At 40.1% G+C, this 72089-nt stretch overlaps 2 protein-coding genes and 1 pseudogene across 2 annotated transcripts; 1 reads left to right on the top strand and 2 right to left on the bottom strand.

Annotated features, from left to right (window-relative positions):
- Positions 1–30481: 30481 nt before the first annotated feature.
- LOC131293854 (uncharacterized) lies at positions 30482–35338 on the bottom strand (annotated as a pseudogene).
- Positions 35339–37671: 2333 nt separating this feature from the next.
- LOC131293855 (uncharacterized) lies at positions 37672–38271 on the top strand. The gene is made up of 3 exons (XM_058321904.1): positions 37672–38058; positions 38113–38190; positions 38263–38271. The coding sequence occupies exons 1-3, from the start codon at positions 37672–37674 to the stop codon at positions 38269–38271; spliced, it is 474 nt and encodes a 157-aa protein (XP_058177887.1).
- A 153-nt stretch (positions 38272–38424) lies between these two features.
- LOC131293856 (uncharacterized) lies at positions 38425–39796 on the bottom strand. Its single transcript, XM_058321905.1, has 4 exons — positions 39758–39796; positions 39449–39677; positions 39272–39363; positions 38425–38919 (listed from the first exon to the last, which is right to left on the bottom strand). The coding sequence occupies exons 1-4, from the start codon at positions 39794–39796 to the stop codon at positions 38425–38427; spliced, it is 855 nt and encodes a 284-aa protein (XP_058177888.1).
- Between the last annotated feature and the right edge of the window lie 32293 nt (positions 39797–72089).

Below are 72089 nucleotides of genomic sequence, written 5' to 3' on the forward strand. Positions count from 1 at the left end.
CCTCTAGTAGCGTCAGCCGAAAACTAATATTTTTAGTAGTATTAGTAAATAGTAACAATGAAGTTGTGAAAGTTTCAGACCTGTACTATTGTTTTTCGCGAAATGCCGATTAATGGAAATTGATCGACCGAAAATAGCTCCGCACAAATAACTGGAAAACCAAGGCAATTGAGCAAATTGAATAAGCCGGGAACCCATAAAAAAAAACAATAAAAATGACAAGTATTTTTCTTTTGTACAATTATGCATAACGATTGTTATAAAAATAGGTTTTTAGTAGTCTAGTGTTCACTGTTCTTATAAATTCACGTATTTTGTGTTTTGGTTCCTGCATTAGCGCTCGTATCGTGGAAAGGGACACCGTTTTCGCAACGTCCGTTCACTTCTTCTTGCCAAGAACATCTCTAACTGTTCCAACACTTCGTCTAAAATGAAGTTTTGTGATTGCCCAGAGTTTTTCGATGGGGTGACACTCTGGGAAATTTGATTTTGGTACCAAGAGGATCTTATTGGTCCAGTACCACTCCAAGACCACGTTGGAATAATGGCAGGTCGAAAAATCAGCAAAATACTTCATGTGAATTTATAGGAACAGGGAACATGTAAATAGTAAAAACCTATTTTTAAAACTAACCTTATGTATAACTGTGCAAAAGAAAAATACTTTTAATTTTTCTTTGCTTTTATTATGGATTCCAGGCCTTGTCAATCTGTCCACCGGCGCTCCAGTGATTTGTGCGGAGCTATTTTCGGTCGATCAATTTCCATTATTTGGCATTTCGCGAAAAAAAATAGTACAGGTCTGAAACTTTCACAACTTCATTGTTATTGTTTACTGATACTACCAAAAATATTAGTTTTCGGCTGACGCCACTAGAGGCGCCACAGTAGCGCACTTTCTTTGGTTCAATTTAGTTATGGTCATACTTTAAACGATGTAGCTAACACCCCAGAAACAGACGCGTGTGCAATAGTATTTCTGAATGCTATGCAACATACCAGGAGTGTGTCGTTCTTCAGGACGTTACGAGTGAAGCTCGGAAATGATGCAAAACCCTTCCAGATCATTGATTGACATTGATCACCACCAACCAGCGAATCAGCGTATTTCACATATCCAAAAACTTTCGCAAAGTAAAATTAGCTTTCGAAATGATTTATTATTTTGGGGGATCAAGATGATGGAATATAACGTAACTCTGCTATTCAAAATAGTTACAGATTTGGTAACTAATAATGGGTGCTGTGTAGTGTTGTGCTTAATGAATCTTTTGGCGAGATTCATTCATATGAATCTTTTACCTAAGATTCATTCAGATGGATTCATGAATCTTTGCGGATTCGAATATTCAAAGCTTAATGAATTTTTCGAAACCTTAATGAATCTTCATGAATCTTTCATGGTTCTGTCATGAATCTCCCCGATTCTGTAATAGGCGTGGACAATGAGACCAAAAAAAAAAAAAAAAAGGTGGTCCCTCAACCGACTTTTGGTTGGTGACTTTACATCATTTGGTGTGTCTTTGGGATTCATGAATCTCGCGGCGAAAGATTCATGAATCCCTTATAAGGCAGAGATTCATTCAGATTCATGAATCTGAATCCGATTTACACAACTCTAGTGCTGTGCGTTCTTGGACAATTCATAGTAAAAAGCATAAGCAGCAATGGATAGCTTGGTTACAACCATAGACAGTGCTGTGAAAACGTCAGGTGTAACAGAAGTCGACGCAAAAACTATTACACAAAATAGCTTAATAGTTCATTTCTTTGTGCTGGAAGGTTGCTGGAACCTGGCAAAATAATTGAGAATATTTAAGAAATGGTATTGTTTTGGAGGTCGACATAAAATCACCGAAACAGCTCATAGCTTTGGTGTTCTGATACTCTTATGTACTCACGAAAAATCCAGTAAAGGCGATTATCCTGCATGCTGTAATATTACTCTGAAGGACAATCAACCCTTTTTTTCTGTCAATCACTTCTATACAATCTTTGAAGGCGCAATATATTCCGATAATTTTGACGCCGGAAAAAAATGGAACAGCGGTTGATTGTGTGTGGTCAAAAAATGAACTTAAAACATCAATGATTTCATTGGATATGGCTAACATGATCAAACAAAAACATTGAATAACAAAAACACCTGGGCAGCACCAAGGACATTCATTCAAGTTCAGATTTTGAAGACGAACCCTCAACCAACGGAACAAAATTTAGAATGTTTGCTTAGATCATCCTCCACGGCGTGTTTATTAGTCGATTTCTATGAACGGAAACATAGTTAAAACATTGGTCAACTATAGCAAAAGATCAGTCATACACAATATTGAATTAAAGTAATAGAAGACAAACACTGAAGCATGTGAATGAAACAGGAAATTTTATCTTTTAAAGTACAGTTTTTCGTACTAACGTAATCGAACAGTAGTATTCGAAATTAACTATCGAATGACTAAAGTCTTGGACCTTCAACAATGACTTCGGTTGAAAAATAGTCCATTTAGTTAGCAGGATAACTTTGGTCTGTTGAACCAAAAGATGTCTAGAAGCCTCTCGGCGACATTCGCTTTCCCCCTTCAGATGATCGTCGCGTGCCACAACGTCCGTAAAAAGAAATTATTGTCCTTCCGACACCCTCCCATCCTAGCCCTACCTTATTGGTGCACATGCGGGATAGGAACAAAGGGTCAGAGAGGTCGCCTTCGAGAACGATCATATAAAAAAATAGTCCATTTAGTGGTCCATCCACTTAAAAAAGATGAGCATGAAATAAAGTAAAGATGAGATTTACAAGATTTGTCCAGAATTTTAGGACTATCCAACAACTGTATTTTCTATACAGTATTGGTTAATGTCGAGCATTTTCACGTTAGAGGCTGTGTATCGTCGACAGTTTAACCATGCACATATCAAAACAACGATCGGTTGGTTCGAAACTACCGAGAAAGGGTTAACGACATTTAAACTATTTAAACTAATATCCGTCAATTGTAAAACCGATTTTTGACTATATGTACATGAACCCATTTAACCTGGCTGTTTGAAGTAAGCAAATCCTGGCCAAACCGCTTGACTTATTTAACAAACAATTATAATAATGCCAAGAAGCCACACTGGCACAAAAACATATGATCTGAAAACAATCCACAAACATTACTCTTGGAAATTGCAGGAATTTCAGAATTCACGTACAACCGGTAGGTTCTACCGGGCCTTAGCTAGTCTAATATAAATAATCGTTAATCGCAGGTAGGATGCAAGATAGCGCATCGCGCCCGCACAACCGAGATGGGGAGTGTAACGCTTTTCGCGTTATTGTGAGAGCAAACGTGCACCAAACGAGCGAAGCGAAAGCAAGCGAACGGCGCACGCCGAGAGTCACAGTCAGAGGCGCGCAACCCGAACTCCACTCTGATCACACTCATCGGTTGTAAGCAAACAACGCTGCAGTGGTGCACGAGCACTGCCTCCGCTCTCACAGCGAATCGTTTCGCTCTGCTTTGAGACATTCGCTCTCTGAACGGGCGGATGAACAGAAACGGTGGAAACCGCCAAATGTGCAAACACAGTGGAACTGCACGTCGGGATAAAAGTTTGAACTAAAAGTTTGTATTCATTTGAAAATAAATATGTTGTTTTATACTACAAGACAAAACAAAGAAATGGGTCTAAAATTTGTATCCCCTACGATCACCGAGCAGTATTCAAAACAAATAAAATACACATTCAATTTCTTTTCTGCAGTTTTCCAACAGTTGCCCCATAGTGTAGCCGTTCTGCCATGCGCATGCGTGTCAGCTGTAGACCCGCTTGGGCACCCGGCCATGCGCACCCAGGCACTTATACACCTGCTTAACGCGTTTGGCTCCAACTTTTCGTTGCGGTTTCGCATAAACTAAAAGTTATAGAAAGATGGTTTCTTCTACAAAGTTGTATGTAAAGAAGATCGCTTTTATTTGAAATGTTGTTTGCTAAAATCTGTCAATCGGTTCAAAAGTTGCAAAATTACGAGATACTCAATATTTTTGTCTACTTTTTAACCCTTTGGACAATTTTTACAAACGAAAGATCGCTTCAAGACAACTCGGATTGTGCAAAAACATCTTTCTACCGTTTTTAGTTTAAGAGAAACCGCAGCGAAAAGATGTAGCTTACCGACCAGAACAGAACGTTTCAGTACCGTTTGTGTTGGTATATGAGATTGTTTCGAGTATGTTGTGCATTTTCAATGAAAAACAAAGGATATGGCGCTTACGGGTAAAGTTGGTGTTGCATCGAAACACTTACGATATTCACCATAAACACCAGCTCGCCAGGAGAACCAAAATGTTTCACAAAATAAATTAAGATTCACGATAATTTTCAAGAATTTGGGAGTTGAACAAAATAAATTTACGCGCCATGGGGATGATTACTGTGCAGTGCTTTATTCATAAATTCATGTTAAGCTAAATACATTCTTCGGCCTGTTTGAGACAGAAACAGCATAACCAAAAAAATCAAAATACAAAACCTATTAAACAAAATCGCATACAAAACAAAACAAAAGCAAGAATAAGAAGTTTCTATACAACCTCTGACACAAAAAATGGCCAAAACATAACCCCGAACTATCTACTGCGGGATAACTTGAAACGACGTTTGAAACAATTCGAAAAGTAACGTTAAACCGCCTACTGGGTGTGAAAATTACTTTCTAAAACCGAAAATATTTGGGCATGTCTTTTCGTCTTTCATGTCAATTCACTTGCGCAGTATTAGGGCTAAGGAAAATAATATGCTTTTCTTCATGAAAGCAGTGAAGAACTCTTTCTATTCCTTATGTGTTCCCCTGTGTGTTATTTTTGCTTTGTTATTTTGTAGGCAACGTTCCTAAAAATTATTCTATTTAATCGCCGTAGTATATTACATACGTTTCTGAAAAGGTTAACATGTTAACAAAATGCTTTCTATTGCATTGAGTTTAGTTTTGTTTAAATTGTAACTGATAATGTACGTACGAAACACCACAAAAATTTGACATTTTAAAAATCGTTCTGTTTTATCACCGCAGCATGTTGCAAAATGCTGCAAAAAAATATTAATATGTAAACAAAACGAGTTTGATTTCATTGTGCTTTTAAAGACAAAAATTGAAACCAATGATGTACCGTTCACCGATAACATTAAAATACCATGAATCTTACCAACTTTCAATCTGCTAATACGGCCTATTCATTGTTCTGCATCAAAAACATCAATAGAAAGGTTGAACGCGAAGGCTTAATCGTTCCTTTTTTTTTGAACTGGAAGGTTACTTGAACTGTCCAAATTGTTCATAAAAACGGACAAAATAATAAGATACAGTAAAGGGGATTCCATCTCCGAATCCGAAGGTCATACTTAAAAGCACAATATATTCCAAGAATTAAGCTAAAAACAACTGATCGTGTTTTCTATGGAAGAACTGAAGCACATGTCAACAACCATATTTAACTCGGTCATGGCTAAAGTTCTGACCATCTCCGGAAAGGTTGGTTAACAAACCATTAACAAAGTTATGTTGCAGTGAAAATGTTTGCAATAAACTTTGCTTCAATCCATTAAGAAAGTAGGTCTGTTACTCTTAATGCATACATTAGTATCCCTGTATTAATCTGGGTATAGACAAATTATTGACATGAAACACAGTCAACATGTTTGCTACAAGTATGTTCAGGTATTGTTTTTAGTCTCGACCACCTGCATTTTTCATACGGTATTGGTTAAAATCGATCATATTCACACCAATAGCTCTGCATCATCGACAATAGTGAGACAGTTTTCGACTCCACTTGCCCTCATGTTACCTCACACCTGATCTTGCGATTTTTACAAATGCCTTTTCAAACGAAACATCTCTTCAAGACAAGCTACTTCGTGCAAGTAACGTATTTCTCTAACTTTTAGTTTATGAGAACCCGGAACTAAACGATGTAGCTAACACCCCAGAAACAGACGCGTGTGCAATAGTATTTCTGAATGCTATGCAACATACCAGGAGTGTGCCGTTCTTCAGGACGTTACGAGTGAAGCTCGGAAATGATGCAAAACCCTTCCAGATCATTGATTGACATTGATCACCACCAACCAGCGAATCAGCGTATTTCACATATCCAAAAACTTTCGCAAAGTAAAATTAGCTTTCGAAATGATTTATTATTTTGGGGGATCAAGATGATGGAATATAACGTAACTCTGCTATTCAAAATAGTTACAGATTTGGTAACTAATAATGGGTGCTGTGCGTTCTTGGACAATTCATAGTAAAAAGCATAAGCAGCAATGGATAGCTTGGTTACAACCATAGACAGTGCTGTGAAAACGTCAGGTGTAACAGAAGTCGACGCAAAAACTATTACACAAAATAGCTTAATAGTTCATTTCTTTGTGCTGGAAGGTTGCTGGAACCTGGCAAAATAATTGAGAATATTTAAGAAATGGTATTGTTTTGGAGGTCGACATAAAATCACCGAAACAGCTCATAGCTTTGGTGTTCTGATACTCTTATGTACTCACGAAAAATCCAGTAAAGGCGATTATCCTGCATGCTGTAATATTACTCTGAAGGACAATCAACCCTTTTTTTCTGTCAATCACTTCTATACAATCTTTGAAGGCGCAATATATTCCGATAATTTTGACGCCGGAAAAAAATGGAACAGCGGTTGATTGTGTGTGGTCAAAAAATGAACTTAAAACATCAATGATTTCATTGGATATGGCTAACATGATCAAACAAAAACATTGAATAACAAAAACACCTGGGCAGCACCAAGGACATTCATTCAAGTTCAGATTTTGAAGACGAACCCTCAACCAACGGAACAAAATTTAGAATGTTTGCTTAGATCATCCTCCACGGCGTGTTTATTAGTCGATTTCTATGAACGGAAACATAGTTAAAACATTGGTCAACTATAGCAAAAGATCAGTCATACACAATATTGAATGAAAGTAATAGAAGACAAACACTGAAGCATGTGAATGAAACAGGAAATTTTATCTTTTAAAGTACAGTTTTTCGTACTAACGTAATCGAACAGTAGTATTCGAAGTTAACTATCGAATGACTAAAGTCTTGGACCTTCAACAATGACTTCGGTTGAAAAATAGTCCATTTAGTTAGCAGGATAACTTTGGTCTGTTGAACCAAAAGATGTCTAGAAGCCTCTCGGCGACATTCGCTTTCCCCCTTCAGATGATCGTCGCGTGCCACAACGTCCGTAAAAAGAAATTATTGTCCTTCCGACACCCTCCCATCCTAGCCCTACCTTATTGGTGCACATGCGGGATAGGAACAAAGGGTCAGAGAGGTCGCCTTCGAGAACGATCATATAAAAAAATAGTCCATTTAGTGGTCCATCCACTTAAAAAAGATGAGCATGAAATAAAGTAAAGATGAGATTTACAAGATTTGTCCAGAATTTTAGGACTATCCAACAACTGTATTTTCTATACAGTATTGGTTAATGTCGAGCATTTTCACGTTAGAGGCTGTGTATCGTCGACAGTTTAACCATGCACATATCAAAACAACGATCGGTTGGTTCGAAACTACCGAGAAAGGGTTAACGACATTTAAACTATTTAAACTAATATCCGTCAATTGTAAAACCGATTTTTGACTATATGTACATGAACCCATTTAACCTGGCTGTTTGAAGTAAGCAAATCCTGGCCAAACCGCTTGACTTATTTAACAAACAATTATAATAATGCCAAGAAGCCACACTGGCACAAAAACATATGATCTGAAAACAATCCACAAACATTACTCTTGGAAATTGCAGGAATTTCAGAATTCACGTACAACCGGTAGGTTCTACCGGGCCTTAGCTAGTCTAATATAAATAATCGTTAATCGCAGGTAGGATGCAAGATAGCGCATCGCGCCCGCACAACCGAGATGGGGAGTGTAACGCTTTTCGCGTCATTGTGAGAGCAAACGTGCACCAAACGAGCGAAGCGAAAGCAAGCGAACGGCGCACGCCGAGAGTCACAGTCAGAGGCGCGCAACCCGAACTCCACTCTGATCACACTCATCGGTTGTAAGCAAACAACGCTGCAGTGGTGCACGAGCACTGCCTCCGCTCTCACAGCGAATCGTTTCGCTCTGCTTTGAGACATTCGCTCTCTGAACGGGCGGATGAACAGAAACGGTGGAAACCGCCAAATGTGCAAACACAGTGGAACTGCACGTCGGGATAAAAGTTTGAACTAAAAGTTTGTATTCATTTGAAAATAAATATGTTGTTTTATACTACAAGACAAAACAAAGAAATGGGTCTAAAATTTGTATCCCCTACGATCACCGAGCAGTATTCAAAACAAATAAAATACACATTCAATTTCTTTTCTGCAGTTTTCCAACAGTTGCCCCATAGTGTAGCCGTTCTGCCATGCGCATGCGTGTCAGCTGTAGACCCGCTTGGGCACCCGGCCATGCGCACCCAGGCACTTATACACCTGCTTAACGCGTTTGGCTCCAACTTTTCGTTGCGGTTTCGCATAAACTAAAAGTTATAGAAAGATGGTTTCTTCTACAAAGTTGTATGTAAAGAAGATCGCTTTTATTTGAAATGTTGTTTGCTAAAATCTGTCAATCGGTTCAAAAGTTGCAAAATTACGAGATACTCAATATTTTTGTCTACTTTTTAACCCTTTGGACAATTTTTACAAACGAAAGATCGCTTCAAGACAACTCGGATTGTGCAAAAACATCTTTCTACCGTTTTTAGTTTAAGAGAAACCGCAGCGAAAAGATGTAGCTTACCGACCAGAACAGAACGTTTCAGTACCGTTTGTGTTGGTATATGAGATTGTTTCGAGTATGTTGTGCATTTTCAATGAAAAACAAAGGATATGGCGCTTACGGGTAAAGTTGGTGTTGCATCGAAACACTTACGATATTCACCATAAACACCAGCTCGCCAGGAGAACCAAAATGTTTCACAAAATAAATTAAGATTCACGATAATTTTCAAGAATTTGGGAGTTGAACAAAATAAATTTACGCGCCATGGGGATGATTACTGTGCAGTGCTTTATTCATAAATTCATGTTAAGCTAAATACATTCTTCGGCCTGTTTGAGACAGAAACAGCATAACCAAAAAAATCAAAATACAAAACCTATTAAACAAAATCGCATACAAAACAAAACAAAAGCAAGAATAAGAAGTTTCTATACAACCTCTGACACAAAAAATGGCCAAAACATAACCCCGAACTATCTACTGCGGGATAACTTGAAACGACGTTTGAAACAATTCGAAAAGTAACGTTAAACCGCCTACTGGGTGTGAAAATTACTTTCTAAAACCGAAAATATTTGGGCATGTCTTTTCGTCTTTCATGTCAATTCACTTGCGCAGTATTAGGGCTAAGGAAAATAATATGCTTTTCTTCATGAAAGCAGTGAAGAACTCTTTCTATTCCTTATGTGTTCCCCTGTGTGTTATTTTTGCTTTGTTATTTTGTAGGCAACGTTCCTAAAAATTATTCTATTTAATCGCCGCAGTATATTACATACGTTTCTGAAAAGGTTAACATGTTAACAAAATGCTTTCTATTGCATTGAGTTTAGTTTTGTTTAAATTGTAACTGATAATGTACGTACGAAACACCACAAAAATTTGACATTTTAAAAATCGTTCTGTTTTATCACCGCAGCATGTTGCAAAATGCTGCAAAAAAATATTAATATGTAAACAAAACGAGTTTGATTTCATTGTGCTTTTAAAGACAAAAATTGAAACCAATGATGTACCGTTCACCGATAACATTAAAATACCATGAATCTTACCAACTTTCAATCTGCTAATACGGCCTATTCATTGTTCTGCATCAAAAACATCAATAGAAAGGTTGAACGCGAAGGCTTAATCGTTCCTTTTTTTTTGAACTGGAAGGTTACTTGAACTGTCCAAATTGTTCATAAAAACGGACAAAATAATAAGATACAGTAAAGGGGATTCCATCTCCGAATCCGAAGGTCATACTTAAAAGCACAATATATTCCAAGAATTAAGCTAAAAACAACTGATCGTGTTTTCTATGGAAGAACTGAAGCACATGTCAACAACCATATTTAACTCGGTCATGGCTAAAGTTCTGACCATCTCCGGAAAGGTTGGTTAACAAACCATTAACAAAGTTATGTTGCAGTGAAAATGTTTGCAATAAACTTTGCTTCAATCCATTAAGAAAGTAGGTCTGTTACTCTTAATGCATACATTAGTATCCCTGTATTAATCTGGGTATAGACAAATTATTGACATGAAACACAGTCAACATGTTTGCTACAAGTATGTTCAGGTATTGTTTTTAGTCTCGACCACCTGCATTTTTCATACGGTATTGGTTAAAATCGATCATATTCACACCAATAGCTCTGCATCATCGACAATAGTGAGACAGTTTTCGACTCCACTTGCCCTCATGTAACCTCACACCTGATCTTGCGATTTTTACAAATGCCTTTTCAAACGAAACATCTCTTCAAGACAAGCTACTTCGTGCAAGTAACGTATTTCTCTAACTTTTAGTTTATGAGAACCCGGAACTAAACGATGTAGCTAACACCCCAGAAACAGACGCGTGTGCAATAGTATTTCTGAATGCTATGCAACATACCAGGAGTGTGCCGTTCTTCAGGACGTTACGAGTGAAGCTCGGAAATGATGCAAAACCCTTCCAGATCATTGATTGACATTGATCACCACCAACCAGCGAATCAGCGTATTTCACATATCCAAAAACTTTCGCAAAGTAAAATTAGCTTTCGAAATGATTTATTATTTTGGGGGATCAAGATGATGGAATATAACGTAACTCTGCTATTCAAAATAGTTACAGATTTGGTAACTAATAATGGGTGCTGTGCGTTCTTGGACAATTCATAGTAAAAAGCATAAGCAGCAATGGATAGCTTGGTTACAACCATAGACAGTGCTGTGAAAACGTCAGGTGTAACAGAAGTCGACGCAAAAACTATTACACAAAATAGCTTAATAGTTCATTTCTTTGTGCTGGAAGGTTGCTGGAACCTGGCAAAATAATTGAGAATATTTAAGAAATGGTATTGTTTTGGAGGTCGACATAAAATCACCGAAACAGCTCATAGCTTTGGTGTTCTGATACTCTTATGTACTCACGAAAAATCCAGTAAAGGCGATTATCCTGCATGCTGTAATATTACTCTGAAGGACAATCAACCCTTTTTTTCTGTCAATCACTTCTATACAATCTTTGAAGGCGCAATATATTCCGATAATTTTGACGCCGGAAAAAAATGGAACAGCGGTTGATTGTGTGTGGTCAAAAAATGAACTTAAAACATCAATGATTTCATTGGATATGGCTAACATGATCAAACAAAAACATTGAATAACAAAAACACCTGGGCAGCACCAAGGACATTCATTCAAGTTCAGATTTTGAAGACGAACCCTCAACCAACGGAACAAAATTTAGAATGTTTGCTTAGATCATCCTCCACGGCGTGTTTATTAGTCGATTTCTATGAACGGAAACATAGTTAAAACATTGGTCAACTATAGCAAAAGATCAGTCATACACAATATTGAATGAAAGTAATAGAAGACAAACACTGAAGCATGTGAATGAAACAGGAAATTTTATCTTTTAAAGTACAGTTTTTCGTACTAACGTAATCGAACAGTAGTATTCGAAGTTAACTATCGAATGACTAAAGTCTTGGACCTTCAACAATGACTTCGGTTGAAAAATAGTCCATTTAGTTAGCAGGATAACTTTGGTCTGTTGAACCAAAAGATGTCTAGAAGCCTCTCGGCGACATTCGCTTTCCCCCTTCAGATGATCGTCGCGTGCCACAACGTCCGTAAAAAGAAATTATTGTCCTTCCGACACCCTCCCATCCTAGCCCTACCTTATTGGTGCACATGCGGGATAGGAACAAAGGGTCAGAGAGGTCGCCTTCGAGAACGATCATATAAAAAAATAGTCCATTTAGTGGTCCATCCACTTAAAAAAGATGAGCATGAAATAAAGTAAAGATGAGATTTACAAGATTTGTCCAGAATTTTAGGACTATCCAACAACTGTATTTTCTATACAGTATTGGTTAATGTCGAGCATTTTCACGTTAGAGGCTGTGTATCGTCGACAGTTTAACCATGCACATATCAAAACAACGATCGGTTGGTTCGAAACTACCGAGAAAGGGTTAACGACATTTAAACTATTTAAACTAATATCCGTCAATTGTAAAACCGATTTTTGACTATATGTACATGAACCCATTTAACCTGGCTGTTTGAAGTAAGCAAATCCTGGCCAAACCGCTTGACTTATTTAACAAACAATTATAATAATGCCAAGAAGCCACACTGGCACAAAAACATATGATCTGAAAACAATCCACAAACATTACTCTTGGAAATTGCAGGAATTTCAGAATTCACGTACAACCGGTAGGTTCTACCGGGCCTTAGCTAGTACTTATAAATTCTTCACATGGAGCACATTTCTTTTTTGCATTTGTAATAGAACCGTACGATGGAAACTGTTTTTTGATACTTTGTAGATATCGATATAATGCGCTTTTGAAAAAGAGTTATTTATGAAGCATGCCAAACCCTACACTTCTTTCCCTACACTTCTTTCCCTTCTTCTACACTTATTTTCCCTTCGTTATAACTATTTGAAGTAAGTAAGTTTTGTGGACATCACAACAAACTGTCTATAATCTTCATTAACTTAAATTTTTTCTCCCTATACGCATACAATCGCACTGTGTACATTTCTTCTTCCACATTATTGTTGGCGTCAGTACTATGCACTTGTGCTGCATAACGTCGCTTATTTCTTTCACACAACGCACTAAAGTTTTTCTTCGGACGACCAAGTCGGGTTTGATTCTTGACGAACGCACTTATGTCGAATTCGCTGCTCAACCACGCTGCAATTGATTTTAAAAATGTAGCTTGCTTTCTATAGCACTGCCTCATCCGTTTTTTGTATGAACTCTCCAAGCATTTATCTTTTTTAACCATATGTTGGCGGTTTTCTTCGATAATGTGCACATTATTTTAGATTAACGAAATAACCTGGTACACATTCAGCATTGAACTTTTATCATTGCTGAAACAATTCACTACGTCCCTGTTTAGGAATTTCATTTTTCATTCACCAGAAACGGTTGCCAAAACGGTCCACTAACTATTGTAACGGTAGAGCAAACAGCAAACAGCAAATTCGGGCTTTCAGCAGATTCTAGAGTACGTATTGCCGGTTTTACTTTGAGATCACACACCGTTTTATCTTTTTGATCAATTCCACCGGTAGATGTACTCCACATTAAGACATGTTGCGTTAGTGATGAACAGTATTACTTGTTCCGGTAATAGCTCATTGCAAATTATATCGTGTGAAGATAAATAGAAGATAGCAAAGAGATAAGAAGAAATAGGAGAGATAACATCAAAATTCTTAGAGCAAATGGCTTTGAGAGTGTACCTTTCGCTCTTGCTTGAAGTGCCATCACCGATAATCAACCAGATCAGTGCCATTTAGAATGCGGCCCATTAATTTAATGAAGACGATGGACTGATTCGTAATTTATACCTAAATCTTTCTTGAGAGTAAACACTGTCTAGAGAGAGTGATCAATTCTTGAGAGTGAGCAAGAGAAAAATCGACGGATGATCATCAAATTTCACGAGTTTACTTCGTGACGGTGTCTGCTCAACCAAAGAGATTAAATTCAGTCTGTTGGAGTAAATTTTAGATCCATAATACAACGTAATGTTTGCATCAATTTGGGTTGACAGCCACGAGAAGAGAGAGATCTGTTTTCGTGGAACTCTATTTATTTTTTCGGAATTCGATTTAAAATTGTAGATACATTTGTAGGTTTCTGTTTACAGTCATATTGACTAGTATGAGTTGACTACTTCAACCTGTGTTCCCATAAAACAGCACGTTGTTGAAAAGTGAACATAGGTGAAATAAGATTAAAATAGTTAATATTACAGGTAGAAAAAGCGTACCTGAAAGTTAAAATCGATAGTATCGTTGATACGAGCTGTTTATTTTTACGATGGAGGCGCCCAGTACCCTTAGAGGTGCTACATAAAAACTTGAATAACTTTCGAATCTGCGCCTATCCGCAGGTAAACTCGTCATGGCGTAAAAGAATACATTTCAGACTATAATATCATCCCTGTGAACTTACGCAACTCCACGCACTTTTCGTTTGGCAAGATGTCAAACTTCAAGTTGTTTCATATTTTATCTGGAATTTGATACGTTTTGTATAACATTTAGTAAAGTACCATTTTTGCATAAAATTACATAGTTTTTCTTTATAGACAAATAAAATACCTTTCCAAAGCAGTCTTATTTGTAAAAATAGGATCAAAATTGATAGAGTTATAAATATCCAAAGTTGGTAATTTTTTTTTCAAATTTTCGCTCGGTTTATTCACAACTTTGGACTTTGACCATTTGAATCTCAGAACTGGCTGGATGCATATGCTCAAGTTTTTGGCTAGTTCTTAGTTTGATCTTGTAGTTTGAAGCAAAAATGGTTGGTAAACGTTATACGTAAGTTGGATTTCTGACTTCCATCCCGGCAAATGGCCATTGTGCAATGGTGTGGTACGAAGCCCGGACGGCGTTTACAACCGTAAATATGTTTAAGGCAACCTTGATTGTAGTTCCTTGACATTTTCGTGGGATTTTCCCATTCCCTGGTATGCATACGATATTCCACACAAAATCATAACTGCGTTGAATCAGATCCAGTGATCCGTTGAGAAATAATGGAAGGGAAAAAATGAATCAAAGTGGTAATATGTAAGTTGAAAATAGTTGTAACTCCATTTCATTTGTAATCAGATGTTTATTTTCTTTTAGTATAAAACACACCAATAACTCAATCGGTTTGAAAAATGATGAAAAATCAAAGTGCTCTAAAATTGTTTATTTATGTATTTGTAGTCTTACTGTTATTTGCCCCGAGGGCTATATAACGTCTTAACTTTAAATTAAGTAACAAACAGAACAACAGCGGGAAGGGGAAGCAAGGTCGCCGAAAAGAAGGAATTAACGGAAGTAATTAAGCAGAATAGGAGAGAAGACGGGAACGGATTTGGGGAATAGAGAGGTTGAAGTCAAACAGACTGTAAACGTCATTGAAGGCAGACAGTGCGCGGAGGAACGGGTCGTTTTGGCCGTAATGGGTGAGGCGATGAGGGATAGCCAACGGAGGCCTGTCCCGTAGCGGGCGAGATGAGGCATAAAGAGGAATGGAGGACAGGAGGCAAGGGGCATCCAAGTGATTGAGGAAGACAAAGAAAGCCTGAGCGTTTCTGTGCCGCACACGGATATCCTCTAACCCCAGGAGATGAAACCGAGAGGAATAGAGAAGCCATACGACACAGGCGTAGTCGAGGGCAGAGCGCCAGTAAAGCAACACTAAAGCGACTTGAGGCAAAGAGGGTCACGAATCTCGGTCGCAATTCGCATTATAAATCCTAGCGATTTGTTCGCCTTGGCGACTATCGCGTCCAGGTGTGTAGAGAAGGTAAAGGAGCTGTCCAACCTGACCCCGAGGTCCTTGACCACGGATACACGGGAGAGGGGGAGCCCACAAACCGTGTAGTCCGCAAGGACAAGGTTACGAGGTCTGCCTAACGACACCACACAACTTTTAGCAGGGCAAAGCGTGAGCCCGTTGATGGAGCACCAAGCCGAGAAGCTGTCAATGATACTTTGGCGGGGAATGGAGTTGGCAAGTGAGGAGATAGGCAGGAAGGTCTTGACATCATCGGCATAGAGCAGGTGGCCGTCACTAGGAAGGATGCTCGTACAATCGTTGATGAAAAGACAGAAAAGGAGGGGACCAAGAACACTTCCCTGGGGGACACCGGAGACGCTCACGAAGGGGTCGGATAAGCAATCGACCACCTTCACACGGTAGATGCGACCGGTCAGAAAAGACTTGATCCAAGATAGGAGAGGATCACGGATGCCAAACCGCTCCAGCTTAGCCATCAGAAGATCGTGCGGAAGCGAGTCGAAGGCAGCTTTGAAGTCAGTGTAAATGACATCGAGCTGCCTTCCGGCCGAGATGTCCTCAAAAGCGCATTTGACTAAAGCCATCAAGATAGATGAAGTTGAGCGACAAGACAAGAAGCCATGTTGGTGAGGAGAAATGTAGGAGGAGAAACAAGAGAGAAGGAAGGTTTGAACGACAGATTCAATAACTTTGGCGATGGAGCACAGGTGGGATGTACCGCGGTAGTTTGCAGGAGTCGAACGGCAGCCTTTCTTTTGAGTAGGAACCATCCAGGCAGACTTCCACATCGACAGCACAACCCCTTCAGTGAGCCAGCGGTTGAAGTGGCGAGCCAGTATCGGAGTGAAAGCGTCTCTGACTAGAGGAGGAAGAGGGCTTTAGGGAGGAAAGTGCAGAAAGGACAGCATCATTGCCAATTGGCACGGCGTAGCGCATTACTGAGAGAGCCGGGACCCCGGAGATCGCCCTAGCGAGTGACACGGAAGAACGTGCTGGGTCTATGAAATTCCTCGCGAAATGCTTGGCAAAGAGTCCGCTGATCTCAGCGTGGGTCGACACAGTCGAGTTACCGTCCCACAGGGAGGAAGGGAGTTGGGAGGAAGAGCTCCGAAGCGGGACTGCAAGCGCCGAAGGTACACCCTATAGCGAACCCGATTTGAGCCCGTAAGCAGCCTAAGCATACTTGAATGCCACGGCGATCTCAATCGAGAAGCAAGAATCGATAAAAGACCATTCGTGTGCTACAATTAAGCTATTAAGTCTAGATGCGTCCAGTTTACGGAAATTAAGCCCGGTCACACCAGGCCGAGCAACTGAAACGGCAAGACTGACTGGGACGAACAGAAAGACCGCCAGAGCGGGATGGTGTCGATCTTCGGGAACGAGCGGTGCTGGAGCGTGGGAGACGGGAGAGCAGAACGTGGCCAGGGATGGATTCACGAACACAAGATCCAGTTGACGACCTGGATCATTACGGACTCCCGAAATCTGCACCAGGTCGTTTAGGGACATCCCATCAGTGAGCGCTGCGGAGGTAGCGGTGGTGGAGGCCGGCACGAAGGACCTTGATGCAGCCGCTGGCTGCCAGTCTATGTGGGGGATGTTCAGATCCCCAAACAAAAGGAGCGGATCGGACGATTTGGAGCGTTCACGAATTCGCCCAATGTTGTCGTGCAGCATGTCGATGATGGAAGGAGAGCAGCGGTCGGGAGGAATGTACACGGCGCCCACGAAGAGTGCCGTGTGGACCAACTGATGATGTATGATGATGATGATGAACGAGTGCGGGGGGGTCGATGGAAGAGGCTGTCGCTCGCAAAGCTCGGTCGGAGACTGGGACGGTTCCGAGTCCAGTGAAGTGTCCGAGGTGAGGGTGAGAGTTGTGACGGATGGTGGTGGAGCATACGAAATTGGTGGGGCGGTAGCAATAGGTGGTCGGACTCGAAAAATTGCTGGCTCTAAGGACGCCCAATGGTCCTAGAATTCACGGAATTCGAAACCCTGCGACCACGTGGACGGTGAGAGAGCCTTGTCACGTAAGTGCAGCGACATGCCGACCTTGAAAGAGACAAAGGTGGCAGTGCTAAGGTTTCTGTCCTTATTCACCAGTTTCCTAATGATGACATCTTCAGTGCCCAGCTGTCGCTTAACCAAGCTATCAACCACTTCGTCGCAAACCGACGGGGCGATTCTTGTGAGGTACAGCTAGAATCTTGGCGGTACCGTTTACAGTGCCAAGGATTCATCAATCGTCGCAGTACCCTGGACGATGCGGGGTGTGTGGTCGAAATCCGGGGGCGAGCGGCAATCAGACGGCGCATGGCGGTGTTGGTAGCAACCGTATCTCCAGCGTGAGTCCGACTGGGCTGAGACCCTGGTGGCAAAATCATCATGCTTTCTCGTTCTGGTGGTATCAATTGTCAATTGGACAGAATGAGAAAGCATGCTGATTTTGCCACCAGGGGAGAGGCTCGCAGGTCCAGTTGGAGTGTGGGTGGCGACGATCAAGATAGGTCCGGGAGCGGAATCGTAGAGATTCATAAATCTTGGAGATGAAGATTCAGATTTATTGATTCTTTTCAAAGATTCATTAAGATTCATGAATCTTAATCTGATTTACACACACATTCACTATCGATAACTCATCTTTAGGTTTCATGGCATCATGACAAAATATTACATTTCTTCATCAGAACCTGGCTCACATGAAACGCATACGTACGAAACTCTTTTAGTACATATTTTACATACTGGTCTATCGCACGTGTAGCATTCGTTAGCACTTTTGCCCTCGGGATAAGATATTTGAACCTGGCAGCGCCGACAAAAATCTCCAGCATCTGACACAGGCAAGTTAGTGTTGGCGCTCTTATTTTCAACGTACTCTTTGACAAGTTCTTCGCCTAGCTTCGCGTCTAGATATCTTTTCTATTGTAAGTTCTTTGTACAAGACCCATGCATCGTGTCGTGACTGTTGAGCATCATCTTTTCTTTCCAAAACGACTGGAAACGTCACGGTTTTTTTATCTTTATTTTAAGCGATCCTCCATCGTTTAACTTCTCTTTACGACACATACCACAAGACTGACGAGTCCAAGGCACTATGGAGCGAAAAGAGCAAATTGCCGGGATAAAATTCAGAACCAAATGTTTTGCAATTTTTTTCATTGTAATATCGTGTAATACTATTATATTTCACGAAATTATGATGTTTCTGGACAATCCCGCCAGGGGGCGCTGCAAAAACCACATATTTTTGGACTTTTCTATGGGTGCATTATTTTTTCAATATTTTTTTTTATATTAACTTTAAGATTTTTTTTAGTTTGATAGAAAACAAACTAAGTTTACAACAAACTTTCATTCAAAATATTGTTAACTAGAAATTAATTGATATTTAAAGCATCTAACGCGGACATAACGTCTCCTAACGAAGAGATACTATCTGAATATTCTTAACTTGTACCATCATCTTCTTGGTTTTGAATTGGCAAGGGTCTGTTACTTTTTGAGGAACTGTAATCTACGAAAAATGTGTCTACTGCGTCTGGGTAAGGGATTTGTTTTTTTATTTTTCAATCATTTAGCCAGAGATATTGTTGAAATGTATGGATCGGATGATTGTAATGCTCTCATAAAAATGTCTTTAATATTGAATTCTCGTTACATTTTACGGGCGTGTTCTCTTTTATCCTGTCTGTATATTTTATTTCTACCTTCTGCTGCTTCCTCTCCTAAGATTTACAATGATTTCACCTACATGCGCAAGAACTTTATGGACAGTAGAAGGCATTTTTTATCAATTGTAATTATGTATGTGACACAGTTATGTGTCTTTACAATAAAGACTAATAGTTTTTGGATTTAAAGGCTGTGAACAGTTGATGGCTATTAACATATTTCGAAAGCTTTCTATAAGTTCAGTTTCTATTTGCAAAATATCACTCAATTTTTCTATGTTTGAAAAATCCCGACGACAAACATTTCCCGTCGTACTATTTCCACCAATTTGCCTTGGTTCATCTACTTAAATTTTTTTCTTCAATACATTTTTTTTTCGATCACTATACTTGCTTTTTTATTTTTTAGTAACTTTCCATTTTTTAAATCCAATTCTGTACGAAATGTGGAGCAAGCATTCGAGCAAAATCTCATCCAACAGTGCAGTGGAGATATTCCATGATATAAATTCTCAGGATTCTATTCTAAGTGCTCTACACTGTTCATTTCTATTGGTTTTGCACCACATATACAAAATGTTTGCATAGACAGAGTGTCGGTTAAATATGCCAATATTTTTCCATCAATTAAACTTATGTAATATGAATAGTTTACTGCCACATAACTTGTTTCATTTAGCTTAATTGTATAAGGAACTAACCTGGCTATTTGGCTTTTGATTTCGTCTACTGTTTGTATAACTTTATCTTTTGACTCTTTCGCAATCTCGATAACAATTGCCCTGAAAAACCTTACACTTTCTGGCATCAAGTTAATCCAGATGATACCTGAATCGTCACTAATGAACGAAAGACGGATAGGCGTTAACGCCGATACTAGTAAATCACTGTCTAATGCGGTATTTTCTCCGGAACTATGACACGGTTGATTGTAAATGCTGTGTCCACTAGATCCGTCAATGCCCCACGAGCACAATAATACGACGCTTAGTGAATCACACAAAGAAGATGAAAGGTGCCGCAAGATTTCTGCTTTTTGTATTTCAATTATTCTACACGCAGTGTGATTGATGCTTACTTTACTTTCAATGAACTCTAACGCATACCTAATGTTTTCCTTGCAAGAAACACTGTTTTTAAAATGTTTATGATATCAAAACGTATATGATGTGTAAGAGTACAAACAGAATGAAGAGTTAGTGTAGGGTACATTATTCCGAAGAATTTTGGGTATAAAAAGATGGGTTTGTGAGCTGTAGAACAAGTTAAAGCGACTTGATACATTCAAAGCAAACCAAAACAAATTTCATTCTTCGCCAGTGACTTGGCTTGTCTTTCCCCTTTTACGTGATGTTCAACCACTACCCTGCTTCACATTTTTCATTGAATGAGAAATTCAAATATTTCTTACCACACATGATGCAGCATATGGCATGATGGAGACGCCTAGTAGGTGATAAACTATAAGCTTCACATACGAAGTTCAAAAAAACAGGTAAAGTTCGCGCGTATATGCAAAAAAAACCATAATTTATTGTTACAAAACATTCTAGACGATAAGTGGGTATGAAACATATTACAATCTTTTACAATCCCTAGCGATGGCGTAAGGTTAAAAACAGAATTTTGAAAAATTTTCTAGGAGTTTTACGAAGCAATTCTTAATATTTTGTGACATTCAATTCCAATTTACTTAAATTGTCATCAATTTTAAAGCAGGATAATATACCTTTCCAAAACTGTGCTTGAAATTTGATTCCGGCCATTATTATAGGAGTTACAGACCTTCAAAGTTGATGGATTTTTTTCAATTTTTCACGCAATATTTTCACAAATCTTGACTTTGACGGGCTGTTTCTCAGAATCTGGAAGAACAAATGCTATAGTTTTTGCGTCATTTCTTAGTTTCATCTTGTAGTTTAAGAAAACATATTGCATTTTTCTGAATTCCAAAAATGAATTTTTGATTTTTATCCCGGCTTCGCTCCATCGTGCAAGGGGGGTTCGCGTGTTCCTAATCCCTCTCTTTCTTTCTCACTTCTCTCGCTAATTCGCCTTATTCGAATTTTCTGTCATCCTGCTTTTCGCCTGATTTTGATTTTGAACTCGTTTGCGATCTTGCCTGATATGCATGCCGTTGGGCATACTATAATTCCATTACGATCTTCCTTCTTTTTACTTTAACTATTCCTTCTTTTTGTGTTACCCTATTCTCGATCCCTTCACATTGATTCCCACCAAATCCAGAATATTGAAAAATGAATGAACAGGCCATATTCTACTAGCACTTTCACGTAGTACTTTCTATACATTTGGTTAACTACATCAACTCCGTACTTTGTCGAGTTGTAAAAAGACACAGTTTCAGGCCTTGATTTTTTATCGTTTCCAGATCACAATGAATAAAGCTCAGTAAATCGACTTTTTGAATAACACACCTTTTTCGAGTGCGATGGAACAAAAAAATCCCATCGGCGGTTATAGTGTTAAAGTGCACTCATTGATATCATTCGCGTACATATCCTTATTATATCTTAGGTCATTCCTTTTTTATCTTTCTCTATGTCCATTTAAAAAAATGGAAAGATTAAAAAACTTGCACATATTTTGTTGCCCACTCACCACGTCCACATTGGTATTCGATTGTGTAGTGTATAGATTACATACACATAATCCTTTTGACTGCACCTCAATAACTGATTAGGTACTTATCGTTGAAGCGTCTAACATTACTTACGGCGTAAAGCCAAATTAGGTATTGTTCCATGAACCAAGAATAGCAATGCTCTTATGGCTTCTCGATACGGCACGTCTATCTTCTTCCCGTTTGATTTCAAGGTCAGCTTCTCCGAAACCTCTCATGGTGGTGAAACAGGTTTGGAGTTCTCCATACCAAAGCGTTTAAATGTATCATCGGCATATACTTGTTGGATGTTATTAATGACATCTTTCTCATACTCTATTGTCATTCCAACGCATGTTCGAGCTTTATCCAAATCTTTCCTACGAAACTTGCTTGCTTAGCTTTGATTTTAGCTCATCACGTACAACTTCGTTTTTCCAAAGTATCAATGTACCCATATCGTCACCATATATGGGGACAACTAACGTACTGTCTGTGGGGTTTCCTTCCATGTCAATGGAACGTCAGTGTTGTAATCTCGCGCAAAATATGACACAAAACCCTTTTGCACTACTGGATGGCGAGCTCTCTTGGAGCGACGAGGTATACAGTGACCGGCAGGAAAAAGTGCCCACTTTGAATTTTGATGATTTTCGCTCAATATTTTTTTCTCAATCCATTTAAATATACTGCAAGTATTTTTCGTATATTGATTTACATATTTCATATAAGATCCACTAATGAGTAAGCGAAAACAAACATATTTTGATTTTGAGACAAAAATAATAAAAAAAAGTATCTAAAAAAACCGTGACAAGAAAAAGTGCCCACTTCAGTTATTCATAATTATACATAAAAATAAGAAATAATAAATGCATTTTGATATTTTATGTGTTCTCTTTTAGCTTTTAGAACCTGCTGAAGGCGCTTTGGCATGCTTTCTACTAGGATTTTTAGTTTTTGGGGATTTTATTCTTCTCAAGCGCGCATTAGAGCTTCAAAATTGTCGTTTTTATTCGATACATCAGTTTTGTCCACCCTGGCATCGAGAACTGCCCACAAATTCTTAATCTCCGGGCTCTGAGGCGGCCATTTCAACAGTTTTGTCCGACAAGACGGGAAGAAAGACTTCGGCTTATTGGCAGTATGTCGATCTTAGCTCCGCCGGGCTGCGTCGAACTTGCCCCCGCCGGGAGAACGAACTTCTCTTCAAGGCCCGTCAGGATCAGTGAAATCTCCAGATTTTGTTGCAGGATGTTTATGTTTATGTTGTAATCTGCAGTTTTAACACCGTTAATGTTCCCAAGGCTCCCCACTCCACTGGACGAAAAACAACACCAGACCACCATATTGCCTCCTTCATGGCATACTGTGCCCTGGATGTGGCGAACCTGCAGTATTGCCTTCTTCGATCTGCTTTGTATACGTTCATGCCATCAATTCAAATTTTGATTGTTTAGACCACAGAACCGTTTACCAGGACTCTATAGGCATAGCAGCATGTTCCTCAGCGAGCTTAAGACGCTTGGCCTTATTGGTCATGCTCATATAAAGAAGCCTCCTAGCAAGTCTGCTCTGTAACCCGTATGCAACAAGCCGACGACGGATAGTTCTTTCGAAAACTGATGAGTGAAGTGTTTCCACGACCTCTCTGACAGTAACTTTTGGATTTTTTTGATCTCACGAATGATCTTAGTGTCCATGCGTGCATCTGTTTTGCACATGTCTCCCCTACCAGGGCGATCCGCCTACGTTTAAAATGTCATTGTGATTTTTCCTACCGCTGCCTTATGGATTTCGTGCTTTGAATGAATAACTTCAATGGAAATGAGTGTCATAAAATATATTTTATGCAATATAATTTCTTGTAACACTCAAATTAATGAGATACCAAAACCTGATATTAACAAATTGTATGTCTACAACCAAATATGAATTAAACACGTGATCATACATGTATAAATATCAGAAATGGTGCTAACAAACCTAAAAAATATTAAAACGCAATGAATTGGTTAGCCCTCAATGGAAAAGTTTATGCAAAGCTCTAACTTTAAAAGTGGGCACTTTTTCTTGTCACTGTTTTTTAAGATTCTTTTTTTTATTATTTTTTTCTCAAAATCAAAATATGTTTGTTTTCGCTTACTCATTAGTGGATTTTATGTGAAATATGTAAATCAATATACGAAAAATACTTGCAGTATATTTAGTTGGATTGAGAAAAAATGTGGGCACTTTTTCCTGCCGGTCACTGTAGTTCTTTCTGTGTCTGTGTCACGAAGGGAAACAAGGTAGGGTTGACATCACTGACGTTTGTCAACAAGCCAGTGCTGATTACACCGATTACGCCACTCAAGCTAGGAGTATAAAAGCGGGAAAATTGTAAAGGCATGTCCTTTCTATCAAGTTGGAAATCGGTGAAAAGAAATACTAAATTTGTGGTGCGAACCACTAAACGACCAAAGCTTAACGTTTTTCTAAAACCATTTACCACAGTCTGCATCAAGTGAAGATTCTTCGTCAGGGTTTGTTACAGCATCCTCGCAATCTTCTTCATCTGGTATTCCAATGATAGTCTCTTCATCGTGATTGTTCCAGTGATAGTGGAACTTCATCATCGTCACTGTTGAATATGAATTGATGGAATTCATTTCTTGATTGGGTGTATGTCTACATCGTCTTTGTTCCCTGCACATGTTATTCCGCTCTCCGTATTCTGCAACAACTTCAGACCACTATATAACTGAGATGGCCAAGTTGGCGATGCCTTTGCATCATCTCGCCGTCTCGAGCAACCATATAATTCACTTTGTACATTCCTCTTTTTAAGACACCGTCACTTAATTTTATATTGGTTATTTAAAAAATATATATAAATATTGGTTTTTCAAAACTATTTCCGAAAATTTTGCACACGCCTTGATTGATTTCTACACGATGACCCGAGCGTGAAATACAGTCAAGAGAAATCAAATTAGTCTGCAATTTGGGCACACACAACACGTTTTCTGAGAAGAGAATCTTGCCAGTCACATCCATCTGCACTGTTCTCGAGCACGTTGCATCCAATTGCCTATCGTCCGTTACGATCACTTTTATTCCGTATATCAGTGTACTTCCGTATACTTAAACAATTATTAGAGTATGTAAGTTTTAACTTTATCAGCTGTACTAGCTTTCTGTCTATGAACTAAAATAAATGAACTAGACTGTTAATAGGGCCCATTACGAGACTCGAACGTTCGAGAATTTCCGACTCGAACGGCACATTTGCATTATGCCTCATCTTCGAGTTTCCGTTCGGCTCCCGTTCGAGAACTTTTTTGTCGATCAAAGTAATCTGTCGAACAATTTGTGAAAAATTGCATTGCGGTTCTCGAACGGGATCTCGAATACGACAAATTTTTATCCGTAGTGGTCTAGTGCTACGGAAAGTGCCAAAAAGTTCAATCGAAGAGACCTCACGGGAGTTCCAATAGTAAATTACGATACATAAGATACACTTGAAGTAAAATATGGCGTTTTCAAAATGCGAAGGTATCTTTTCGCTTTAAATTGGAGAAAAAACACACACCGAACTCTTCACAAATTTTTCATTGTTTACAAAATGCAACAGTCGATTCACACCACTTTGACAGTTGCGCATGGAAAAAAATCGATGAAACTTTCATCGACTCGAACAAGTGACCATAATGCAATTTTCTCTAACGTTCGAGTCGGCGGTTTCCGTGTGATGAGAGAGTTATTCGAGTCTCGTAATAGGCCCTAATATCTGTGAACTAAAAATAAACCTTCAGTTTTGTTACCGATTTGTGTGTTTTTTACTAGGAAAAGTTATTTGCTATGCAAATATTATTTAAAGCGCAACATACATTTGTTATACGAGTAGCGATTTCAGGCGTGTAGTGCAACTGTCTCACTCCAAGTAAACATCTGAACTTATTCTTTAATATACCGAATGTGCAATCAACAATTTCTCTTCCCTTTGCAAGGTGGGTATTGTAAGTGGCTTCTGGTGAGTTCGGCGCAGCATTTCTATCATCCATTAGGAGGTATGATGCGTATGTGCGTAACGTCCACGCACATGATTTATCCCTGGATATTTATACCTTGAGCGTTTGGCGGAAGATATAACGGCCATGCTGGTAACTGCCTTCACCTTGAATGGTTTTTATGGTTTAGACCAGAGCCTTCGTTGGTGGTAAGTGTGGCTCTATTTTTGCCAGAATCATTTCAAAAGTTTTGTTTGTCATTTGGAAATTCTGTTTGATTCTGAAAATCATAAAATGAGAATTTACCGAATGAAGTTTCAAAACTCGTCATACTCGCTCCAAAATTGGCAACAAGTTATGTAATTTCTTTTCCTGTTTGAACTTTGCCCTCCGTCATGTTTCATAAATCCTATCCGGAAGCGACTCAACAACTTTATTATTGACACTCTTATTTTCAAAACCTCTCTCCAATAACCTTATTCTTTAGTTCTATCCTGCAACACCTTTGGGTCAATTTTTTTCTTTTTTTTTTGTTTTATACAAGCTACACATGGACGCCATGTGTTCTTTTGAACTTTCATGTTCTGATAACACAATTGTTACGGATCTCACAATTATTGAAGCCTGATTAAAGTTTTGAGCCAGATTTGGAAAAAAGTTTACAGGGATAGCAATACACACATTTTTTGCTACACCCTCCATGATAAACACCATCATTGTCTTTGTACATTTATTTTGATGCACTAATATCCCCATGTCTTTGGGTTAATTTGGATTACGTACTCAACACAATCGTGACCAAATTGGTTTGCCAAAGAGCTGTATCAGTCACTGAATACGTTACTTCGGAAGTATCTACACTTTCAGATTTTTGATCACACGATACATTGGGTGTTTTGTCATTTTACAACCAGATTTTTAATCAGCATCATGGAATTCTGAGATCTTAATTCACTAGGCAATTTTGTCACTGAGTTAATAGCTAAGAACTTGTGTATAGCATTTCTCTGGCTTTCAACTACTTGTTGATCTTTTTTGTACTTTTACGCTTCTTAGCTCCGCTTTGATATCGTTTCATATTGATGTTCTGCTATTTTAGATGCACTTTCAGCTTATACGAGTTAACTCTTTTCTTGGACGTCCACGAAACTTTGACCAGACTTTTGTTTTTCGTATAGGCACTAATGACATAGGGTTTGTTCAACCAGAGTTTCGAAACCCTTTAACATTTTATCGACTTTCTGGAATATTTCTTCAATCTAGCTTTGAAGCTTTTTTTTCAATATCATTAATTTATAAGTCACTTTCAATATTTATCATACGGTTTGATGCTTACTTTACTTTCAAGGAACTGTAGCGCATATTCAATGTTTTCCTTTCAAGAAGCATTGTTTTCAAAACTTTAATTATATCGTTGATTATAAAACAAACCATAGTGAGATAATAAACTCGATTGCAGATAAGCTTTAAAACTAAAAAAACTGTTTTTTCTCTAAGGAGCTCACTGACAATTGCTGTTTATGGTGTTCAAGGTAAAGCTTGAATGATATTATTGTAAATGAACGATGGTTATAGCCGCACTCACGTTTATGGTATAACTTGTAAACTGGGTATACAATTTCATTTCTCCTAGTAATATGTTTAAAATAGATTTATTTAACAATCTATTACATATTTAAGCTTGTTTTTTATGTATGGAGTTTTTTTGTTCACCAAAACTCGACCAATACTGTACCGTTGCTTAGTTTAAGTTTAAGTACTGCAGATGTTGTTGAAGGTTTGTTTGATCACTATTCATAGATTGAGAAATCAAAATTTGTTATATGTTTTAGTAGCATATGGGTGAAACAATAGAGTTAGCCCACATATACTCGCGCGTGTCTCATATCTTGGCATTTACCGAGACTGATCAAAATATTATATTTTCTTCATTTCATATATTTTTTGCAAAAACTAAATTTATCCTCATCATTTTAAACCTCAGTTTTAGTAGAGTTAAACAAACTTGCATATTGTTGATGAAACATCTACCTTTGACCCATTATGTTGGTATTGTTTGTTTGATAAGAAATTGTTATTGAATTGAAAAACGAACATGCCTATTGTTAATGAAGCCTCTACCTTTAACCCATTAAATCGATATTGTTCGTCAGATAAGAAGTTTTTATTAAATTTACGTACGATTTCAAATCCTTCCAAGTTGTTATTTAAAATGTTAATCGAATGAGCTGCGTTAGTGCGTTATTGAGTAAGAAAAGTTACAGAGTTTCCCAAACTTTACTATTGTTAATGCCTTCTTTAGTGCAGAGCGTTAATGGAAGTGGGTGAGTTGAATTTATTAGTATGGTTGGAAGGTGTGAAGCAGAGGAAAAAGAGCAATAGAATTGTGGTCAATATGCGGATTAGTTTGTGCTGTACCAAGCATACACGCAGGCGCAATTACCAAAAGTATAGATCAACATAAGCTTGAAACAATTAAAATTTCAAGCTCCATTGCAGAGCTTAATCTACCAAGCAAGTTCTAAGTAGAATACAATGTAGAATGCAATATGGCATGTAACTGTCGGGGGTCCGCGACAGCCGAGCGGTAGCGCCGGTTAGAAAATTGGCCCATGAGCGTCGGGGCTCATCACCACGACGGTGTGGGTTCGAATCCCAACCGAGACCGGACCCTTCCCTGTACGGAGAGGACTGACTATCCACGTACGACAACAGGGAAACAAGTCTCGTAAGCCCTTAACGGGCAGGCATGACCAAGAAGTCGTTACGCCAAGATGAAGAAGAAGAATATGGCATGCAACACAATTGAAAGGCAAGATAAAACGCAAAAATGCAACGTAATCACAATCAAAGCCAAACGGGCATGTACGCATATTGTAACCTGATATTGTTTACCGCTAACAAATTCAACCACGAAAAATCAAAATAACTTTGCGCAGTAAACCAAATGTTAAAGAAGCAATGCATGCGTAGTTGGGAATGCGTGTTCCCACGCTTTCAAGTGCAATCTATAAACGACCAATCAAAACTCAGACAAAAACAAGTGTTAAATTCAATGTTATTTTCTTTATCAAAATTCTTAGAAATTTAGAACATGACCCGTGGGAACCCATTCGAAATAATCCAAAAAGAAATGTTAAACTTAAGGAAGAAATTGTACTATAAATAAAGGGCCAAAGACTGATCGAACAAGTCTCAGTTCAATAGAAGTCTCAGTAGAGGAGAAGCATCAGTTCACGACGCTCAGTTCCGTCCCCGTTCAAGGATGGAGCTAAAGACAGTAAAGAAGTTCTAGTGAAAAATAGACAAAGGCACAGTTCGATCAGCTTAGGCAACTATAGAAACGAAACCACACTTGTGTTTTATTTCAGGACAAAGTCTCGAGTAGGAGGAACGATGGGTTTTTTAAAGGTGCATAATGATCGGTGAATTCCACCAGGAGTAAAGGGCATTCTACAGTCAGCAGTGAGAAGTCTCGAGAAGGAGGAACGATGGGTTTTTTAAAGGTGCATAATGATCGGTGAATTCCACCAGGAGTAAAGGGCATTCTACAGTCAGCAGTGAGGCTGCTAATTGGAGTATTAGAAGGAAGATAATATATCATGGCAACCGTGATGTCGAAAGTTCACGTGTAGATATATTATCATTAGAAAGTGAAGTGAAGAGAACTACGTAATGTATCATGGCAACCGTGATGCCGGAAGTTCACGTGTAGATATGTTATGATAAGAAAGTGATGTAAAGAAGAATATGTAATATATCGTGGCAACCGTGATGCCGAAGTTCACGTGTAGATATATTATCATAAGAAATAGGAGTGAAGAAAATATGTAATATATCAGGGCAACCGTGACGCTGGAAGTTCACGTGTAGATATATTATTATATTACAAGTTGGAAGAAGGGTAAGAGATTGAGAAGGTAAAGGATAGGCTACAAATTTACAAAGAACCATGTACGAACAACTTCGATTTCTCTAGACGGACCAGACAAATTGATATTATAAATATGAAAGTCTGAAGACGACATAATTTCAAGCAAATTCATACCTGAAGGTATTGAAACATTAAATTGATCCGTCCAGGATTCATACTGTATTCCAACTATGATATTGGAAAGCGAAGAGATCTTCTTTGCTTTTAAAAATTTGACAATGCCACGATCTTTGGTTAAAAACCGTTGAACTTTGACATTAGGAAGCAGGCCAAAATTGGTCAGTCAAATGGAAACATACCATTTTTTCTCAATCTTGGAAAATGTTTAGCAGATCGGCTGGCAGCTATTTCTATTGGATTCTATTTCGATGTACTTCAATAGAAAGCCGTGTATTTGCCATGAAATGAAGCACGGTTTTCTTTTGATCTGAGGACCAACGAATAAAATTCGCAAATTCATGTGTTAGTAACTCCACCACCAATTTTTGAGTCACTCCTAATTCACATAGATGTAGACGCTCACCAACTGGAACGCCGGCTATCAAATCAAAATTTAGAACATCGTCCAAACACGTTGACGGAATCCAGCGTCCGTGCGCAATGGTGCATTCACCGAGTCAAAAATAATTCTTCCCGGACCAATGCATTCGCCAATACAGGTGCATCAATGCATTCCATTGAAGCTCATCGTAGCTTTAGCAAAAGTGCGCGCTGGGGAATCAACGATCAGGGCACGAAGTGATAAGCGTACCACTTTATCACCGAAACGCTAACCTCTTTGATGAAGATCATAAACTTCCACAATAAGAGGTCGCCAAAATTCTTCTACCAGCTCTGGTTTTGAATTGCCACAAAACACTGCGACAAGCATCACCGGTGCTTTTGGCAATTCTTCCACCTTTATAAGTATCGGCTACAGCTGTCGACTTGAACTTCTAAAAAATTTAATGAAAACACAAATTTTCTAAACAAAAGTTTTTCCTTAACACGTTGACTGCCAAGTCTTTTTGAGCGCATTTCACCGTAAGGCCAAGAAAATCGCTTCAGAGAGGGAGTCGCTTACTCATATGTATTTGTGGGAAGCGCTTCGCTCATTGATAACCTACTCACATGCTTTGCGATATTATACTCTATTTTATCATTTTATTATGTTATAAATTATTATACTTTTATTATATACGAAGTAACAGCATGGACCGGTCGAAGGCTCACGCTAATGTAAAAAAAGTTACTACATATTGTGCAAGTTGCCTGAACCAATCACTGATGTGTTTAATTTGTTTCAACATTGTATACAAGAATTAATTTTATAATAAACTTAATAACGAATGAATTTTGTGAACTAATCAAACTTATTTCTCTATTCAATGCAAACCGTTTTGCGCATATAAAGCTGCGGATAGACGGATGCAATCGGCCCTATTCCGGGGAACGGTCGTTCCCGGGAAGGGTCGTTCCCGTAGTTTGTTTACGTTTAACTGTCAATTTTTTTAAAAAATGTTCGTTTTCTGTTCTACGCCAGAATTAAACTGTTATACGCGGGAACGGTCGTTCCCGCATTGTATGGGGAAAATTTTTGCTGCTCTTTGAGCATCCGTTCAATCGTCTACCCGGGTAGTTTTGTAGTTTTATTTTCAAATAACTTTTGATTGCATTGTCGTATCGGCATGAAACTTTCAGAACGACTAGAACAAATAATTTTCTATCGTTTTGCTGAACCAACAATTTTTTTAAAGGTATTTAAACAATTTTTTTTTGCATTATTCGGTTGACACCCCTTACTCGTACAACCGGCCAACCCGTGTGGTCTATACATTTATATGGGAGATTCCGTTTGCCTGTACTTTAGACCTCATATCTTTTTATTGCGATGTCGGATCTATTTGAAATTTTAAGTAATGATACTTGAGGGTATTTTCGTAAACATTGTATATGAGTCATAAATTTAAAAATTCATTACGTATATTTATTTGTGGTTCCCAAAAAATCACCCTTCATATCTACAACATACTACCAGTTTAGCCCATATAGCATAAATGGAAGGTTGCTTTTTATGTAGCTTAGTTCGATCCTTGATACAGAATTATTTAAAATTTTCGGGAAAGCTACATAAAACATAAACTTTCAGTCATTTCATACTATCGTCGTTTTTTGTTGCAATCTCTCTGGGAACAGCGCTTTGTCCGATACTTTACTCTTTTTTCGTCCGCAATGTTGGTGCTAGTCATTGGGCTTCGTGCCTGTTTGGTGTAATCCATTCTTTGTATTGAGTTTTTTCATAACTCTCACCATTTACATTTACATTTATTTGGTACAATTGTTTGCCTTAGGGGCTATACAATACAAACTTAAAACTAGCTTAAATAGGGGGAAGGACTCTAGGAGAAAATACTGGAACGGAATTGGGTGATGGTGATATTGAAGTCAAATAGACCGCTCGCTGCATTGAAGGTCGATAGCGACCGATGCAACGGATCGTTCTGGTCAGAACTTGTCCGGTTAGTGGGTAGCAAGAAAGGTGGTCTATCACGAAGATGACGCGAAGGGATGTAAAAGGGTAAGGAAGATAGAAGGAGAGGAGCATCAAAGTCATGGAGGAGGAGGTTCGCGATGAACAAGGATTGGGTGGCCGCATGTTTTTGCTGAATAGTTTGAAGTCCGAGCAAATGCGACGCGACGGGTAGGGGGGAATAGGAAATGCAGAGTCGTTGACAAAACATCTCGTAGCAAGGCGAGTAAAGTTGCGCTGCACACTTTCCGTCCTGTTCATTGCTATAACCCCCGCAGGGGACCATACAGCACAAGAGTATTTGAATATTGGGCGGACCCAACAGCTGACATGCGCGTTATAAGGCCAAGTGTCCTGATCGGTCTATCCACTATTGAATTGATGTGGTCAAAGAAGGTGAGTCGGTCATCCAGCCGCACCCTAAGATCCTTCACCGCAGATACCCTCGTAAGTGGATTCCCACAAAGTAATCGAAACAGATCGGATCACGAATGCGTCCGAACGATACATTTTTGTGGACAGAGCACTAGGCCGTTTACGGTGCACGGTGCAAAAGTCATTGAGGGATCTTTGGACAGAATGTCAGTCAAGGAGGGTGGAGACAAGAAGGAAAATCTTAACACCATCGGCATATAGGTAGTACCCATCACCCGGAAGGACACCCTCGCAGTCGTTGAAGAAGATGGGTAATAGGAGAGGACTCAGGACGCCCCCCTGAAGGACATTAAGAGAAAAGAGAAGTGATTTGGCACTCTCACCCTATAGGAGCGACCTGAGAGGAAGGGTTACGATACGCAATACGATAGCAATGGATCGCCAACACCGAATCGTTCGAGTTTCGCCATCAACAGATTGTGGTGTAGTCAAACGACCTAGCCGCTATGCGCAAATTGCACTTCCGTTCTGCCAGCAATTCGTAGAAACGCCGACCTACCTAACGGGCTCTGTCGGTCCGAGCATACCGACGCTGGCTTACGGGAAAGGACACTGTTGGCCCCACGAAGCGCTTAACATGTCACGACGGAACGGGGTGTGATGAGCGTATTCTTGGGCACATAACTTGTTTTAAGAAGTGAAGGGTGAAAGTTTTTGGAACCGCAAATAAATATATGCAATGAATTTTTAAATTTATGACTCATGCACTATGTTTTGAAAAAAGTCTCCAAGTATCTTCACTTAAAATTTCAAATCGCTCTGACATCTCAATAAAAAGATATTTTGTTTGAGGTACAGAAACACGGAATCTCTGGGAAGACCGGTTGAACGTTTACGTAGGTAACACGTGAAGGTTAACCGAAGCTTTTGGTGGTACTCATTTGATTTTCTAATGTTTTCAGCATCATTTGTGATGGGAAAATGAATAAAATTCATGTTTTGAGCAATTGCAATCTCACAAATCCAAATTCAAAAGTAAACAAACTACAGTAAACAAACGACACGATTGATTTCGGCTGTAAAAATACCGCCTACTGTAACGCCTTCTGTTATACTGTCAAAATCGTCGGGAACGACCCTTCCCGGGAACGACCTTTCCCCGGAATAGGGCCGAATATTTCACTGCAATGAAATAAAATTTGACATTCCTACCAAAAATGACAGTGAAAGCAATATTTCGATGCTTAACCTCCCCGTTTGGATCTTTGCAATGTTGCAATGAAATACGCATAGAAATATTGCAATGACTGTCATTTTGGGTAGAAATGTCAAATTTTATTTCATTGCATCGAAATATTGCATCCGTCTATCCGCAGCTTAACACAGTACAAACAGTAGCATGTTCATGGTATTAGTGTCTTTCGCACGCGAGAGAGCAAGCAGTTTCGCTGTCACCCAAAAAGTGGGTGACATGGCCTGGAGAGAATTGTTACTGTCACCCAAAATTGGGTGACATGGCAGTCAAAGTGTTAAACGTACTACAAATTAAAAAATAATGTATATTGAATGACATATGTAATTATGTATCAGTTTTTCGTCTTTATCGTTATTCCCACTACATCGAGATTGCTCTGCGTTCGATAGCCATCTACGATGCTATGCGAATAACGACAAAAACGAAACACATCTGTATATAAAGAGGAAAACGCCAACTTGGCTTCCAACTGGGAAATATTTTAATAAATATAGAATCTACTATACATGAATACTTATCGAAAATAATTCTGCAGGACTGTTTCGATTCCTTGGTACCAGAAATCGTCACCCGAGATGGTAGCTAGTAACAAACCCACGCGGGTGGGTGTTATGAGTAAAGTCCGCTTGTCTCGAGGTAAATCTGAGTTGAGTTTACTTTTCAAGACTGGCAAAATCATGTTCACAATGGCCGAGGCAGTTTTTCCTAAACTGCAATGTATCTGAGACAGTCCTTCAAACTCAGCTTATCCATATAACTATAAAAATTAGTTACATTGCTTGCTGTGATGTCTTCGCCATCATCATCATCATCATCATCCAAGATATTATTATAATCAAACTCTACATCTGGGTTAGTAGATCCATCACCAATATTTACACTATTTACATGTGTATTCGTCGAATCATCTAAAACAAAAAAAGTAGATTTTAATGAGATAGTATGCTCAGATAATGGGGGTGCCCATGGCGCAGCGGTAGCGCGAGGAAACACCACACCACAGGTGTGGGATCGAATCTCGAGTCTGGCACCCTCCGGTATTACGAACGGCTGACCACCGATCTATAATATACCGTCTTTCGGTCACACAAACTCTCTTCGGAGAGAGGCCTTGTCCCATTAGGGGATGTCGTGCCATTTAAAAAAAAAAATGCTCAGATAAGTGGTATATTCAAAACTTTAATTATTAACACTAGGAACAATATTTACTATTGACATATAAAAACGCAAGATTCTGTGGCATTTTTCACTTTTACAAGCATTTTTTCATCGCGGAGCCTACGTGCCTCTAGTGGTTTATCACCCAGATTATTCATCAGGATTTTTTGTAGGAGGAATGGCTTAACTTTTTCAAAGTCTAGGCCTGCCGTTTCTGATTCCATTATCATGAAGGTTTGATCCTCAGGTTTAGTTTTCATATATGTGCATGTGCTTTTTTGTGATTTTTTTTCTCTTCGCCGTTGAGTCATCTGTTAGAGGGCTAAATGGGTTGCTGCGGAGCAATCCACCGCCGGGGTCGTGCATCCCCATCCTTCCGTCCTCTTCACTTTCTTAAAGAACACTTCCTCAGTAGCCTTTTTTTGTCACTAAAAACTCTATCACTGCCGATTAGTCTATCTTTTTTTTTCTTATTTAACTGCTCTTTCAAACTGGATCAACTGAACACGTTCGAAGACACCTGTCGCAGCTCGACGGTCGGCTCCGAAAAAGGGTGAGCCTCGTGGTTTATTCTGACAGTTCTGCTAATTCATGGTACTTTATTCTATCAGGTAGGTTTACAAAGGTGTATGACGTATCCGGTATTCGCACAATACCAAGGTGCCTAATGTCAGGAGTTTACATAATTTTTTTTTATTCCTATTTTGTCTTTAGATAATGTAATCTGCACACTCAATTTTGCGTTGATGAAAAGGCTCTTTTTCCACTTATTATTTTACCATATAAAATACAGACATTCTATGTAAACGAAAAGTGTATACTTGTGTTGCCTGATAAATTGGCTATCAAACTAAATTAAATTATTTAAATTAACACGTTGCTTACCAAGCGTTTTAGCACACTTTTTAGTACATTTTTTTTAAATAAAGTTTGTTCATAACATTTATTAAACCGACGGTTTTTGAAGGCTAAGCAAAAACTTAGCTTACCAAATAACTTATTTTTAATATAACTATAAATTTTATGTTGCATTTTCATTTATTTATGGGTCAAAAACTTTTTAGAACAAAACTGCTGTCACCCATATTTGGGTGACGCGGTACGAAACGTGTTAACACGTTAAGCGCTATGCTCAAATAGCACTGCTTTCCGTTCTGCCAGCGATACGTAGAAACGCCGGCCTACCCAACGGGCTCTGTCGGTCCGAGCAGTCCGACGCCGACTTACGGGGAAGAACACTGTCGGCCCCACGGGGCCGACGTAGCGCTTAACGTGTTAAATAAGGTCAATGATTGCGCGAGTTATACAAGCAAATCCAGTGCTCGTTTGGTTGTACCCCGGCGGCCAAATTGTACTGTTTGGCCAGTTGTCAAAACGAACAGCCTATGTTTCCCGTGTGTGGATATGTGCACCTCACCGAGAGTGTGTGTCTGCTGAAGCTCGAAGAAGCTGCATGGAATTTGCATTCTCGTCTAGCTGTTGGTGTTGTGATAAACAAAGTAAAATATAGTTGGAAACTTGTTCAGTACAAAGTTCTCAGACCAAATATGTACGGTGCGTGTCAAGGAAAGTTAAGGTTTATTAGGAAGTGTACAATTGGAACGCAATACGTCCAGTGCAGCATCGCCGAAGAAGTTTCATCGTCTCTGTACAACATATCATCTTCAGCTTACGGAAACTATAAGTACGTATTAATCATTTAAAACGATTTGTTTGTTAGCCTAAACTTCTTCAAATCATGTATCTAATTGTTTATTTATTCTTTTCCGCAGTGCTAATTAGAAATAACAACAAATGGACCAACCCCGGACCTAAGCAGGAGCTGGATGGGCGAACCGTACGAAGTTAAACTCTCCGAAGCATCTTGATATGGTTGCAGATAAAAAATGGGACCCAAAAACACTAAAAGTATGTACAGGCAAAAACTTGTAATAAAATCATCGTGGTAAAAATAAACTCCTGTATTTATCTTTATGAGTCGTATAAACCTTGAAAATAAGATAAATAAATGGGAAAGGCCTTTTGTAGAGCTCCTCGCGAAACCTTCGTATAGGTCTTCTTGACAGAAGCCCTAACAGTACATCTTGCAATTGTTCTAAGCGGTGCACTTTTAACGATTTTGCGCCGCCGGGGTACTTTCAATATTGCGGCTGACTGTAGGTGCAGTTGGAATGTGATTTTAGTACATAACTCTAATACCGCATGCCAGATTGTTCATTTGTGTAACGTCATTTCATGAAAATAAATGTCACGTTAGGAATAGAATCCGTGAGAGCTGTCAAGTTGCTAGCTTAAGCAAGCCGGACCGGGCCGCTACACGAACCGCAAACTCCAACCGAGAACTCAAAAACCGTATAAGTTTACGTCAAATTTTTTTTCGGTTCGTGTAGCCGCGTTTTGTGGTACCAATGCTGTCGCCAGTCAATGCAAGCGAAAAGTTTCTGACAGTCTATGCATGTGTCAGTCTCTGCTGTTTTTGTTTTTGTTATCAGTTAGCTCAAAAAGCTGCCTTCGAAGCAAACAAGATATCATCTTTAGTTAACACAAAAAGTTAAATATGGATAATCTGTTGATGAGTGAAGAGTGGCTAACAACCCTATCCAGGGTCATCGAGTTAAGTACCCAAAACTCTCAACAACGCAACAGGCAACGCAACAGGCGTATTGTGCGTAGGTGGTGGATGCGTCCAATTTTTTTCCGGCGGCAAGAAGATGGCAACCGTTTGCTTGACAATATTGTAGCAGAGCAAGCAAATGAAACCATGATTAACTTTCTTCGCATGAAGAAGGAAGATTTTGATGTTCTCCTTGACATGATACGCCCAGAAATAAATAGAATGAACACAAATATGCGCGACTCCATAACAGCCCAAGAACGGTTGCTTATAACGCTGCGCTACTTGGCAACTGGAGAAACATTCAGTAGTTTGCAGTATTTGTTTCGGGTGAGTTAACCGCGTTTGATCAAAACAAAATTCAACATTCTTTTTTTATTGTAGGTGTCTCGTTCCTCTATAAGCAATATAGTCAAGGAAACTTGCTCCTGCCTTACTAAAGCTCTACGGTCATATGTGAAGGTAAATTTATTATTTTCAGCTAAAAATTATATAGAGATAAAATGTGTTGAAATTTGGTTTTCTTTCAATAAGATAGCCTAACAATCAATTGTTTCAGTTCATTTAATTTCAACATTCATTTTATTTTATTATCATCATCATCAGCAGAAGAACACGTTTACAATTAAAAAAAAACACAACGTAGGAAATAGAGGTAAACAACATTTATAACATTAAACACAATACACATAACAATCACATCGCTTGCCTTTTGGCCTTCACATCGTCCTCGGCCTCCAGCATGGCTCGCTGAATCCTCGACGTCACCTCCTGTTGTTCCTCAGGCGTGAATCGTCTGAGGAATTCAGCGACCCAGCGACCGAAAGTGTTTTCCGGCGAGTTTGCGTTGGCCACGGTCGCCTCCATTAGCTCTTTGAGGACCTCGTTCACTTCACTACCCTCATTGATCCTTCGCCGTTTTCTTTGATGGTTTGCGGGGGTTCGGGCAGGAATGGAAGGTGGAGGTGTATCGTCTAAGGACGTGGAAGGAAAGCTTGAAGGTAAGGAAGATAAACGGTTTGATGGTCCAGGACAAGGAGAGAGATTATCGGAAAGGGACTGGGGGGGATCTATTGGCAACATGGAGCAGTGGTCGTCAAAGCTATCAGGAGGTGATGTTGGAGTCGGATTAGCAGGAGGAGCAGAAGGATTGAGGGAGTGCAGAGCGAGGTCCTCATCGTGCTCGTCAAGCTGAAAAGAAAAAAAAATATTTACAAATATTAATAGCAAATTGATAATAAACTTGAGCAAACAGTTCCTCAAGAAATACTTACTCTCCGCCATCGTCATTCGATAGGATCGTTGATGGAAACTTAGTTCAAGGCGACTGGCGGAACAACGATCATTTGGAAAATCTACAATTTATTCCGACACGTACACCTGATCGTCTAATGAACATTCGTAAGCATATGGTACACGATTTAAAAAACAACAATTATTACACTGAACAATTAACGAACTAATCAACTAAGACATACTCAACAAATCAGGTACGACTGTACATATGCCTAATACAATTTAACAATAAAATTATTTTACATACCGTATCAACGTGTCCATCGTCCTCCAACACATTTCCCAGAAACGCCATGGCCTCGTACGCGAACCATTTCGGTCGGTACACTTCCGAGTGTGCTAAACATTATATATATATATGTTTTGCAATTAATAAATTTTATATATGTATAAAAACATAACATTATAACAAACATCAACTTACCAGCCCCTGTCTGTGTGGATTGCCGAACTTTTGATCGATACGAACGGTAGCTCCCCAGCAGATTTTGCCACAAACGCTTGGCTTCTGCTACCGGCATATCGACCTCCACAGCGATGCTTGACCAAGCGTCGTTCTGCGATACCTTATTTTTATAATGTTTTAGTTTTTTATTATAAACGACCGGCCGTTTCTCCACTGCCGATATCAAGCGGAGGCTTTGTTCTACGTCCTAAAATAAATAATATATATGTAAGAACCGTAATCTTACACTAACCGTTCATATTTTTCATAAAAAATGTCCGTTCTCACCTGACGCGCGTACAATCTCTTTGATTCGGTTCCGCTCATCTTGCCTTGTTTACCAGCGAATTCCGGATGAATATTTTTAGATGAAATTAGCTGGAGAATTCAAAACCACATATATTAACAATAAAAAAAATACAATCGCACACACAGTTTGAGCACGAAAGTCACTTTACTTTTTTAGTATTTCGCAGTTATTTGTTGTGCTTCTTTCCCACTTGATCCTTACGTGGTGCCGCTTATCATTCGAGTGACTTCCCGCTCTCCAGTTTGCCAAACCCTTTATCTCGGGAGCCCTTTGTTGTTATCCAGCATCCATCACATAATCCCCTTATGCATTTGCACCGGGTGCCACATTGCCGAAAAAAAAAACCTGCCTAGTAACCTTAAAATCCAACGGAAATGTAATTTAGTTTCATCACAGGCAGAGACGAATGACCGTGGAGGTCAAAGTCTCTGAAATTAAAAAAAGTTTCATCACTGGGAAATAAATCTCAAATTAAAAATTATAGCTATAAAATGACAAAATATTACCGTAACTACAAAAGAAACACGTAAATTTATCACCATATGTTCGTTTATTTTGTTTTTGAGATTTGTTATGTTTACATTTATTTCTTTTTCGTCTTCTTCTTCTGACGCATTTGAGTTTTCGGTTAGCTGCCAAAAACTTCGCGGGTGCAGTTTTCAGCTCACGGAGCTGAAAAGTTTTTGACGTAAACTTCTCGGTTGCTCCCCTCTTCTCGCCGAAAAGTTTTTGAGTTTGCGGGTCGTGTAGCGGGGCTCGGAGACGTTGCGAACTTGTACGCGCGAACAATTTGACAACCATGCATTGCCTATGTTCAGGAAAGGAAAGGAAGATATCCTCTTATATAAAAAAATATTATTTAAAGTCTTCGATAATTGAATTTTACATTTTTTTTATGTGGCACGACATCCTCAAGTGGGACAAGGCCTCTCTCCGAGGAGAGTTTTCGGTGACCGAAAGACGGTATATTATAGATCGGTGGTCAGCCGTTCTTAATGCCGGGGGGTGCCAGACTCGAGATTCGATTCCACACCTGTGGCGTGGTGTTTCCTCGCGCTACCGCTGCGCCATGGGCACCAAATTTTACATGTACAAAACTATATTTTACAAAGTCTTATCTCTTCTTCTCTATATCTATAAAAATGAATGTTTGTATGTTCGTGATGCTAAAACTCAAAATCGGTTGGCCAATCTTTAATGACTTCGTATGATTTGTTCCTTTTCACTCAAGGAAGGTTTAGGAAAAAAGAGAATTTGAAAATTCTTAAGGAAAAGCCAAGGAAAATTCGGTAAATACGCCTTTTTTCCATGAAAAAATAAAAATTTACCTTCTCTAACGTAAACGGTTGGACTTGTCGGAACGAAGTCTTCTGATGATTTGTTTCTTTTGGCCCAATAAAAACAATGCAAGTTGTAAAAATCATTAGGAAAAGTCAGAAACCCAGAAAACTCGATAAATGCTCTTTTCCATAAAAAAATTGAAGCTTATAAAAATGAGTGTTTGTTTTGTTACCGCTAAAACTCGAAATTGGCTGAGCCAATCTTGACCGATTATTTGTTCGTTTTTATTAATGGAAGGTTTAAAGAAAAAACAACTTTAATATTCTCTAATTAAAAGCCGGAAAATAGAAAGCTTTGTGAAAATTGCATTTTTCATACAATAAAATCAAATATACGATGTATAACTAAAACTAAGAAACCGCTTGGCCAATCTTAACGAAGTTCTGGGATGATTTTTTCCTTCTTACCCATACTGATTAAAATTGTGACAAATCATGAGTACGAATTCACAGATCATCGAATAATTGCATCTCGATCAATCAACAAGCGATCGCCTAGCTCACGTGAAGCGATGCAATCTTGCATCGCTCGCATTTCGGCCACGGGTCAGTGTACGCGGGGAACCGGGCGTTGGCAATAGCGCAGCCCATCGATCACCGTTGATCGGTGTAGAGTTCCACGCGTGCATTGCCCTGTGGCCTGTTAGAGTAAGACGGTTGGGCACGGGAGGGAGTGAGCCCAACCGAACTAGCCTTTAGTTGGGCGGTGTAATCCAAGGTCCCGATGGACCTTGGGACGCACCGCCAAATCAGTCAGTTGAGCACAGAGAATAAACGACGACTCCCTCTGAAACCCGGCACGCTACACACGTATATTTTGGTTCTGGTAGGTGTTGAATGTATTATGTTGAGAGGCAGCGGAGAGGTTTGTTGCTAAACACATATTAATGTTGAGTATTTAGGGTGTTCGAGATAAATTTGACAGTTTCTGAGGGTGTAGGAAAGGAAATTTTATCAAATTTATGTTAAATAGTAAAAAAAAAATTTTCTACAAAGTTTAGCTTACCATGTTTGCCGCATTTTTTAGTCGAAATACCCCCCCCCCGCGTCGATGGCCGCCTGCACCCGCTTCCGGAACCGCGCGCAAGCCCGGACAACCATGTCTCTTGGGAAGGCCGCAAACACGGCCTTTATTCTGGCCACCAGCTCCGCTTTGGTATTGCAGGACGCCCTGTTGGTGTCCCGCTCAACTGTGCCCCACTCAAAGTAATCAATAGTATTAAGGTCAGGGGAGCTGGGTGGCCACCGGCGTGACAGACCCTTCTAAGATAATGGGAGCACCCTTTGCGCGTTGATCGCTCCTATTAGACCGTTCGCCGCACCTTTTAGCGGCAGTCATTTTTCCGAGCCTTTTGTGAGCGCTTTTGTTCAAAGAGTCGATTGTAGAGGTGGATGCTCCATTTCGTGGTTTGAATTTTCCGTTACGTATCAATATTTTCGAATATTTTTTGTTTAGCTGGAAAGTTCTTTAAAATGTCTCGGGAAATTCTTTCTGAAAATTGTAAATGAAAATATTAATTTCCATAAAGAGCTTTAATATTTATTTTCATAAAGGTCGCCTTTTCAAAAACATTCTTATTTACAGTTGTACATTGGGTTTGGTGCATATTTACTCCATAATTGCTTCCTTTCTGAGGCATTTTGTGATATATGACCACATATTGCACATATAGCATGGGAAATCAGATGGAGTAATTAACGAAGCTGCTCCTGCGATGGCGTTCATCAGCTCCGCTTCGTTCTGTGGATTGGACCGTCGAGTAATTCATCATTCATGCGGCATCATCAATGGAATACTGCAATTGAATGACACTTTTTCCTGAAGAGACGCTGTGGAAGTCCTTCGGTTCCAGGTTCAGGTAGTCATACGGTTCGCTAAGGTTCCGTACGTCTCACCACGAAATTCGTTCGTCGTCTTCGAGCTGGTTCACAGGACGCGCATCACCACATCGTTGTAGCTCACCTCGCGCTGCGTCGCTTCAACCGGTGTGCTTCCAGTTTGAATGTCCCAGATAGTGACCTGCCTGGAAAACAACCCATCGGCCATCTGCGTCGAGTCCAGGACTCGAGAGGAAGAAATCCTCTAGGAGATTTTATTTATGACTCAATGATAGGGTTGTAGAAATCGCTGTACCTAGAATAACAGTAGAAGTAGATTATATAGAAAAATAAATAAGATTAATAGCTGGACATACTCTATGAGTGCTTGCTAGAAATGAAAAATGTTGTTACCTGCATAATCCAAATATTATTTCCAGGTTTTGTAGAAGAACGTCTCAGTTGGCCAAGCGGTCCAGTTACCCAAATTACACCATTACCATTACCATGTATTCAAAAATGTCAATGTGAATAAAAACTTCTGATCATTTGAAATTAAAAGTAGTTAGCTTCATAGCTTATTCCATCATCACCCAATCAGTTGCCTCTTGATGAACTGTTTCAATTTAACTCGAGCGTCAAATGCAAGCACACTTCGTAGTGCAATTTGAACTCCACGTAGACTACTTAAACTCTTACTCTATGAGAAAAACGATTTCGAAATCCCTTAAAGCCCTTAAGAAGATAGGATAGATAAACTAAATGCTGAGGGTTTTGGCACCAAGCCGGCAGACCGTGGATCTAAAGTGGATCCTATTCTACACTTAACAAAAAATCATTAAACATTGTTGTACTTCAAAAAAATAATTTCTTCAATTTTTTAAGTACTCAATCGATTTCTCCTTTCTGTTGAAATTTGCCCCGCCTTAGAAAATCATCTTTCACAAGGTACTGACGTTGCTGGAATGCAAAATGTTTGTACCATAAGCTTGTGTAGATTTGGATATCTGTTTTTTTCCACCACAGCAGGGGATCATCGCTTCGATTGACATATGCTTCTTTTACATAGCAATCAATTTCTTTTGTGGCTACTGCAAATGGGTGGATTTTACTAGATATGTTAATTTATTCGTTATCATAATCCTCCTATAGCCTCCTATTTGTAAAACTATTAGATGAAGACCCTTGTGGAGCTTCATGTGGATCGTCATTTGTATTTCGTATTTCCCGTTGTACTTTTTCTATGATTTTTTGGCGAGTTTCTTTAAGTTTTTCCTTATCTGATAAAAAACCATGCTCTTTATGTCGAGGATCTAAAAAAAATGCCCTAGAAACTTTATCGAAATTTCGAAATGGCCTTAGTTTTGTTCACATATGTTTGTTTGCATGAATGTACTGTTCATACAAGCGTCAAATGACAGGAGAAGTGTCAATCATGTGTTATGTCGCGATGGTGACAAGGGTACACCTTCTATATGTATGAACTTCGATTATCCGAATAAAAGCACGGCGAACGCTCGGCTCAGTGTCAGTCGTTTGTGTATCAGCCATTAAGAACAACACGCTGGGTATTTCGTGCAAAGTTCAACAAGTTTTACGTTGCTATCATTAGCAGCAGACATTCGAGCAACAAACAAATTTTTGGCATTAATGTCGAACTATTCAGCATGCTTGTTATTTTATTATGTAAAATACGACACAATACACCGCACATTGAAATCGTAATATATTTTTCAGCCGATACATCCTGTGTAGCCAAATTGAAATTTTCTAGTACATCGACAGCTTACTGAATAGTTACCCAGTCTTCTTCAACTAAGTTTGTTTTAAAGCTTAAAAGAGTTACATACAGCATCATATTCTTTTGCATTTCAGCGAGCTATAATGTCGCTTTTGTGCTTTTTTTGAAGTGCACTACCGTCCTTTTCACCTCATCGATTAGAATTCTTATGGAATTATCTAGACTATTTTTAACGATAAGGTTTAATGTACGCGTATGTAAACATGTCACGTGTGGCATTTTCAAATCTGATACTGCAGTTTTCATATTTGCTGCATTGTCAGTAACGACAGCAGCTACCTTGTTACTTAAACTAAACTTTTCTAAAACTGCTTTTATCCAGCCTGCTAAATTTGCTCCCGTATGGCTTTGCTGAATCTTCGAACATTCTAAGAGAACAGATTTTAGAGTTTCATTACTATCTATAAAGTGGGCTGTTATGGCATTAAAGCTACTATTGTTGATGTTCGTCCAACCATCAGTAGTTTACGCCGCTGATGTGGCCGAAGAAACCATTTTTTTGACATGTTCAACCATGTCTTGATACATGCTCGGAATAAGGGATTTCGAAATCGTTATTCACCCGGGCAAATCGTAGTTTCGATTCAGTTTGTGAACAAAATCCACAAAATCTGGCTCTTCCACAATAGAAAAAGGATGATATCCCTTGACAATCATTTTTGTCAGTTTCAAATCGATTGCCCGTTTTGAATCTACGGTTAATATTCGTTTCAGAAACGGCTCTATAGACATGCATGATTGGGTTGATGTTCTAATCGCTATTGGTTCTTGTACTTCTGCAGCAGTACTCGGGACTGCAGAATTTTCAGATCCCACAACTTGTCCAACTGTCTTGGGAATACAACATCTATTTTTTGGCACGTGGGGATGCACACGTTCCAAATGTTTCTTTAAATTCGAAGTGGTATTTGAGTAACTGTAATTTTTTTTACAGTAACGGCATTCCGCTTGGCCTGTCGATTTCGGCACGAAATGGAGCCAAATATCGGCTGTTCGGGTCGAACATGGAGACATTTCTATAACATATTAAATTAGATAATTTTTAATTATTAGATAGGCGCTAATAATAATAATATATTCAAATCCATTAGTAAGGATTTATCAATAAATATCCATAAATCAACAATAACTATAAAAAAATAAGAAAATATCAATAAATAACTAACTCACCAATATTTTTAGGATAAGTACTGAACTCTGCTGCTTTATAGCTTTCTAAAATGAAAAAGAACATATGAAAAATCTTTCTTTTATCTGTGAAACGTTTCGAATAATATACAAACCTGTCATAAAAAATGTATGTATACAGGTTATGTTGTGATGAAACTTCTTCTTCTTCTTCTTCTTCTTCTTGGCGTAACGACCTCTTGATCATGCCTGCCCGTTAAGGGCTTACGAGACTTGTTTCCCTATTGTACGTGGATAGTCAGTCCTCTCGTACAGGGGAGGGTCCGGTCTCGGTTGGGATTCGAACCCACGCCGTCGAGGTGGTGAGCCCCAGCGCTCATGGGCCGATTTTCTAACCGGCGCTACCGCTCGGCTGTCGCGGACCCCCGATGAAACGTTATGCTTTCTTTGTTGACACCAATCAATCGGTACACTGCTAATAAACCAAGTAAGGTAAGGTGGGGCAGGACGCGCCCCTTAAGCGAAAAACATTATTCTCTTCTATTCCTTTCATTAAAAAGTCTCTAATTTTCAAAGTTAGATAAATAAACATCTTTTTTATGTATGAAAAATATCAAACACTATATCAAACTAATCAATTTCATATTACATAAGATTTTCGAAGGGCCTTTCAGTTTTTGCTCCGCTGACAATAGTGGGGCAAGATGGCCCAGCCGGTGGGGCAGGACGCGCCACTACGTAAACATGGGGCAAGATGGCCTAAAACAGACAGGAGATGGACCAAGGTTGCTTGTTGAAAGGTTAGTCTATGCAGAGGCACTAGTAAACAGTCGATACTGAGCCCATGTAACCCACATTGGATTGATATTTTTGATGTACCATTCAAAAGACAGTTTGGGTATAAATTCGTTGCTGAATTCCGAACAATTATTGAATATTTTCACGGATCTGTTTTTGGCCTTTTGTACAACCGCCTTAGTACAACCTTTACAATTACATCAACCTTGCAGGTAGCACTTCTGACAGAGTCAAAATTTGGCGTTTTGTATTCCAGATGATCTGTGGTTTGAAAACACAGTTGAATATCATAAAAAATTAACACAAATTTCATATGAAGAACTAAAAACAATTCGTTTCTTATGAAACTCACATGGCATGTTTAATATTAGACTTATTTAAATCAACAATGCGTTGATAATGGAGGCACCGTGCGACTTGCTCTTGTTTTAATGGTGCGTCCTGCCCCATTGTTTACATTTGGAATGCTAGGGCGTCTTGCCCCACCTAGGCCGGCGCATCTTGCCCCACTCTGAGGATCGTCCGTTTTATGTAATTTATTCAAAATTTTGAGAATTTTAAAACAGTTTCTCTTCGGTATTCGTTAAATACCATTATCAGGTAGTAAAAGAAGGCCTCGGTGTTTAAAAAATATTATATCAAAGCATGCCATACCTTACATAAAAGTGACAAAATATTAGATCATTTAGAGTCAATTTGGTTTTTTCTCGTTTTCATTTTGAAATGGTTTTTTCGTGCAGTGAAATTTACATAGTCTGTAGTAGATACGTTGATGAACATATTCTATTTCTTAAATTATTTTTAAATGGCTTAATTCAGCGAAAAACAGGCCGGGGCATCTTGCCCCACCGGCGCGTCTTGCCCCACCTTCCCCTACAGTAATTATTCCAGTACATACGGATAAAACAATTAAGAAACAAACCTTTTTCAAAGAATAACTGGTGTAACAACTAATGGTACCGTTTTGTACTGAGCAAAACAGCTCACCATGAATCAACCTAACTTAAACCACCAATCACAGTATACGCAAATACCCACGATGCACGAAATATCTATGAAGTGTAGCTTTCTAACACGACAAAGAACTCATAAAAAATCTATCTTTTATCCGGTAAACCTCTCGAACCAACCGTCTTTGTTCCCTTTTCTTAGCATAAACCTAGCTGATATGTTCAATATTACCTCCTGATTCCATATTTTTAATGCAGGATAGATACGTCTTTTCATCGTTCTCTTCCTCTATTTTCATCTCTATACGCTCCGTCATCCTGCAAATTATCTGCTCCAGCGTCCGGGATCCACCTCTTATTTTCAAAGGGGTAGGTGGACATAGAATCAAGTGGTCCAAACCTACAAACCTCATCACTGACATGTATAAGGTTATGTTTGTTGCTGGTCAGATGGTTTCTGCTATATATGTATATTGCTAAACTGCTAGACGAACGCTGTCAGGAGGGTGCCAGCGTATTCCCAATATTTTTTATAATGATTCGACGAAAGCATGTTTATTGCACAAAAGAATAGCTTAAAGTGGTGAAAAGCATCATCACTTAACATTTCTGGCAAGATAGCTTTACTAGCGTAGTGTAGAAATGTCCGCATTTCAGTGCCTTTCCATGACCGCGGTTAATTTCCGATGGGAATTCCATGCTTTTTAACGCCTTAGAAATATGTTTCTGTTGCTCAGATTTCCATGTAGGATAAGGGGACAAAGCACCATCCACCCATCCCTTGAGTAACTTTCGCATTACCCCCTGGTCTATCAAATGAAGCCTGTCTCCTACTATAACGTCCTGCACTACATCAAAATCCTTAATATCTAGAACTGGTGAGGGACGTAAATAGTGTTTGGCATACTGGCCGCTTCGGAATTCCTCGTCGGTACGATTGTCTGCATGTATGTCCTCGTTGATCACCTTCTGGATTCCTTTACATGAATGCCCACGCACTTACATTTTTGGCAGGCATGTATGGCATTATGATAAGCCACTCCTGAAATGATATTAGTGTTGCATTACTACGTTAGTTTCATAATTGAGGTTGAATCGATTGTTTCAGCTCACCTTTGATAAATGCACGAGCTGGTGTATCAGCAATGATAGCTCTTAGCTGAATGCTGTACAATTTTTCTAGGATGTAGAGGCCATTCGAAAGGAGCTCATTTAGTTCATCTACTAAGCAACGCAGGTACTCCTCACAGTTTGTTGATTTGGAGACGCCACAAAATACGCTAACAATCAAAACTGGGGCTCTGACAATGTTATGCAGCTGCATCAAAATTGGCCACAGTTGCGTTGGTACACTTTTATGCATCGGGAGTACATCCATTGACAGATTAATTTCGATTCCATCAACAGCAGGTTTTATTTTACTACAAGCAAACAAAAATGTTTAAATGTGGTTGCACGCTACCTAAATTCATAAAAAATTACCAAAAACAATTCTGCAGCGCGGTTTTTATGCCATGATACCATAACTGTCCTCCCGCGAGATGCGTGATTTGTTTTCCCACGCGTACCGGTGTCTTCAGAAACGTCCTGGCGTCCTTTGGAACATAAAAATTTGTTGTACTTCTAATTAATAGAAGCAACAAACTTAAGTGCACATGAGAAATGTTTGCCATAAGTGCCCAGTTACGTAAACCGCGTTGAAAGCTTTCCTCATCGGTTTCCAACTGATCACCCATGATCTCGTCGTCATCTATTGCAACAGGAGCTTCAATGCCTTGGCCAGCGCTTGATACGGTTTCTCAAATGTTTATCAACTCATTGATTAATCTAAACTTTCACCACACTTGCTTACGCACTGATCTTTATCACATACCATCAACTTGATTTTCACTTGAATCGGTATCCTCTAACGCACGCTTTTTTGCACGGCACATTCTAGCCAATCTCCCGCTGCTCTTCAATTCTTCCAAACAGAAAGACATGTTGTGAAAGACGTTTGATTCGAGATTCAATTTGATACATTTGATGCGACTGTCTCGGAAGGCTGATAGAACGCTCTAATTTGGTGCGATTTGAAAAACTTTAAAACAGCTGATCCCGAAAAAAGAGAAGAAGAGAAGAAATTAAAAAATGCACAGGAAAACTCCGCACCAGAAAGAGAAAGCGATTCGCGCCTCTTATCACGTTGACAAAATTGCTACTGCACACACGCAGATGTACACACATGTACGAACGGTCGAGCGAACGACGACGAGAACGCTAGACACGCTGCGGGAACGGTTGGTGCGAGTAGAACGTGAGGAGCAAGCGGAAAGGGAAGTGTTGATGCGGGAAGGGAAGTATTAATGCGGGACGGTGCGTTGCATCGAACCCAACGGTGCACGATGCAGCGAAGCCGGGATAAAAATCAAAAATTCATTTTTGGATTTCAGAAAAATGACATATGTTTTCTTAAACTACAAGATGAAACTAAGAAATGACCCAAAAACTAGAGCCTCTGTTCTTCCAGGTTCTGAGAAACAGCCCGTCAAAGTCAAGGTTTGTGAAAATATTGCGTGAAAAATTGAAAAAAAAACCATCAACTTTGAAGGTCTGTAACTCCTATAATAATGGTTGGAATCGAATTTCAAGTACAGTTTTTCAAAGCTATATTATCATGCTTTAAAATTGTTGACAGTTTAAGTAAATTGAAATTGAAAGCCACAAAATATTAAGCATTGTTTCGCAAAACTCCTGGAAATTTTTTCAATTTTCTGTCCTTAACCTTACGCCATCGCTAAGGATTGTGAAAGATTGTAATATGATGCATACCCACTTATAGTCTAGAATGTTTTGTAACAATAAATGATATTTGCGCATACGCGCGCATCTTTAGGTCATTCTGTACTTTATATTGACGCGCCGGAACTTCTCTCGGGGCTCTGTTTATACGTCCCTGCGAGAACACTCCGTGCTAGAACGCTACTTGACGTTGAGGTTCGTCGTACCCGTTTTGGATCCTCAGACCCGTTTCTTGTTATGTACCGCGAATTTAATGCAGTCTGTGATCGTTTTGAACCTGACATGTCTAGATCCGCGTTTTTGTTTTCTATTCGTGGGGTGCAACCGGTCACCCGTTAGATGTAAATAGTATTAAGCTATGTATTGTACTAAACTTAAACGCTTCAAGGGGGCCAAATATGGTCCGTTGAATTTCAATAAAAATTACAAATTACAAATTACAAATATGTGAAGCTTATAGTTTATCACCTACTAGGCGTCTCCATCATGCCATATGCAGCATCATGTGTGGTAAGAAATATATGAAATTCTCATTCAATCAAATATAGGTCGATGATCGTATCGTAAAAATGTGAAGCAAGGTTGTGGTTGAACATCACGTGAAAGGGAAAAGACAAGCTAAGTCAATGGCAAAGAATGAAATTTGGTTTGGTTTGCTTTGAATGTATTAGGTCGCTTTTTCTTGTTCTACAGCTCACAAACCCATCTTTTTAAACCCAACCTTTCTATTAATAATGTACCCTACACTAACATTTTGTTCTGTTTGTACCCTTACCTGTAAAAGTTGAAGTTAATCTTCAAGAGTTGGTGAATCACACTGCGTGTAGAATAATTGAAATACAAAAAGCAGAAATCTTGCGGTACCTTTCATCTTCTTTGTGTGATTCACTAAGCGTCGTATTATCGCGCGCGTGGGGCATTGACGGATCTAGTGGACACAGCATTTACAATCAAACGTTTCACTGTTCCGAAGAAAATACTGCATCAGACAGTGAATTACTAGTATCGGCATTAACGCCTATCCGTCTTTCGTTCATTAGTGACAATTCAGATATCATCTGGATAAACTTGAACCAACAGAAATGAACAGTGTAAAGCACTTATAAAATGGATTTATTCCAAATCCTGAGAATTTATCTGTTGAGGAAGCAATCATAGTAGCCTTAGCTTGCGTTGAAGTGATTGAGTCTTAAGCTAGCAGCGAGTGGAAGCAGTCGTTTCCTTCAATTAATAAAAGAGATTCTAAACCACACATTCACATATTTTGGGCATATGGGCCCAGAACGTCCGGAAATGGAGGAATCTCGTGTTCGTGTATATCTTTTCGACGGGACAAATTTTTCAAATTGGAGCTTTCGGATTGAAGCCTACCTGGAAGAATTGGGATTGCTTCATTGTATTGAGAAAACTTTAGAAGAAGAAGCCCCACCAGCAAGAACCGTTTCGATCGCGAACCGGTCACGCCTCCGCCGTGGATCAGAAAGTGACGCATACATCAGTCAAATTTGCCGTTGCACTCGCACCGCCGGCGTTCAAAATTTCCGGTTGGGAAACGAAGTAACCGATTCGATTTTGTACCGAGCGCTCGTTAAAAATTGCATACCTGTAGGGACTCTGCATAGAAATCGTATGGGAAACGGTATCACCGATTCGAATTGTATATGAGAGCGAAGAATGGAGAACGTAACATGTATGCATGTTCTTTGTGTTCGCGCGTACGCCGCACGTTTTTTTCATGCATTTGTTTTGTTTATGTTCCGTTCTACCATTCGATACAACGAGCAGTCGGAAAGAAATCTATAAGAAGTTTTAAAAATGCATAATAAATAAATTCCAAAACATACCGTTACGGTTTAGCGTAGCTAAACACAATCCGAAGACATAATGTTAACCAGAAAAGGATCTTTTCAACTCAGGTCATAACTCCTAAATCGCTTTACAACTGATGGAGTTATGAACGATCAAAGATCAATGATTTTGAAAGCATTTGCAACATTGCCATATGGTTTTTACAAAACAACAACTGGTAAAAAGATGTCTCTTTGGACAAAGATGGTACCTGCGAGCAGAAACCATGCGTTTAACACGTTGTTTGAAAAAATCGGTCACAGTTCAACATCAATGAAAACAACAAGCGCATACGCCGTACTGTAAAACATAAGCATTTGTAACAAGAGCAAAGTTCAACAAAAACACGATCGAGTCATTTATAATATCTATAAGTTAGCATGAAAGTAATGTTGATGAATTTAAAATCCCGACGACCGCGTTGAATTTTTAATCCAACCACGCACTTTCTCGTTTTCAATCAGCAAACAAACAAATCACAACTTTTCCATTGCACCAGGCTAAAGTAGTGTCAGGCTCAAAGCACCTTCTGTGAATGCGCAATCAAACTATATGCATTTCCTGTACTTAAAGGAAAGGTACAAAAGAACGGTATTATTTTTCTGGCCTCGATTACTCCTCTCGCGTAGATGCTAGATCCGATATTGCAGTATGTTTTGCAACAGTGTCACCAACACTGAATAATTGAATGCATACCAACGTGTTGTCCAAAGACTTCATGTTTTCAATAACCCACTCGATCGATTTTCATTATACAAACGCATCACTAGACGAACTCCAATATTACAGTTAGGCCATGTAATATCGAACCCCAAGCATTTGTGTTCATAGGAAACTTACAAAGTAACGATAATTTGTCGGGCAGTGATCTTTTTTCTATGCGCCCGTGCAGTTGCTACAGCAATACAAGCGTATGTTTTGCAACAGCATTACCCACGCAGAATAAACAAATGCAATAATTGCAATAATTGCCGAAATAAACAAATGCAAAATAATATTGTGGAATTTCCAACCTAAACCCAAATTTTACATCAAGAACATTAGCTTGACGAAATCTTTTCTCTTTAACATTGGCATCACCTGCTTGAAGCCATCATAATACAGGAAAAAATACCAATATAGATATGTTGCGAATTGCTAACGTTTGAAGAGGAAACCGCGCGAGTGAAAACTAATGTTGGGATCAAAACTAGCGTAGAAGACGCTCTGATTTCCTCAATTGAAAAATCCGATCCGAAGCCGATTTCTGCATAAAAAGCATGGCAACATGGCGGTGCTGGGTGGCAGGAGAGAAGGAAATACTGTGAAATGTCTTGTAAATATCGTTATCATTACCCGATCCATCCGGTCTGTTAAACTTTGGAAGCTAAGTACGAAGAAAAGTTCCTTGTGGAAAAATCATAGCTTTGAAAATCGTTATCCCACATTGCATCATATCCGCTGGCACATGGTATTATCGTTTTCCTTTTTTTCATAATGAACAGAACTTGTTACATTATAACCACCTTTGCATCGTTTTGCAACAATTTTACACCAACAACACTAGAAGATTCCGGGTGGATGATTTTAATTGTTATAGTGTGTGTTTGCCTTCACATCGCAGTGGTGTGACCGACCGAATGGTATAACGAGTGTTGTATTCTGTCTGGAATGGTTTGAGACAATTTTTGCAAGGGCACATATTTACACATTTGGGTTGAATTTACGGGCAGAAGCAAGGGTCTGAGGGAATCTTCGTGGAACTTTAAGAGTTGCGTTTTGAAAAGTACTTGAAGTTTGTCCAACACCGCAAGACGCTATCTACCACCGTTTGGGCGCAAAAGCCAAAATACATGTTCCCATTGAATCTCACAAAAATCATTGACATCAGTACACAATGAGATAACGCGCATTCGATTTCTTGAATAAAAATTTTTTGGTCAAAAAATATATATTTTTCGAATAAAAAATGACGACCATCAATTCAATACATCCCTGATTGCACCTTGACTACATCACTGACCGGGCGTCTCCATAGCCAAGATAATCTATCTTGTTTGTTTTTTTTATTAATTTCGTCCGTTTAGTGTGTGAACCTCATGTCCCAAACTCGTTGATATATATTGGGTACACAACGTGTTGGATTTATGGTTGGCAATAGCCTACCTTGTTTCCAGTATTTCTTTCAGATTCAATCATGCCATTTTAAGGGTTCGGGACGTCAACAGCGCTACATACACGACGACGATGCAAGAGCGAACGAGACGAAAACACATGTGCGGCCAGAGCCAACATCCCAAATACACGTCCATTCCGCAGGAGCATCAACTGCCGACTGACCGACCCGTCTCCGACCGCTGAGTGCGAGCGTACGCGCACACGCCAGCGAAACGAAAGAGAAGAGATAGGCAAGACAAGAACCGATATGGGGGAAAGCGTGGGAACTTTTTTTTTGCGGTTTTGTGCGTGCCTTTTGCATACTGATCCCCATTACCCGGGACAAAACGGGGTTTCTCAGCTCCTTCAAGTATGCAACACGGTGTAATCGGTATCGCGGGTCGAATGAATTCCCCCGGTTTGACTGGACGACCGTTGAGAGAACCGTTGAGACAACCGGGATCCATTTTGTATGGAGAAATGTTCATTTTGTGTTGGATGGGAGATTTCTACCCGGAAGTAGCCGAAGATTCAGCGGCTGTAAAAAAGGAAAAGGAGGAAAAACGGGCTAAGCGGAAGAAGGAAGACGCTAAGTGTTGCTACGCAACAGGCTTTCTTTCCGCCGGCAGGAGAGATTAGACACACATCTTTCTTGAACACTTCTATTTTATTTTAAAGAGTTAAAAAATTAAACGTACTTTCTCCGCTGCCCGAAATGAAAGACCCGTTTGTCATCTCCGGTGCATCTTTTATCGCTTTCGCATGCGTCACGCGACAACCTCGGCCCTTGACCTTTTAGCCGAGTTTCGGGATCGGGCGTTGCCCCATTCCCGATCAGCTGTGATCGCCGCTGTCCGCCCTCACTCATACGCCTACGCGCCACTGCACCGACTCTATGCGATCTATGGGAGCGATCCCGCAGCGCCCTCTTTATGTCATCATTAGAACTATTTCGATCGGACCGTTGCAATACGCAACACTAAGTGTAAGTCCGTCCTTATCCATCAAATAGCGGACTCGCAGCTTGAGTATATTCGCGGGAAAAAATCACCCAAGGCAATTTGGACTACACTGCAGAGCACTTTCGAAAGGAAAGGAATTTCAGGGATATTTTATCTATTGAAAAAGCTGGCAGGAATGAAGTACGACGGAGGACAATCGATGGAAGAATATATTTTGGACTTTGAAAAGACCATTCGGGAATTGGAGTCGGCGAACATAAAATCCGACAAACCAGTGGTAGTATTCTTTTTGCTCCAGTCAATGTCTACTGCGTACGAAAATCTCATCACGGTACTTGAGACGTTACCAGCAGAACAGTGTACTTTGGAATTTGTAAAGTCGCGGTTGCTAAGTGAAGAAACTAAGCGAAAATACGGTGAAGCTAGACCGGAATCGAGCTCAGCATTTGCTGGAAATACTAGAAAAACTGGAAAGTTTCAATACAAGTGTCACGGTTGTGGAAAAATTGGACGCAAGCGAGTTAATTGTCCAGAATTATCGAAAAAGGAAAACAGCAGTAAAAATTGGAACAAACCGAGGAAAAATAGTAAGATATACACAGCGGATACAGGCAATGAAATTGCATTTTTATCATGTAATGCTACACCAACTGAAGGAAGAATTCGCTGGATCCTAGACAGTGGAGCATCGGAGCACATGGTAAATGATAAAACATATCTTGAAAATTTACGGAAATTGGAAACACCAATCATGGTCCATGTAGCGAAGTCAGGAGTATCACTTTCAAGCAACCTGGTCGGCGAAGTGAAAGTAGTATGCTCTGTAAATGATAAAAATCAAGTGTGCAGAATATACAACGTCTTGTATGTTCCTGAACTCTCCGCCAACTTACTATCGGTAAGACAATTAACAGAAAAAGGAAATGAAGTAGTTTTTGGAAAAGAAAATGCGCGAATAACACGTCAAACGGAAGTAATTGGTTTTGCAAAGAAGAAGGGTCGGTTATACGAAATAGAAATGATTGTTCCGAAAATCGTATCTGCATTGTCCGTAGATCAAGGAAGCAACATAACATTATGGCATCGACGGTATGGACACATTGGAAATGCTGGACTGGAAAAGCTTGTACGAGGCGAAATGGTTGAAGGAATCGATATTAGTGGAATTTTGAAACCGCAAAAAGAAGTTTGTTCTTCCTGTATGATGGGAAAACAATCCAAACTACCGTTTAAAAAATCAACTGAACATCGAACTTCTCGTCCGTTGCAGTTGGTTCACACTGATGTCTGCGGTCCTTTTACACCAGCTTCATGGGATGGAAAGAAGTATTTCATCACTTTTATTGATGATTATACACATCTGACAATAGCATTCATACTAAAGTCGAAAGAAGATGTCGTGGATGTTTTTAAAAAATATGTAGCGATGGTCACGGCACACTTTGGCAGTCGAATCAGCAAATTAAGAAGTGATAACGGCGGAGAATGCATAAATGCTCGATTTATGCAATTCTGTGAAGAAGCTGGAATTTTGATGGAGTCGACAGTGCCATATACGCCACAGCAGAATGGCGTTGCAGAACGAATGAATAGGACTATCATGGAACGTGCCCGGTCAATGTTAGATGATTCAGATTTCAAACGATCAATGTGGAATGAGGCAGTTTTGACTGCAGTATATTTGATCAATCGCAGTCCAACTTCAGCGCTACAAAACAACAAAACGCCGTACGAAATGTGGTTCGGAGAGAAACCAAACGTATCTCGTCTGAAAATTTTCGGAAGTAAGGCATTTTGTCTCATACCAAAGCAAAAGCGAATGAAGCTTGATGCCAAAAGCCAAATTGGTTATATGGTCAGGTATGGAAGCAACGCATATCGAGTATGGGATCCTGTGAAAAAGAAGATCTTTATGGCTCGTGATGTGGTTTTTCAAGAATCGAAAAGCAAAGTTCAAGTGTTCACTGAGGATCACCTAGTGAATGATCATGTGGAATCACGAAAATTGGAAATAGTACCGGAACAATCTAGCGTGGAATCACTTGAAAAAGAGATCTCGGAAACACAGAAAGATTCGATTCAGGACAGAAGGGATTTCTTGGAAACGGAAAATCAAGAAGTGGAACTTCGAGAGACGGAAGAAGAATACAATAGCGCGGTATCGGAATCGTAAGGTGCCTGAACGCTATAGTGACGAAAAGTTTGCAGCTTTTGCATTACATGCGGAAAATTACGTAGACGCTTTACCGGAAAACATCAACGGTTTGCGAGAACGTGATGATTGGCCACATTGGAAGCGTGCAATTGAGGATGAGATGCAAGCCCTCAAGAAAAACGAGACGCGGAATTTAGTGGATCTACCAGTCGGTGCAAAGGCAGTGCCCTGCAAATGGGTATTTAAAATTAAATATGCTGATGATGGATCCATTAACAAATATAAAGCGCGACTTGTGGCTAAAGGTTGCTCTCAAAGAGAAGGTTACGACTATCAGGAAACTTATGCCCCCGTGGTGCGAATGACAACTGTAAGAACCTTATTGGCAGTGGCAGTTAAGCAAAATCTACATTTGCACCAGATGGATGTACGTACTACTTTTCTCAACGGAAAATTATCGGAAACTGTTTATATGCGGCAGCCACCAGGATTTGAGAGGAGGAAAAAGGTATGTCGTTTCCGCAAATCCTTGTATGGACTAAAGCAGGCGCCGCGTGCATGGAACGAACGTTTCAATTCATTTGTGCTAAATCAAGGATATCGGTGGTCACTTTATGACAGTTGTCTTTACACTAGGATTGTTAATGGTGTATGCATTTATATGGTATTGTACGTCGATGATATCATTCTGGCATCCAGTTCAATGGAGGAAATTTTGAATTTAAAACAGCTTTTGAAAAATGAGTTCGAGATGGACGATATGGAGGAGTTAAAGAACTTTCTCGGCATACGAATATTACGAAATATAAATAAGGGAATATTGAAATTAAATCAGACAGCTTCATATTTCGGCATTATTGCAAAGGTTCGGAATGGAGAATTGTAAACCGGCATCAACTCCTATGGAATCGAATATCAAGGTGAAAAAGAAAAAGGATAGTGAACCAGCAACAGAAAAACCGTATCGGGAACTTATTGGATGTTTGATGTACCTGATGCTAACGTCGCGCCCCGATATACTACTGTGTCCAAAAAGTAAGGTGACATTGGATGTTAAATTTTGCGCGCCAAAAATAGCCCCTTGTTTTTATTTTTCGTATGTCACTATGCATGTTTTTGACAGCTGTGCCAAGTTTCAAGTCAAAATATCAACCCGGCTAAGAGCAGCAATTTTTTAAATTTGGTGCTACCTGTGTAATCCTCGTTGGGTAAAGATGTCTAGCACGAGCAACTTTGTTGAGCAGCGCTCGTGTATCAAATTCTGTTTGAGAAACGACATTACCGCTGCAGAGACGTTGAGAATGTTGGTAAAAGCATTCGGCAGGGTGGCCACTCAACCGGGAAAACCGGGAAAACCGGGAATCAGCCTTGAATTTAATTTTTCCGGGAAAAAAACCGGGCAAACCGGGAATTTCGCCGAAAAAACCGGGAATATTTTTCATATAATATTTTTTTGAGATTTACATATTTTATTCTCGTAGCGTAATTATATTTTCCTTTAAAATTGTCACTACATTTCAATTGTTAAGGGCGACATTTGTTGTCAGCTGTTTGAAGGTCCAATGTATCCATATTGCGTTTTCGTTTCTTCCAGTAGTGCCGGCGTAGAGGCAAAGCGAGAAAGCATGATGATTTTGTCGCCAGGGAAGCAATGTGTACGAAAGACAAACGCATCGAGGGTTAACATTCGTAACATGGTAACGGGGATTTCCAGTTGAAATTGTAAAAGCATTGATCATCTGTTTAAACACTCGATATGAAATGGCAAAGCAACCAAATGTCTTTGTATATGCTTCAGATAGTAGCCAAAACAGTTACTTTAAATCTAGTAAATCTACTAGCTGAAAAGCTAATCGCTTCCTATGATATTGTACGAAAATATTCACAGCGTTCAAATCCGTCCTTTGAAATTTCAATTGCAAACTCCTGTCCTTCTACCAATATTTCCTGATGAGATCCTTTATCCTGTTGAGTTTATAAGGTTGCTTGTTTCGGGACGATCGCACGCGGTGCAATCTCTTGCTTCACTTGTTATGAATGTGTCACTATTTATATGCTTGCAGATATACGGAAATAATTATGTATGTTTCATTCTATTTGTCAGCAATGGTTTGATATGGATAAAGGTTTTTGTTTTACCTTTAACTGTTAACCACTCTCTAGCTGGTGTATTGGTTGTTTTGGTATGGGATCTCATTGTATTGCGGCATTCGCTAGACGAGTGTGCTGATCAGTTTTTATTCTTGGTGAAATGTAGCTCATTTGAGTTGTTGGTGTGTTTGCATAAAATTTTGATAACGTGAATCATTTGTATCGACGTGTTTATGAACGTGTCTTTTGATAGAAATATTAGAAGATGTACAACAGGTATGCTACATCTCCCTTCTTTTGTTGAAAAATGTTATGATTAAGCAAATTCTATGAGCGAAGGAAAAACATTTTTCATTTCTAATTTTGAGCCGAATTAAAAATTAATTTGTTATTTATGTCATTAATGAAGTTGTTTTTTAACATTTTTATAAGGATTTTCTTTTAAAATATATACGCTCAAGCAATGTGTGTTGTTGCAATGAAAGTTCAGTTTACGATGCTCTATAATCCCAAACCGTATGTGAACAGCCAAGTTTATCTACTATAAGCTATCGAAATGTAGTGAACCTGCATAAACTAGAAAAAACCGGGAAAAGCTGGGAAAAAACCTGGAAAACCGGGAAAAAACCGGGAATTTGAAATCATAATCTGAGTGGACACCCTGATTCGGTGACAAAACAATGTCAAAAAAACAAGTGTACAAGTGGTACAGTGCATTTAAGGCTTTCTCAAACAGAATTTGATACACGAGCGCTGCTCAACAAAGTTGCTCGTGCTAGACATCTTTACCCAACGAGGATTACACAGGTAGCACCAAATTTAAAAAATTGCTGCTCTTAGCCGGGTTGATATTTTGACTTGAAACTTGGCACAGCTATCAAAAACATGCATAGTGACATACGAAAAATAAAAACAAGGGGCTATTTTTGGCGCGCAAAATTTAACATCCAATGTCACCTTACTTTTTGGACACAGTAGTAAGTATAGCAATCAATATTTTAAGCCGTTTCCAGAGTGGTGCTACTGATGTACACTGGAATTATCTGAAACGTGTGTTACGATATTTGCAAGGAACGAAGAATTATTGTTTGGAATACCATCGTGAAGCTCGAGTCGAACCAATCTTAGGGTTTGCTGATGCAGATTGGGGTAGCGACATGGACGATCGTCGTTCAACCAGTGGTTATTTGTTTCAAGTTTACGGAAATACGATCTCTTGGACTACACGAAAACAAACAACAGTGGCTTTATCCTCCACAGAGGCTGAGTACGTATCATTGAGTCAGTCATCGTGTGAAGCAATTTGGTTGAGGAATCTGCTAAGCGAATTTGGAATAGTCATAAATGTTCCATTGGTAATCTACGAGGACAATCAGTCATGTATATGCATAGCAGAGGAGCCTCGTGACCAGAAAAGAATGAAGCATTTGGATATAAGGTACAACTTCATAAGAGAATGTATTGAAAATGGTACCATGAGTGTGAAGTACATACCAACCAGCGAACAAGTAGCAGATATGCTTACAAAGAGTCTTTCGGCAGGAAATTTTGAAAGACATAGATTAACTTTGGGTGTTCGAAATCCAGAAACTGTCGAAAGATCTGTGCTTGTTAAAGAGGCTATGATTGAGAGAGGGTGTTGAGGAAGCAATCATAGTAGCCTTTGCTTGCGTTGAAGTGATTGAGTCTTGAGCTAGCAGCGAGTGGAAGCAGTCGTTACCTTCAATTAATAAAAGAGATTCTAAACCACACATTCACATATTCAACTTTATCTTATGACTTATATACCACTACACTGCACTGTTGGATGAGAATTTTCGAATGCTTGCCTCATATTTTGTACAGAATTTAATATTTTTTTTTTTGAATTTATAAACCGGAAGGTAACTTAAAAATTATAAAAACATGTATAATCATCGAAAAAAATTGTATTGGAAAAGATGTACAAGGAATTTGGTGTTAAAGTAGATGAACCAAGGTGAATGGGTGGAAATAGTACGACGGGAAATGTTTGTCGTCGGGCTTTTTCAAACATAGAAAAATTGAGCGATATTTTGCAAATAGAAACAGAACTCATAGAATGGTTTCGAAATATTTTAAAAGCCATCAACTGTTCACAGCCTTGAAATCCAAAAACTATTAGTATATATTGCAAAGACACATACATGTTTTACATACATCATTACAATTGGTACAAAATGCCTTCTACTGTCCACAAAGTTCTTGCGCATGCAAATGTTCCAGCACCATTGGGATCCTTAGGAGAGGAAGCAGCAGAAGGTAGAAATAAAATATAAAGAAGGGATAGAAGAGAACACGTCCGTCAAATGTAACGAGAATTCAATATTAAAGACATTTTTATGAGAGCATTACAATCATCCGATTCATACATTTCAACAATATCTCTGGCTAAATCGTTAAAAAATTAAAAATGAATCCCATACCTAGACGCAGTAAAACCCTTTTTCGTAGATTACAGCTCCTCAAATAGTAATAGTCCCTTGCCAATTAAAAACCAAGAAGATAATGGTACAAGTTCAGAATATTCAGATAGTAGTTCTTCGTTAGGAGACGTTATGTCCGCGTTAGATGCTTTGATTATATATGAATTGACAATATTTTGAATGATAGTTTGTAGTAAATTTAGTTTGTTTTATATCAAACTTAAAAAAATCTTTAAGTTAATATAAAAAAGAAAATTGAAAAAAAAAATGCACCCATAGAAAATTCCAAAAATTTGTGGTTTTTGCAGCGCCACCTGACGGGAATGTCCTGAAACATCATAATTTTGTGTAATATAATAGTATTACACGATATTACAATGAAAAAATTGCAAAACATTTGATTCCGAATTTTTTCCCGGCAATTTGCTCTTTTTGCTCCATAGTGCGGTGGGAGCAAAACGTGAAGAAAAAATCGAACCGATCGGCTTTCGAATCGTTCGTGCGCAGCTTCTAGAGCGGAAACAACGGGAGGTAGCATGAGGAGGCAGTGAATTGCTCGAAACGGCCTACAACCTCAGCCGATCCGAAGCAAAACTGCTCGAGCTCGCTGAGCTTGTGGACTGGAAGGGACCGAAGAGCGTTGAAATAGAGACAGCATGAACATCGCGCAGGCTCGTATTGTGAACCAGAGCGTGATGTTATCATCAATAGAACTCATTTTCGTTTGCAGGGTCCTATTCGTGTAGCCGGTATCTCCCTTGTCCAACATATGGATAACAACCTGCTTAACGTACACGGCACACAAGCGCTTGAACTCGCGAACGTTTGCAGCCTCGGCAATCTCTTTAGGCATGCTGTTATACCATTGTATACCTTTACAAAACAAAGAATTTTTTGCAAATATGCACTGTCGAAAAGTTTGACATTCTAGGATCATGATCCCTTCGAGTGTTGTACCGATGCACGTTAGAACCCCTAACTAATCTTTCTCCAAGGTACCTCGGCAGCAAGCCCCTCAGGAGTTTGAATATTATTATCATAGTCTGGTACACTATCCGCTGCTAAACCGACATCCATTCCAGGACATCCAGCATAACAGAAGACGGCGTGTACCGACTAGAACACAACACTAACCTCATTACCCTATTTTGCACTTTTTGCAACCTTTTGAGCTGTGTCCGATTGCCGAAAAACAATATTGATGGACAAAAATCAATATGCGGTGAGATAATTGATTTGTAGAGGTGAACTTTCCCAAGCAGGGAGTCCGTGACAGCCGAGCGGTAGCGCCGGCTAGAAAATCGGCCCATGAGCGCCGGGGCTCACCACCTCGACGGCGTGGGTTCGAATCCCAACCGAGACCGGACCCTCCCCTGTACGAGAGGACTGACTATCCACGTACAACAGGGAAACAAGTCTCGTAAGCCCTTAACGGGGCAGGCATGACCAAGAGGTCGTTACGCCAAGAAGAAGAAGAAGAACTTTCCCAAAAAAGTTAAGGTTGTTCCCCAGTCTACTTATCACCCCACACTTCTTTGCCACCTTACCGATGACCTGATCAATATGTGCACTGAATGTAAGTCCGTCGTCAAGAATGACTCCCAGATATTTGACCTGGGAGACTCGGTCAATTGGTTCCGTGTTGATGGCAATGGAAAGCTGGCCGATCCACTCCCTCCTCGACATCACCATGTAGTGTGTTTTACTAATGTTTAATGCGAGTTTCTTGTATTTCAACCAGCCATCCAGAGCCACCAAGTCTGCATTCAAAGGGACTCTGCCTGTTTGATGTCCTTTCGTGATATACATATTAATGTGTCAGCAGCAAAAAGATTTATCTCGCAGGAACGTAAGACCTGCTTCATGTCATTTATATACATGATAAACAAAATTGGTCCAAGTCTGTGGAACCCCAAGGGTGTTCTTAATGGGATCTGAAACAGATTTTTTGAAAATTGTCCTCTGGGTTCTACCTGTTAGATAATCGCTGAACCAACTGAGTTCCTTCCCCTCAATACCGAATCGTCGAAGTGTTGTGAGCAACAAGGGTCTCGATATTGTTTCAAATGCCCGCTTTAGATCCAAGAAAACTGCAAGCACCGGCTGTCCACTGTCCATCAACCCCTTCCACTTCGCAAGCACCAGGTTCAGTGCAGTTTCACAGGAATGTCCTTCCCGATATCCCGACTGCTCCCGAGCCAGCAGGCCGTTCTGATCCAGGTATCGAACCAATTGGTCTTTGATTACAACCTCCAGGACCTTCTCGACAGTGTGAAGCATGTTGACGGGGCGGAACTCTTCCGCCTTGATAGCTCCAGTCAGTTTTGGAATAGGTATAACCAATGACTCCTTCCATGTCTCCGGAAAAACACCTCTCTCCATCGATTGGTTAATCAAATCCAGGAGTGTCTCCCCCGCTACATGAAAGCAATCCTGCAAAGTTTTTGCATTTACATTCCCTATTCCTGCCGTTTTGGTCAGGTCAAAACATATCTGCCTAAGCTTGCTCATGTCTATTGGTTGAAAAGAAAATCTATGCCTGGGAGTATCAACTTGTCCCAGCTCGACTGGTTGCGAGAATAGCGAGTGACGCTATTCACAAAAGGTTGTTGAACCCTGCTGCGATCACCGCCTCATCGGACTCGAAGCAGTTATCGAATTTCACGCATGAAGCGGTATTCTCGTCGGGTTTCAACATGCTTTTAAGAAGTTTCCCAATTTCCCTACTATTACCCTGATGCTTGCTAATTTCCCTATTGAAGTATTCCTCACGAGTAGTTTTTAAAGACCTACTGTACTCGTTTCGTAGCTTAGTGTACTCACACCAATGTGAAGCCAGATTAGTCCGAACAAATGTTTTATACACTTTGTCTCTTTTCCGCTTTAGACGTTCCAGAGCCAACGTATACCATCTGCCAGAGTATCTAGTCTCCACGGTCCTTTCATAAACTAAACTATTCATAGCACTCTCTAGTATATCCTTCAATAGATCTGCAGCTTTCAGGAAATTTGTAGTTTCCCTCTGTAGTCCCAATGTGACCGCCTGACAAAGACCCTCTTTACAGTACCTATTCCAGCATTTAACTTGTTTTTGAACTGTCCTGAAACGTTCATCCTTCAAGTTTAAAAGCAAAGTTTCATGATGAGATATTTTTGCACAAGCATCTGTAACCACGCTAATTGAGTCTGTGTTACAGTACACATGGTCAATCAATGTCCTGCTATTCTACGTAATACGAGTAGCTGCACTAACCTTCTGCTAGGCACACCGAGTCCATAAGTCTCCTAAATGTTTCGGATTCCGCATCATTGAACCAATCAATGTTGAAGTCCCCAATTAAGACAATCTGTCAAACCAGTCCTCCAGAATTTCGACAAATCGTGAGTCACCTGAACTAGGTGAGTGATACAGAACGCCATAGTTTGCAGCCGCCATGCCTCGAGTCTCAGTGAACCCCAAAAACCAGTTGCCTTCCAGTGACTCAATTAGAATCACCTTCAAGACAAGACCCCCCCCCCCCCCACTTGTGTGCCCTGTACCCCGGTATACTAAACTGATCAAATGCTTCGCACTCCGTTATATGCGTTCCAGATAGAAGGACCAACGCGGGTTGCATCCTTTCTACCGAGTCGCGTAACAGAACATAGCTTGACGATAGGCCAGCTACATTGCAATACATGATTTCATATCGCTGCCCTATCTCCAGCAATCTCTGCTATTGGGAATGCTTAGCAATCTGAGATACCTGTTTTTTGTATATGGGGCACTCGCTACTAAAAGCAGCATGTTCCGCGCTCCCCCTTGAACCCGCCAACACGCAGTTCACACATTTTAAGGCCGCCGACTTACATTCCGACGTCCTGTGTGCACCACTGCACCTAGAGCAGGCGTCCTCCTTATTGCACTCGGTGCTCTTGTGCCCAAACTGCCCGCACCGGAAACATCGCAATACATGAACAGAAGTGCTTATCGCACAACTGTCAAAACCTATTTTGACCTTTTTGAGGTCCTCTAGACATTGTGCCGATTCCTTGTCCACATCGATCACGACATTGTACTTCTGGTACTTGTAGAACCTAGTTTCGTACATTCCAACAAGCTCCAGTGTCGTGAACGGGATCCCTGCATTCTGTTCTTTCAGAAGTGCAATCACTTCCTCGTCAGAGAACTTCTCCGTCATCCCCATTATCCTTTGGACAACGGTAAACGGACGGAATAACCATCCCCGAGTTTGGACTGCACTTCCTTCCTAACTTCATCTAACGCGACTGCAGGACACTGCACAAAAACCTGACCTTTCCTACCATTGCGGAAGTCCGACACCTGCTGCTTCCTCGGGTCCAGCCGGGCGCGTTGATCCACTTTCGGTACTATTACCAAGGACTTGGAGAGCTTTTGATCCGCTACTTTCGCCACGTCCTTTTTACCAATTTTAGGCCCAGAGCCAGCCCCCTCCTTAGCAGTCTTGGTTGCTACGGGCTTGGTGACAGCTCTTCCCACGTCCAAATTGCTAGTAATATTGTAAACGTTTTTGTCCACAATATTCTTCGCCCCACCTTTTTTGGCCACTACTGTAGCAAAGCTCTCACTCCCCTCATCCATGGCACTCACCAGTGAAGGCTTCTCTACAATAACCTTCGGCACATTCAAAATCGTTCGCTAGTAAAAGACACTATACGTACCGCTATACACGCTGCAGGCTTCACCCACACAAAACACACATTGATTGGTTAGTGGCTGCTTAGACCAATACGAATACACCGCCGATAACAAGCGATATCGAAACCGCTCCCGCCAGCGTCACTGAATACCAGACGACGCACCTCGATCAAAACAAATTACACTAAACACTAAACCGACATTTTGGACACATTTGCCCATCGAAAACAGCCGTTAAATCTGCTTCCGACCAAGCAAAAATAGCCAAAAACAAAGAGCTACGTAAAAACGCGCACTGCACCGTCAACAGTCACTCACACCCTAAACCCCACTAAAAGAAGTAGAAAATGTTATTAATTCTTGGCCGCACGTATGTGAATACGTGACACTGAACGACCTGGATGACTCACCGATCACGCCAAACCACATCCTCTTAGGAAGCGCAGACGGGAGAATGCCGACCGCTGCCCTAGACGACTCCTCAAAGGCAGTCAGGTCATCATGGATGGCTTCCCAGCGAAACGCCGACCAATTTTGGAAGCTGTGGGTGGAAAACTATCTTCCAACACTTACCCGCAGAACTAAGTGGTTCGCGCCTACAAGACCTGTGTGGTATCTTTAAACGGCCCTTCGGGTGAATCTTCAGGTGACGAAATAAAAAGACTTCTCCTGATGTGTGACTTCTCGACGACTGAACAGGGACTGAACTCGTTCGTTCGTCGTGATCTTTATTTTATAGTAAAGGTTTCTTTGTTACAATGGTCATCCGTTTAATGTTATCCTTTCTTGAGTTTTCCTGGTTCCGCTTTGAGTCACTTCGTCATGCGCTCGGTTCGACGCGTGGTTCTCACGCTTTCTCTAGGTGTCGTATGACACATGCCTATGCTCCGTTTGCGCCTCGAAGGTCGGTGTTGTGTTCTTCCAAGTCAAGGTTCTTCCTTCTATGGGTTCAACAACAACAACAACAACAAGTTGTGTTCTGGTTTCTGGGTTCTGGGTTTCGTCATAATTTCCCTGACTGTACATTGTGTTACAAAGGGTGATAAGTTTGATGAGCTGTGGTTTTGAAATATAATGCTTAATTTACACGACGCGCAAAACTCTTAAAACACAGGCGAAAATATCATTTTTTCTGTCACTTTTTTTCGCTTCGTGTAGACGTTCCTATTCGTGCGCCGATGCAGATGTAAGCGCGTTCAGTGTTGTTTTGATTGTTTAACTGTAATAAAAACAGCACAGAGGTATTGTGTACACTGAAATCTTATCAAGAACCACTGTACATTATCATAAACAACTATTTTCGATCCTCCGGCACTCTATACCAGGTGCGCAAATTTTTGCAAATCTATTTGTCACTCGCCGACCGAAAAACAGATTTTCGCTTACTTTGACAGTTGACTGCCCATCTGACAGCATTTTACCGCTAACTCACAGCATTTTACCGTTTGCAAAGGTTGCTTTGCGCTTTGTGTAGACTAAGCATAACGTGTGATAAGGATATGTGTAAAATGTGTGTTGTGTGCAGCGTATGCTACACCTGCAAAGGAATGGTATGTAGTGGTTGTTGCCGATAATAACACCGATATAGATGACCCAAGGGCAGAATAGTAAAAACAACCGTGGCCAAGCTTCGCCACACAGACAGGTTCGCCGAGTTAATAATGTAGCCGAGAACGAGCAATATTCACCACGTAGTATCGGATTTTTCGTTTTACTAGTTATTTCTACTCTTCACAAATGTAATTCCGTTATAAAACTCCGTGTAATTGATATTTTTTACCACCGTTTTATCCTGTGCCGAAACGTAAACAAATTGCCAAGGTGACGCCAAAGGTCAACTCACCCTGATTTTGGGTCCCCGCATAAAAAAATCTGTACTTCTCCCCACCTTACTCCTTTTACCACTGTTTAGCGCGATCGCAAAGGCTTTTAGTGACATCGTCCAACATATTATTACGATCGCCGGAGCCCGCCGTTCAGCGATTCCGTCCAAAGCATTAAGAAAATGCCCCTTCTAAGATAATGGGAGCACGCTTTGGAGTCAATTTTTCGAGCCTTTTGGTCTCCCGGTGCACAACATTCATGACTGTAACACCGTCGTCCTCCTCTCTATGTGGGTTCACTACCAAGACCGTCACGTTTGGTCCTGAAGTCACTCGTAACAGAGCCACATAGCAGCTGGCCATGAGAAAATACTTCGGTGGGCAGGTAAAGTCCAAGGTGGTGAAGCAACTGACCTTGTGCCTTGTTGATGGTCATCGTTTAGCACACTTGCACTGGAAACGTATTGCGACGGATCAGAAACGACAAAGTCGCATCATTGCTGTCAACCGCTTTTTAAACATGGCTGGAATTCCCGGTGCCGGCATGGGAAAAAGTAGCCCAGTTTCGACAAAATATCCAGCGGGAACGAGGTTATTCGTCCGATCTGTCAAAACGAAGCTTTGTTTACGTTTTAGTTTGTTTACGTTTGACAGGTTGGGGGTATTGGCGGCAGGTAAAAGTGGAATTGTGAATCATTATTAAATATAAAGTTTATGAATGGTGTTGTTGAGTTCCTCCTCCAAAATTTCGCGTAGAAGACTACTCGCATTTTGGTTTCTCTCCAACAACATCGGCCGCATCTATATACGTTGCCTATACCGACGTTGTTGTAGCAAGCAAGAATGAAACTTTTTGTCGCCAACGGAAGCAAAACCGTCGACGAGGTGCATCGCCAGTAAGTCAGCCAGTAGGGTCTGAAACGGCGGTTTCGCCGACGGAAGCGAAACCGCCGACGAGGCGCACCGCCAGTAGGACGGTCGATAGGAGCCGGACAAAATGCCGACCAAGTAAATCAGTAAACCGGGCAAAAAACCAACTGTAACTAGGTTATGAATGACTATATAAGCTTAAACAGATGACCAATAAAGTTAGTATTCGACAAACGACAACTCGCCTATTAGCTCCTTCGTCGGTGGAAGTGCCACCCGTCGAGGGAAATGCGTCAAGCGTAACACTTTTCATGAAACGTTTCGATGAAGCAACTGCCTCCGTTCCCGCCAGGTCGTAGTTTCGCATTTTCTAAACATGGCGGGAACGCAATTCGTTTTTTTTTTCATATGGAGTTTCCCGTCGTTCAGCGGGATTCCCGCTGGCTGGCGGGAATATTCGTGCGATTCTGTGTCTAGCCGTCGCTTCACAGAAGATACGGGGCAACAATACGTCTTCTTCCAACTCGCTATTGTTGATTGCGGTCACGTCGACGTTCCGTGGTGACAGGATGGCTTGGTCGAAGAAAAATCCGCAGTTTTGATACTGTCGTCCATGATCTGGGTAGACGTAACCGATCAACGATAGAACGTCGCCTTGCAGACTGCCTGTCCGGAGCAGCATCATGTCACGTGGCAGCTTGGTGTAGGTGGTGTCTAATCCCGTATCGTTTGATGCCGACCCTCACCGATGCGGAGCAGATAATCGCCAAGCTCCTGCAAATCTAAGGCATCCTGTGCATTCGGAGCCATTTGAACGTGCATATTCAACCGCAACCGCAATGCTCAGAAGACGTGCCATAACAGACTCCGTTTAACTCGAGCGGACTCTGACCCAAAAGTTTTTGACCCATAAATAATTGCATTCTTTTTCCCGCAGTACCTACATTCCGGCTCCTGGCCGAGGTACTTTATTTTTATTTTGCTATCTTTATTTGTGATCAGTGTCTGGGTGATTTGTTTTTTCACTATTATTTCAGCTACCTATTCCCCCCTTTTTGTGGGGAACAGGTACTGCTTACCTCACATCGAAGCCTTCATTTCTCTTATTTCGCCGTACCGCCCCAGGAGTTTCCTCAATTTTTCCTTCGTAACCTCGACCGTAGCGTCACTGATCTTCACTTCTACGGCCCCATAGGTTTCTCCTGCGAACGTCAGGGTTGAACTCTGGCCTGGTGATACCGCCCGGTTCGCGATGTCCAGATTGGTAACCTTAACGTAAATCACCGGCTCGAGTCGGCAGCATTGCAGCATGACCACCTGCCCTAGCCCTAACTAGGTTGCCACCATCTCATGTATCATCTGGAATGGTGGTTTCGGGACATTGGCCAGGTTGAGCTTAATGGTGTTGGTGCGGATGCTCATTTTCATTTTATTATTATTATTTAGTATTTATTTATTTTTTTGTCTGCCACTTAAGGGCTAAACAAGCTTAAAGTTATGATACAAAAAACAGGGACTTAAGAACTAGAGCCTAGCTCAGACTACAAATAAAGGACACGCGAGGTCCAGAAAGGATGCTGTTGAACTGGAAGCAAAAAAGAAGGCATAGAAAATTAATGCAAAGCAGGAGTAGAGGATATTGAAGAGCGCAAATTGGAGAGGGAAGAGTTGAAATCGAAGTGATCGGAAAGATGGTTGAAGTTACGCATAGACACTAGCAAAGGGTCGTTAATACCGACACCAGTGTGACGGGAATCAACAAAAAGAGGATCACGTGGACGAGACGAACGTGAAGGCACGTAAAAGTCGACGCAGACAAACAGCGCTGGGGCATCAATCTCGCCCAGGATAACTCCAGCAATGAAGGAGGCCTGAGTGAAGACACGCCTATGTTCGAGGGAGGGAAGTCCCCGGAATTGACTACGGGACGTGTACGAAGGCATCTGCAGGACAGAACCACCGTACATAAGAGCAACAGCAAAACGGGTAAAAGTTCTTTGAATCCTCTCGAACCTGGCGCACCAACCAGCACCCGGGGTTCAAAACAACACAAGCATATTCAACTATGGGACGAACGAGGGCACAGTACAGGGCTTTTAAACAAAGAGGATCATGGTAGCCATGCGACAGATGTCTGATCAGGCCTAAAGTTTTTAAACATTTTCTTACAACCAAGCCTGGAACAACATTTACAGAACATTTCTCAGGACACAGGAAAATTCGTTCAAGAAATCTTGAAGAACCACACAGTCGGAGGGGTTGGCAATAGGAAAAAAATGAGATCATCTGCATAAAGAAAATCATGGGGAAGGATAGGACAAAAATCATTAATAAACAGGAGGAAAAGGACTCAAAACGCTACCCTGAAGAACCCCAGAAGTATCAGCAATTACACTAGAGCGGGAGTCGCTAAGTTTAGTATTGCTGGCTATTTAATGATAATTTATTAATCCATGAATAAACACCGTGTGTGTTATTTGTGAACAGTAACTCCTTTTTCGAATGTTTGATTATATATGTATGTGTACACAATTTGCATCTATGAAACCCAAAACAAACCGGCCTGCATCCTGACAGGGCAATAATGAAGTTTAAAGATATCATATTCGAGTGTATAGAATCATTAATGAAGGTCACAAACGAGGTGAAGGATTGCAAGATGTCATATTCCGGTTTCAAGGTGCGATAACGGAGTTCATAAAGGC

The sequence above is a fragment of the Anopheles ziemanni genome, chromosome 2 (assembly GCF_943734765.1).
Source record: "Anopheles ziemanni chromosome 2, idAnoZiCoDA_A2_x.2, whole genome shotgun sequence".
NCBI classification, from domain to species: domain Eukaryota; kingdom Metazoa; phylum Arthropoda; class Insecta; order Diptera; family Culicidae; genus Anopheles; species Anopheles ziemanni.

Excerpts from the sequence above, each read along its gene's own strand:
- LOC131293856 (XM_058321905.1), bottom strand. The coding sequence starts at position 39,796 with ATGAGCGGAACCGAATCAAAGAGATTGTACGCGCGTCAG. Across the intron at positions 39,678-39,757 it reads AGAGATTGTACGCGCGTCAG|GACGTAGAACAAAGCCTCCG; the intron begins GTGAGAACGGAC and ends TATTTATTTTAG. Across the intron at positions 38,920-39,271 it reads ACGATGGACACGTTGATACG|CTTGACGAGCACGATGAGGA; the intron begins GTATGTAAAATA and ends TTTTCTTTTCAG.
- LOC131293855 (XM_058321904.1), top strand. The coding sequence starts at position 37,672 with ATGGATAATCTGTTGATGAGTGAAGAGTGGCTAACAACCCTATCCAGG. Across the intron at positions 38,059-38,112 it reads GTTTGCAGTATTTGTTTCGG|GTGTCTCGTTCCTCTATAAG; the intron begins GTGAGTTAACCG and ends TTTTTATTGTAG.